This window comes from Lathyrus oleraceus, chromosome 4 (genome assembly GCF_024323335.1).
Source record: "Lathyrus oleraceus cultivar Zhongwan6 chromosome 4, CAAS_Psat_ZW6_1.0, whole genome shotgun sequence".
NCBI lineage: Eukaryota > Viridiplantae > Streptophyta > Magnoliopsida > Fabales > Fabaceae > Lathyrus > Lathyrus oleraceus.
The window spans coordinates 210,663,033-210,735,121 of NC_066582.1; the positions used below are offsets into that span (position 1 = coordinate 210,663,033).

The 72,089-nt window shown below is 38.7% G+C and overlaps 3 protein-coding genes across 7 annotated transcripts; 1 reads left to right on the plus strand and 2 right to left on the minus strand.

Moving 5' to 3' along the window:
• Window positions 1–991: 991 nt before the first annotated feature.
• Window positions 992–9,180, minus strand: LOC127074570 (uncharacterized). 4 transcript variants are annotated; one of them, XR_007786059.1, is made up of 2 exons: window positions 9,105–9,180; window positions 992–1,247 (listed from the first exon to the last, which is right to left on the minus strand). XR_007786059.1 is itself a non-coding variant. In XM_051015894.1 (2 exons), exons 1-2 carry the CDS (start codon window positions 7,291–7,293, stop codon window positions 1,234–1,236), a joined length of 1,041 nt encoding a protein of 346 aa, XP_050871851.1. In that variant the 5' UTR covers window positions 7,294–7,368; the 3' UTR covers window positions 992–1,233. The 4 variants fall into 4 exon arrangements, 1 of the variants encoding a protein (XP_050871851.1); XR_007786058.1 differs by lacking the exon at window positions 9,105–9,180 and adding an exon at window positions 2,592–2,667; XM_051015894.1 differs by lacking the exon at window positions 9,105–9,180 and adding an exon at window positions 6,267–7,368.
• Window positions 9,181–22,923: 13,743 nt separating this feature from the next.
• On the minus strand, window positions 22,924–30,272 carry LOC127074571 (uncharacterized). Of its 2 annotated transcripts, XM_051015896.1 has the most exons (16): window positions 29,656–30,272; window positions 29,396–29,575; window positions 29,219–29,276; window positions 27,861–27,911; window positions 27,454–27,536; window positions 26,589–26,676; window positions 26,157–26,198; window positions 25,995–26,069; window positions 25,842–25,910; window positions 25,291–25,406; window positions 25,044–25,156; window positions 24,465–24,544; window positions 24,156–24,276; window positions 23,989–24,055; window positions 23,752–23,884; window positions 22,924–23,492 (listed from the first exon to the last, which is right to left on the minus strand). In XM_051015896.1, the coding sequence occupies exons 1-15, from the start codon at window positions 30,066–30,068 to the stop codon at window positions 23,755–23,757; spliced, it is 1,686 nt and encodes a 561-aa protein (XP_050871853.1). In that variant the 5' UTR covers window positions 30,069–30,272; the 3' UTR covers window positions 22,924–23,492; window positions 23,752–23,754. The 2 variants fall into 2 exon arrangements, with proteins under 2 accessions (XP_050871853.1, XP_050871852.1); XM_051015895.1 differs by lacking the exon at window positions 22,924–23,492 and having other exon boundaries at window positions 23,494–23,884.
• Window positions 30,273–38,313: 8,041 nt separating this feature from the next.
• On the plus strand, window positions 38,314–42,750 carry LOC127074572 (uncharacterized). Its single transcript, XM_051015897.1, has 2 exons — window positions 38,314–38,446; window positions 40,840–42,750. Exon 2 carries the CDS (start codon window positions 40,886–40,888, stop codon window positions 42,587–42,589), a length of 1,704 nt encoding a protein of 567 aa, XP_050871854.1. The 5' UTR covers window positions 38,314–38,446; window positions 40,840–40,885; the 3' UTR covers window positions 42,590–42,750.
• Window positions 42,751–72,089: the final 29,339 nt, after the last annotated feature.

The following is a 72,089-nucleotide window of genomic DNA, read 5'->3' on the forward strand; positions in this document are numbered from 1 at the left end:
CTGTTCGATTCTTCCTTTCAGCCACCCCATTTTGTTGAGGTGAGTATGCTGCAGTTAGAAATCTCCTTATACCCTGCTTTTCACAATACTTCATAAAAGTTGTCGAAGTATACTCACCACCTCTATCTGATCGAACTGCTTTAATGTGTCTGTCGGTCTCCTTCTCCACCATTACTTTGAACCTTTTGAACACCTCGAATGCTTCAGACTTTTCTTTCAAGAAATAGACCCATGTCTTCCGTGAGTAATCGTCGATAAAGGAAATAAAGTACCTTTTGCCACTGAAAGATTCTGGCGTGATTGGCCCACATATGTCGGTGTGAATCAAATCAAGGATATGCTTAGCTTGATATTCTGCCTTCTTTTGGAATGAAGTTCTTGTTTGTTTGCTCAGCACACATTCTTCACAGAACTTTCCTTCATAATCCATATCTGGTAGTCCATGCACCATGTTCTTTTTCGCCAACCTTCTTAAACCAGCATGATGTAGATGACCAAAGCGTAGATGCCATAGTGACGCTTTGTCTTCGACATTTACTTGTAAACATTTTTCTCGAACGTTTATCAGATTCAGTTTGTACATTCGATTTCTCTCCATTTCGACACGAGCAATCAGATGTCCCAGCTTGTCCTTCAAATACAGTATCCGTTCTTTCATCAGTATCGAATAACCTTTTTCTGTAAGTTGTCCCAAACTCAAGATGTTGGTCTTAAGATTTGGTACATAATAAACATCTTGAATTGATCCAATCAACCCATCTTTCTGCAGGTAACGAATCGTTCCTTTGCCTTCGACCTTCACTTTCGATGCATCTCCGAAAGACACATTGCCATCTTCAATCTTTCTCATTTCTTTAAACAGGTGTTTGTGACCACACATATGGTTACTTGCTCCTGAGTCAAGGTGTAACACCCTTCTAAATACCCCAAAATATTTAATTTAAAATAATAACCTATCAATCAGAGTAATTATGCCCCGAAGGGTGTCACACAATCATTTCACAACATTTATCAAAACATCCTGTCATGCTCATTTATTTATCAAATAAAACAGTTGCATAATACGCAGCGGAATAGAATTCAACATCAGCATGAGACATGTAACACCATACATGTAAACTAATTCAACAATTTCCAACAATACAATGAAAAGGTTCCCTCCCGATGTTACATCTACCAGAGCATGACCCATAGGACACTACTATAGACTCCAAGCGTTAGCTTCTATTCAACTCATTTCTCGTTACCTGAAAAATAGGTTGTAAGGGTGAGTTCCTCAATCAATATAATAAGCATTATAGAACAACATGTAATGCTAAGTAAATAACACATCAATTCACCCTAACCAGACTACGCATTCAGCAACGGCAATATCCGTCCAAACATCATATTCAATAATAATATATATCATATGTATAATCCTCAAACCATATTCAACACCAACAACACAACACAACGATTTACTCACTAATTCCTCACAATGGGAATTAGCTACAGCCCCACAGGCTATGCCATGCATTCATTATGCAATGAGACTCCATGAAATGCGGTACCGACTCTTCTCGAACATATAGTTCAAGCTCACCGATCAAATCCAGATACGGCTACTAAGCTCACTAGTCCCATTCATTGAGATCTAATGCCTCACTCACTAATTCCTCACCATGGGAATTAGCTACAGCCCCAAAGGCTAGACTATGCACACTAATCATCTAGTATGCAAACATCAACAACAATTCACAACTCACTAATTCCTCACCATGGGAATCAGCTACAGCCCCAAAGGCTAAACTACGCATGCTAATCACCTAGCAATACAACATCAACAACAACTCAAGAACAGACACATGCTCGCACTCTACGCCATCGAATAGTCTATTCACAACTGCATACATTCACAACATCATGCATAATATATACATTCACCGCATCATATACATCATTATACATCAGCAATATTTCATCACATAAGCATGTCAGATTATGCCAAACAACAACCACAATATTAGTACATTTCAATATTGCACATACTGCTCAAAACAGCGGGAATTTATCCCTATTACACCATAGGCAACATAGGCCAACCCTCAATTAGGTACACAACAATTAAAACAACAATTTTTCACTTCTGCAACAGTGTTAACCGGTTAACGCCCTGGGTTAACCGGTTAACGCAGGCAAAACTCACTTTCTGGCAAAACGCAACAGTGTTAACCGGTTAACGCCCTGGGTTAACCGGTTAACGCAGGCAAAAACTCAATATTTTCACATTTCAATACAGTGTTAACCGGTTAACACCCTGGGTTAACCGGTTAACGCAGACCAAACAACAATTCCTGCGCTAACACACGGCAGAATGCAGAATTCCGCCGTTGGAGGACTTCCGGACCTCCGATTCCGATTCCGTAAAAAGCTATACGATCGGAAAATCATTACTCACACAAATACCGATTTAATTTCAACTTTCAGCACAGTTCATCCAACATCATTTCAACATTTACAAATCCCAATTAGGGTCAAATTAACGGCTTATCACTACCCATGACATATTATCCCAAAATACCCATTAATCGACGATAAACCCCCCTTACCTTAACGATCCGGCAGAATCTTTGAGCTTCAAGCTTTCGTTCTCCAACCTTTGCTCTTCAGCTCCTCTTCTCTGCCTTTTTTCCCTTTTCTCTCACGATGCTTCTCTGTTCTGTTTTCACGTGAAATGCTTTTCCAAATGAGAACTTTTCCTTATTCCAACATATATATACTTTCCAATAATAATAATCCAAAAATAATAATAATAAAATTTCCAATTATTTAATTAAATTAATAATTAAATTATTAACTCAATTCAAATAATTATTTTATTATTATCGGGGTGTTACAACTCTCTCCCACTAAAAGAGTTTTCGTCCTCGAAAACATACCTCAAGCGAACAACTCTGGATAAGACTCCTTCATCTTACTCTCCAGTTCCCAAGTCACGTTGCCACCTGCTGGTCCTCCCCAAGCTACCTTCACCAAGGCAATCTCTTTACCCCGTAACTGCTTCAACTCTCGATCCTCTATCCTCATAGGTGATGTTTCAACAGTCAGGTTATCTCTCACCTGTACATCATCTACTTGGACTATATGCGACGGATCATGAATGTATCTCCTCAACTGAGACACATGAAAAACCTCATGCAAATTCGCAAGCGACGGCGGTAAAGCGATACGATAGGCTACCTCTCCTATCCTCTCCAAAATCTGATAAGGACCAATGAATCGAGGTGTCAACTTCTTCGACTTCAAGGCTCGACCAACACCAGTTATCGGAGTAACACGAAGAAACACATGATCTCCCTCTTGGAACTCAAGTGACTTCCTCCTCTTGTCATGATAACTCTTCTGCCGACTCTGAGCAATTCTCATCTTATCCTGAATCATCTTAATCTTTTCCGTAGTTTGTTGAACAATCTCCGGTCCAACCACAGCACTCTCACCGGACTCATACCAACATAAAGGTGTCCGACATCTCCTACCATACAAAGCTTCAAACGGTGCCATACCAATGCTCGAATGAAAACTATTGTTGTAGGTAAACTCAATCAAAGGCAAATAACAATCCCAAGCACCTCCTTTTTCCAAAACACAAGCTCTCAAAAGATCCTCTAGTGACTGAATAGTCCTCTCAGTCTAACCATCAGTCTGCGGATGATATGCAGAACTCAATCTCAGTTTAGTTCCTAAAGCCTTCTGCAAACCTTCCCAGAACTTCGATGTAAATCTAGGATCTCTGTCCGAAACAATACTAGACGGAATACCATGCAAACTTACAATCTTCTCAATATACAACTCGGCTAATCTCTCTAACGGATAATCCATTCTGATCGGAATGAAATGAGCCGACTTCGTCAACCTATCAACAATCACCCAAATAGCTTCGAAATTCTTACTTGTCCTCGGTAACCCAGAAACAAAATCCATACTGATACTATCCCACTTCCACTCTGGAATAGCCAACGGTTGCATTAGCCCAGACGGCTTCTGATGCTCAATCTTCGACTTCTGACAAGTCAAACAGGAATAAACAAAACTCGCAATTTCTTTCTTCATTCCCGGCCACCAAAATAACTTTTTCAAATCATGATACATCTTCGTAGCTCCAGGATGAATACTCAAGCCACTACGATGTCCCTCCTCAAGAATACTCTTCTTAAGCTCAATAACATTCGGAATACACACCCGACTACCAAATTTCAAAACACCATTCTCATCAACTCTGAATTCACCACCTTGGCCTTGATTCACTAAAGTCAACTTATCAACCAAAAGCATATCAAATTTCTGACCCTCTCTGATCTCATCCAGAATACCACTCGTTAGCTTCAACATTCCCAATTTAACACTATTGTGAGTACTCTCACACACCAAACTCAAGTCTCTAAACTGCTCAATTAAATCCAATTCCTTAACCATCAACATAGACATATGCAATGATTTCCTACTCAATGCATCAGCCACTACATTTGCTTTACCCGGATGGTAATTCAACCCAAAATCATAATCCTTCAGAAACTCTAACCATCTCCTCTGTCTCATATTCAGCTCTTTCTGATCAAACAAATACTTTAAACTCTTATGGTCACTGAAAACTTCAAATCTTGATCCATACAAGTAATGCCTCCACAACTTCAAAACAAACACTACAGCTGCCAACTCTAAATCGTGCGTCGGATAGTTCCTTTCATGAACCCTCAGCTGTCTCGAAGCATAAGCTATAACCTGCTTATTCTGCATCAACACACCACCTAAGCCCAACAATGAAGCATCACAGTAAACCTCAAATGATTCCGACGAACTCGGTAACGTCAAAATAGGAGCAGTAGTCAACCTTCTCTTTAACTCTTGGAAACCTTCTTCACATTTTGAGTCCCAAACAAACGCTTGTCCCTTTCTAGTCAACATCGTCAACGGTAACGCCAACTTAGAAAATCCCTCAATAAACTTCCTATAGTAACCAGCCAAACCAAGGAAACTTCGAATCTCGGCAACAGACTTCGGAGCTTCCCACTTAGATACCGCTTCTATCTTAGAAGGATCAACAGCAACACCACCTCTTGAAATCACATGCCGAAGAAAACTAACTTCTTCTAACCAAAATTCACACTTAGACAACTTAGCAAATAACTGCTTTTCTCGCAGCACTCCTAAAACCACTCTCAAATGCTCAGCATGCTCTTCTTCAGATTTCGAATACACCAAAATGTCATCAATAAATACCACAACGAACTGATCCAGATACGGATGGAAAATTCTATTCATGTACTCCATGAATACTCCAGGCGCATTAGTCACACCAAAAGGCATCACAGAATACTCATAATGTCCATACCTCGTCCTGAAAGCAGTCTTCTGAATATCTTCAGTTTTTACTCGTATCTGATGATACCCAGATCTCAAATCTATCTTGCTGAATACACTTGCACCAACCAACTGGTCCATCAAATCATCAATCCTCGGCAAGGGATACCGATTCTTGATCGTCACTTTATTCAGTTGCCTGTAGTCCACACATAACCTCATAGTACCTTCCTTCTTCTTAACCAACAACACTGGTGCACCCCACGGTGACACACTCGGACGAATAAACTTCTTATCCAACAGATCTTCCAACTGACTCTTCAATTCAGTTAACTCAACAGCAGACATACGATACGGAGCCATCGATATCGGTCTAGTACCAGGTACCAATTCAATCGAGAACTCAACTTCACGCTCTGGCGGTAACTCATTCACTTCTTCCGGAAACACATCAGGAAAATCACACACCACAGCTAGATCACCAATCACCAGTTTATCTTTAGCCTCCAAAGTCGCTAACAGCATAAACAACTCTGCCCCATCAGCTACTTCCTCATTCACCTGCCTCGCTGATAGAAACAAACTCTTTCCTTCCTCAACCTCAGGAAATATCACAGTCTTATCAAAACAATTGATAGAAACTCGGTTAAACACCAACCAGTTCATGCCCAGGATAACATCGATCTGCACTAGTGGAAGACACACAAGGTCTATCCCAAAGTCTCTACCAAAAATACTCAAAGGACAACTCAAACAAACCGAAGTAGTGGTCACTGAACCCTTCGCAGGAGTATCAATCACCATACTTCCACGCATCTCAGATATTTTTAACTTAAGTTTCACAGCACAATCCAAAGATATAAAGGAATGAGTAGCACCGGTGTCAATAATAGCTACAAGAGGAAAGCCATTAATATAACACGTACCTCGGATCAAACGATCATCTGCAGAAGTCTCAGAACCCGATAAAGCAAAGACCTTGCCTCCTGGCTGATTCTCTTTCTTCGGCTTAGGACACTGTGGACTGATATGACCCAACTCTCCACAGTTGAAACAAGTTACAGTCTTCAGCCGGCACTCTGCAGCCAAATGACCACCTTTGCCACACTTGAAACACTTCATCTCAGCACTGGTACACTCATGAACACGATGTCCAGCCCGACCACATCTATAACACTTAGCAGGAGCACTAGAGTCCCCCCCACCAGGCCTCTTCATCCCACTCTGCTTCTGAAAACCTTTGCCAGCTGCATACGGTTTTCCACGATCCATCTGATTCTTACCCTTCCTATCAACCCTCTGCTGATAGCTCTCTGCTCTAGCCTTGGAATCCTGTTCAAAAATTCTGCAACAGTCAACCAAGTCAGAAAACACCCTGATCCTCTGATATCCAATAGCTTGTTTGATCTCAGGACGCAACCCGTTCTCAAACTTCACACATTTCGAAAATTCTCCAGCAGCCTCATTATAGGGAGTATAGTACTTTGACAGCTCGGTGAACTTCGCAGCATACTCAGTAACCGACCTGTTACCCTGCTTCAATTCCAAAAACTCTATCTCTTTCTTTCCTCTGACATCTTCTGGAAAATACTTTCTCAGGAACCTTTCCTTGAACACAGCCCAAGTGATCTCAGTATTCCCAGCAGATTCCAACTCAGTGCGGGTAGCAACCCACCAATCATCAGCTTCCTCTGACAGCATATGTGTACCGAACCTGACCTTCTGGTTATCAGCACACTCAGTTACTCTGAAGATCCTCTCGATCTCCTTCAACCACTTCTGAGCACCATCTGGATCGTATGCTCCCTTGAACATTGGAGGATTGTTCTTCTGGAACTCACTCAGTTGACGAGCAGCTCCCATTCCTACAACATTTGGATTCCCTCCAAGTACTCCAGCCAGCATACCCAGAGCCTCAGCAATCGCAGCATCATCTCTACCTCTTCCAGCCATCTCTATTCTGAAAACCCAACAAACTAAAACAATGAGTACTGATAGGGTTACACAACACCTATACCGTACAGGGGAAACAGAATAATTACGACTCGACTCGACCGACTATGCTCTGATACCACTAATGTAACACCCTTCTAAATACCCCAAAATATTTAATTTAAAATAATAACCTATCAATCAGAGTAATTATGCCCCGAAGGGTGTCACATAATCATTTCACAACATTTATCAAAACATCCTGTCATGCTCATTTATTTATCAAATAAAACAGTTGCATAATACGCAGCGGAATAGAATTCAACATCAGCATGAGACATGTAACACCATACATGTAAACTAATTCAACAATTTCCAACAATACAATGAAAAGGTTCCCTCCCGATGTTACATCTACCAGAGCATGACCCATAGGACACTACTATAGACTCCAAGCGTTAGCTTCTATTCAACTCATTTCTCGTTACCTGAAAAATAGGTTGTAAGGGTGAGTTCCTCAATCAATATAATAAGCATTATAGAACAACATGTAATGCTAAGTAAATAACACATCAATTCACCCTAACCAGACTACGCATTCAGCAACGGCAATATCCGTCCAAACATCATATTCAACAATAATATATATCATATGTATAATCCTCAAACCATATTCAACACCAACAACACAACACAACGATTTACTCACTAATTCCTCACAATGGGAATTAGCTACAGCCCCACAGGCTATGCCATGCATTCATTATGCAATGAGACTCCATGAAATGCGGTACCGACTCTTCTCGAACATATAGTTCAAGCTCACCGATCAAATCCAGATACGGCTACTAAGCTCACTAGTCCCACTCATTGAGATCTAATGCCTCACTCACTAATTCCTCACCATGGGAATTAGCTACAGCCCCAAAGGCTAGACTATGCACACTAATCATCTAGTATGCAAACATCAACAACAATTCACAACTCACTAATTCCTCACCATGGGAATCAGCTACAGCCCCAAAGGCTAAACTACGCATGCTAATCACCTAGCAATACAACATCAACAACAACTCAAGAACAGACACATGCTCGCACTCTACGCCATCGAATAGTCTATTCACAACTGCATACATTCACAACATCATGCATAATATATACATTCACCGCATCATATACATCATTATACATCAGCAATATTTCATCACATAAGCATGTCAGATTATGCCAAACAACAACCACAATATTAGTACATTTCAATATTGCACATACTGCTCAAAACAGCGGGAATTTATCCCTATTACACCATAGGCAACATAGGCCAACCCTCAATTAGGTACACAACAATTAAAACAACAATTTTTCACTTCTGCAACAGTGTTAACCGGTTAACGCCCTGGGTTAACCGGTTAACGCAGGCAAAACTCACTTTCTGGCAAAACGCAACAGTGTTAACCGGTTAACGCCCTGGGTTAACCGGTTAACGCAGGCAAAAACTCAATATTTTCACATTTCAATACAGTGTTAACCGGTTAACACCCTGGGTTAACCGGTTAACGCAGACCAAACAACAATTCCTGCGCTAACACACGGCAGAATGCAGAATTCCGCCGTTGGAGGACTTCCGGACCTCCGATTCCGATTCCGTAAAAAGCTATACGATCGGAAAATCATTACTCACACAAATACCGATTTAATTTCAACTTTCAGCACAGTTCATCCAACATCATTTCAACATTTACAAATCCCAATTAGGGTCAAATTAACGGCTTATCACTACCCATGACATATTATCCCAAAATACCCATTAATCGACGATAAACCCCCCTTACCTTAACGATCCGGCAGAATCTTTGAGCTTCAAGCTTTCGTTCTCCAACCTTTGCTCTTCAGCTCCTCTTCTCTGCCTTTTTTCCCTTTTCTCTCACGATGCTTCTCTGTTCTGTTTTCACGTGAAATGCTTTTCCAAATGAGAACTTTTCCTTATTCCAACATATATATACTTTCCAATAATAATAATCCAAAAATAATAATAATAAAATTTCCAATTATTTAATTAAATTAATAATTAAATTATTAACTCAATTCAAATAATTATTTTATTATTATCGGGGTGTTACACAAGGTACCAAACATTGTCATTTGTGTTGATCTCATTTTGAGCCATCAAGAGAAAAACTTTCATTTGCTTCAGCTTCCAAGGTTAGATTGGTTGTTTCTTCTACCTTCTTTTCGATTCGACAATCTTTTGCAAGATGTCCCACTTTATCACAGTTATAGCATTTGAATGAGTTACAATCCTTCGCATAATGGCCATACTTCCCACACTTGTAGCATTCAAAGTTGGAATGGTTCGACCTACCACCTCTTTGACCACGTCCTCTGCCACGCCAATTTTGCTGGATCGACTGTCCTCTGGCGAAGTTGCTGCCTCTACCACTTCGACCATTGTCACGTCCTCCACGACCACGTCCTCTTCCTCGAAAATTTTGAGAAAAGAGTACCTTTTTGTCTTTGATTTGCTCCTTGGTTTGATTTGCGTCCTCTACTCCTTCTTCCTTCTTTTTCATCTTACGTTGTTCGTGTGCTTCGAGGGAACCTGCGAGCTCTTCGACTGCGAGCGTCGAAAGGTCCTTCGACTCTTCTATTGCACACACAATATTCTCAAACTTATCTGTTAAAGATCTCAAAATCTTTTCGACAACTCGTGCATCAGTTACTGTTTCGCCATTTCTGCTGAGTTGGTTCACCACTTTTTGTACACGCGTGATGTAGTCAGATACATTTTCTGACTCCTTCATCTGCATCCTCTCCAATTCGCCACGAAGTGTTTGGAGTCGAACTTGCTTTACTCGATCTTCTCCTTTGAACACTTTCTCCAGTGTGTCCCACGCTTCTTTCGACGTAGTCGAACCGGCAATCTTTTCGAAGCCTGATTCATCAACAGCCCTAAACAACATGTATAGTGCCGTTTTATCCTTCGATCGCGTCTCTTTCAACGCCTTGTTTTGAGCTGCTGTATATCCCTCAGTATCTGTTGGTTCTTCAAACCCATCTTTGGTCACCTCCCACGCGTCTAGAGATCCGAGAAGAGCTTTCATCTGGATACTCCAGTTTTCGTAATTCAACTTCGTTAGCCGTGGCAACGGCATTTGATTCATCATATTTGCCATTAGCTCTGATGCCAATTTGTCAGAAGAAACGATTTTGTTTGTAAACTTCTGTTTTTTATTAGAATGCAATTTTGGACTTTTATACATACAGAAAACTTTAGCTATTCTACTAATTAAGATAAATAGTAAATACTCTTAATTTTCCCACTGTCTCTTGACCTTCCAATTCTCTCTATTAACTTATTATTAAAAACCCATTAATTCTAACATTAAGTTTATTCAACATGCTCATGGTTCCAAATTTCTTCTTCTTTTTTTTTTTTTACATATGGTTTGAATTTCTTTATACACATGGTTAATGTAGATTGGTGTTTGAATGTATAATTCAGTTTGGAATTGGCAGGGGAAATGTTTCTGCTTGGAATGTGAGCTGATTGCGGTGAAACGTTTCTTCTTGGAATGTGAGCTGGTTGCGGACATAGGTTGGTGCGATTGAGTATCAAGGCTGAGTTTGGCACTGTTGTTGGTTGATCAATGTTGGCTTCTGCTTGGGGAGGGTAGCTTAGATCATGATTTAATGTAGTTTGGAAAATGAACATGTTATTATAATGGCTTAAAACATGGTTGTAATTGTAGCTTTTGAACGGAAGTTGTATGAGACTTGAAGGTTGGCGTGAAATTGTAATGAATTGAATCGTGTAAATGACTTATGCATGGAAGTGATTTGAAAGTTATGCTTGAGATTTGTATTTGTTTGAATGGAAATCGGGTTATATAGTATTTGTGTTTGTATTTGTATTGAAAAATAACTTGAAATTGAAATATGAATGTTGGTTTGGAAATGTAAATTGGAACAATGGTTGAATCTTTTTGGGGATTATTTATAGGGATTGTAATTGTGGGCTTCCATGCTCTTGTTTAGGATATGTCATTGTTTAGGATATGTCATGTAAATTGGGAATGTTTCAGCTAAATGTGTGGCACGTTGATTGTATTTTGGATTTTTAGAAATTGGAAAAAAGATAATTGTTGGATTAAAAAGAAAGGTTATTATTTAGGTAGATGGGCTTTGTGAATGAGTTTTGATAAATGGATATTAGGTTGGTTTAACGAGTGGATTTGAAAAATAGGTAATTGGATCTTAAGTTTGAATCATGGGCTTAACATGTGAAATGAATTATGCTAAATTTTTGACATAATAATGAATGAATGAGTAAGTGGGCCAACCATTACTTTGTCAATCATGGCCCAACGACTTGAAATCAATCTGAATTCTCAACGTTAAATTGAACTTAAAATTCATTTGAAATAATGATGAAATGATCGTCGACATCTATGCTAAATGCCATGGTCAAGTATGATAAGTTGACTTTGGTCAATTGGTTGATCAAAAAGTCAACAGTTGATCAAAAATCAATTTATGCAACAAGATGGTGAACTGGACTTCTCTGGTTAAAAATACATGTTCAAAACGGTACCATGACCCAATTAGAACCAATGTGTCTTGTGAAAGGATGATAGTGAAACCTAGTGATCATGCCCTGACTTGATCAAAATGAATCAGTGAATTTTGGATCAATGCAGTCCAATGGAATTAATGGATGAAGTGACTTGGGTCAAATGAGATGCAGTGGAATATGAATGCAAGCATGCTTAGAACCAATCAAAGCAAACCATGTAGTACGGGTTTAGTTAGGTCAAAGATCAGATGTCAGGCAATGGATGATAGTGAAACCTAGTGATCATGCCCTGACTTGATCAAAATGAATCAGTGAATTTTGGACCAATGCAGTCCAATGGAATTAATGGATGAAGTGACTTGGTTAAATGAGATACAGTGGAATATGAATGCAAGCATGATTGGAACCAACCGAAGCAAACCATGTAGTACGGGTTTAGTTAGGTCAAAGGTCAGATGTCATGCAACAACCAAGAGTCTCAAACCCAACAATCTATCAATGCCATGAACCAATTTAGGGTTTCCAACCCTTCAAAACAAACCTCAAGGACTACCAACTCCAGGATCAAGGATTAGGGTTTCAAATCAAGCACAAAGCTCCTCAAACCATGGGCCCCCAATTAGGGTTTGAAAGTTAAGTCATTGACAAAAGGCCAAACACAAGATCATAATGAAGCCAAGATCAAGAATCAGGGTTTGGATGCATAAATGAATATCAAGGTGCGATCTTTGATAATCAAGGTCTCAAAGAATCCAACAATCAAGGTTTCTCCACATGATGAACAATATCATAATCTTCAGGCCAAAGTCCTGACTTTATCCGCCACAAGCATTGAACCTCTGAGGCTTGTTAGTAAGTATTAGTCATGAATAAATGATGCACATGAATGATTCTCAAATCATAACTGAGATGAAAAACAAAAAGGGATGGCAAATTTTGGGGTACTACAAAGCTTATATTGGAGAATGACATAGTTGACCTACTTCGTTGTCTATCTTTTCGCGTTGTTTAATTTTTCGTGTGTCGCTTTGATAGTGTAACACTGGATTGAGAATACTTTATTTTTTTATGTGTGATGTTGAATTAACTATTTTATGATTAATTGAAGTTGATTTTCTAATTATGAGACAATTTGAGGTGTTATGCTGAGAAATGTGGCACCCTTAGTATTCTTTTATTTTGCATGTTTTGTATATAATGTGTCGGGGTTTAGGGTGTTACATAGTTGGTATTAGAGCTTGGTTTGTCTATTCGACCTAGGTTTTTTGAACTTGTTTATACTCTGGTGTGTGACAAGTGTGTGAGCATTGTCGACACTCTTTTTCCCTAACCGCTATCCAACAGAAGCAAGAATGAAACAAGTGTGGGAGACATTTATGCTTTTCTGGGATGGTCCTACTGTGGAAAGCTAGGACATCGTGTCGCAGACTGCAAGAGTACATTTCTTACTTGTTTCAATTATGGAGTCAGGTCACATCAACATCCAATGCCAGAAGCCGAAGAAGCCGTCAAATGTCGCGTAGACTAGTGGGAAACTCTTTGCTCTTAGTGGTTTTGAGGCACAGGGACCTAATAATTTATTCAAGGTATGTGTCTCATAACTGGTACCTATTTTGTTGCAATCATCGATAGAGGTAACGGGACGTGGGAGTTAGAGAATCAGATGAATGAGTCTTATCCAAGGTTATTTTTATCAGTGAATTTTTTAGGAAAAAAATTCTATAAGTGTAGAAAAGTTGTAGCACCCCAGTTTTTTATTATAATATTCTATTAATTATTATAATAATTTTTACTTAATTTTAGAATTTCGTTGAGCTATTAATTAATATTATATGGGTTAATGAGTTGTTAGGTAGAATTTATTTTATTTTTAACAATTAAATTATGTAGAAGTAGAGAATATTGGTTTTAGTATTAATTTAGAATTTAAATAAATATTAAGGAAAATTGATAGAATTTATTTTAATTAATTTAACAAATTAGTTGATAAAAATTGAGAGAATTTATGAGTGGATAGTGAAATAGAGATTTAAATAAAAATAAGTAAGTGGATAGAATTATGAGAAATTAAGGGAATTAGTGTGATTAATGAAATAAAAATAAATAGATTTTTCTATTTAAGTAGAAGGGAGAATAGAAAAAAATGAGTATGTAGAAGTTTTGGGAATTAAGGAGTAGGAAGAGAGTTGAGGCGGCCCTAGGAGAGCAAGTGAAGAATAAAACCTCCATAGCTATAGTTCAAAGATTTTCTGCAAATTCGAGGTAAGGGGGAGAGTTATTCAATATATGGGTGTTAAGCATGAGGGTTAGTGGAAAGTCCTTACCTTCTTTCCCTTTCTCTCTTTTATGTTTCCCCTATTGATGAATGAATTAAACTTTGAAGGGGTTTGTACAAAACCTCTTAGGGTTGTTGTTGTTAATCCTAATTTCCGTGCTCTGTTAATTGTTGAAATTATATGATACATGTTAAAATATTATGATTGACACCATAAAGTTCTCTATTGATATGGACGTTATTAATTGACATGATATCTATTAAAATGCTATGATTGATGTCATAGAGTTCTATGTTGATATGGATGTTATTAATTGACATGATATGTGTTGAGACTTTGTGATTGATGAGTTCTGAGTTGTGATGAACAATGTTGTTAATGATGGACAAGTGTTGATTTATGAGTTTGAACCGGCATGAGAATGAAAATATAAAAGTCTAAAACTATTGTAGAGAGAAAAATCGCAGATAGAGACATAGAAGAGGATTGATCGTCTTATTTCATGCATAACTTGAGTTTCATAACTCTTTTTCAGGTGCAGTCAGTTGCGTTAGAAAGCCAACGCGATAATCTTTTTGTTGAAGTGGGAAAATTGTTTCACGTGTAACTTGAGTTTCATAACTCTGATCGAGATGCAAATAATTATATTTGAAAAAGGGCTTAAATAACCTTTAGACTGGAGATTTTCATAATTTTACCACGAGTCTATAATATTTTATGCTACTGTGAAGTTAAACATTCTATTTTAGAGTAAAATCAAGGGTTTAGGGACCCTAAGGGTAAACTTAGAGGGGTAGGGGTTTTAGAAAACCCCTGGAGCGATTTAAGGAATTTGAATATATTTATAAATAATTGGGATTTAAGTTATAGATATGTTTAGAGTTGAGTTTTGTAAGACCCCAATTTTGACCCTAAGATCCCTCATGCAATCTCATCATATGCATTAACATTGAGATCATACCTTGGCATCCTCTTACCCCTATTTCATTGAGTTTGTTTTGGGAGAGATCACCAAGCATCATGTGATTGTATCATACTTGTATATTTATCATTTTACTAACCAAAATACCAAAAATATGTCTTTGTATTTGCCTAACTCTTTTGTAGGTAGGGCATGGTCCCCATTGGTCTATCAAATTCATATCTAGGGTTTAAGACCCCTCATGTTTAAAAGCACAACCAAGGATTGATCCACAAAGTCTCTAAGCATCATATATTAGTCCCCCATGATCTCTACATGTTATTTTGATCAAGTTTTCTTCAAGAGTTTGGAGTTGATTTGCCTTGGAAACCCTAGTTTGTCTGGGTATCCTGAGTAACTTCTTCAACAAGCTTCCTCACCAATTGATCAAATTTATCAAGGGACACTCCGAAATTCATTATTTTATACATATGTGATCTACCATGATCCTAAAAAGTCAAGAGAATTTCAAGTTGGCAAGTTGGTTGACGGTGGTTGGCCAGATGAAATCATCTGATCAAAACTGGGTCTCCCTAGACCCTATCTCCTACAATTTTCACCATATGAAAATGATTCCAAGAGAAACGTTACTCTAAATGACATTCCAAACAACTTTCATATTGAAGTTTAGAGCTAAGTTTGCTTGGAAAGTCACTTTCTATGTTGAAACATTATAGATCATTTTGTCTAAACCCTAATTTGAAAGTCAACTTCCCAAGGACATAACTTGCTCATTATTTATGAGATGAAATATTTCCAAGTTTCAAAATCAAATTCAAGATGTCTACTTCAACTTTGATGTTTGGAGTGAAAGCTAAATCAACTTTTATGAGCATGTGATATGAGGATACGTTATAGGTCATTTTGAACCAATACCATTGAACAAGTGATTTTCCTCAACTTCAAAAATGCATAACTCTCTCAGTCTAAATCCAAATGATGTAAAATTGGTGACTATTTTGAAGGTCTTTGAAATATATATAACTTTGGTGAAGACACTTTTCTCATTTGGAGCTCACATAAAAAGTTTAGTAAGGTGGAACATTGAGGTATATGGCTTGAAACTTAGAAAAAATTTCAGCATGTTGAAATTTCCAAACTTCCACCTCAAATTTCACCTTGATCCAAGTTCCAAATGGAAAAGTGTTCAACATAAGAGTTGCTCCTTTTGATCTAAGATTTCCAAAGAGTTTATAATTCATTCATTTTGGACCAAGTTTGCTAGGGCTGCACATGGTTTTAACAGGCCTGCATCATTGGTGGAAATCAAAGTTCAAATGATCACATAGCATTGCCTTGTCATTCAAGCTTCATTCTAACATCATTTCAGATGCATTTGGACCTAATCAGATTGCTTCATGGGCCTGCACACGCCCATGCAAGCTTGTGCATGACATTGTCAAATTTGGAAGAAAATTCAAGTGTGCAAATAACACTCCCAATTGCTATAAATATGGACCCTCTGAGCTCATTTGAAAGGATCCTTGTGCGCCAGCTTTTCCCCCTCTCTTCAAACCCTCATAATTCAAAGGAAAACCTGATAATTTTCACTTGAAAATTGAGTTTGAATCTCACTGTTTGGAGATTCAAAAACTCCAGGATCCAAAGCTTCTTTCCATTCCTAATCCACTTCTGTAAGTCATTGAAGCAAGATCAAACAAGAATTGAAGCAAGGAAGAACAAGTTCTGCACAACATTGAAGGTATTTTCCAGAAATTTTCTTCTCTTTGATTCTCACTCAATTCTCATCAATTCTCTTGGATCTTTTGTTGTCTGAAGTCCTACCAATGTAGGCAAGAAGATTGAGTTGCTTTGAGGTCAAATCGAAGAAACTCAGCTGACACACCTCAAAATTCAACTCCTCATATCTTTATATATATTTGGAGTTAGTTGAAATTGTGGTCAGATTCGTGCTCTACGCCATTTTTTCTTTCAGATTATGTCCTCCTTTTTCATTTATGTGATAGTGATGATTGAACCAGTCCGACGAGGTTCGCCTGAGAAGGTGACCGGAGGTTTAACGCCGGTGATGTGTTGGACAGGTTCTGAGCCACATGATCAATTCAAAATATTTTAATCTCGTGCGTTGCTTGTAAATACCACTTGTGTTACGTGTTGACTAGTGACTATGGTGGAAAGCGCGCTTGTGACCACTTGATTTGCCACCTCAATTAATGAGGGAGATCAAGTGGTCCACATTTTTTTTGTATTTTCTTATTTTCATTTTATTTCTTTAATTTTCATTAATTCATATTAATTTTAATATTGATCCAAAAAATATGAGAGTTTCACCAAAAAAATTTAAATAAAAGACTCTTTCATATTTTGAATTTAAAATATTTTTTGGATCATTATTAATATTTTTCATGATTTAATTGATTTTGTGATTATTTTTAATTGTTTAAAAATACTTTCAAGTCTCCAAAAATTCTGAAATTTTTTCTCCAAGGTCCTTTGACCTTGTTTGACCTATGATAAATCTCATGGTCATTTCTTTGGTGTTTTGGTGAGGTTTTAGGAAATTGACAAACCATATTTAATTTAATGCATTATTTTTAGTATTTTTAGTATTTTTAAATTGAATAAATGCCAAAATATTGTGTTGAGCCATTTTGATTGTTTGTATAAGTTTGACTTGTGTTGTTGGGCCTTGGTCAAGGTTGATTTGACTTTGTTAAGTTAAGATCATTGGATTTAGGGGATTGATGGAATGGACATTCCATCTCCCAAAATAAATGAATGATCTTAATTTGGTAAAAGTCCTCCTTTGTCTAATTTGAGTTTTGATCAATTACCCTCCCTCTTCATCTCATTCCCCTTCTTTATGCATTCATATCATGGACCTATTATATCTCCATATCCTAAGGCTAGTTGATTGCAAAATCAACATAAGTATGGATGACATTAGGCCACCACTTTTGCATATTCTTTTTGTGTGTGGTATGTTTCATGAGCATAGTCCATTATACTATGTCTCTAACATGCATTAACACCAAGATTCTATTGCTCGGCCTCAAATAGTTGTGACTTCTACATAAGTCCAATTACGATTGCTTAACATAGCGCTAAATTTTTGATACAAAAGGCATAGCATTCTAGTTAGTGAGATTGTAAGTCTCCCCTCTTTCATGGTATTGTGTGGAAACTTGGCCTTTTTTTCCTTTCTATGGAAGATGTCTTGGTTCAAGGATCCATGCTTGTGATAAGTGGGTTGAGTGTTCTCCAAAGAATGACTTAAAATAAAAAGCAAAAGTAATACTAACTCCTAACTCATTAACAACTAACATTTAATTTCAAGTCATTTACTTTAATGCACTTTATTTTTAAGCCTTATTCATTTGCCATTATTCATACCATTCTAATTGTTTATGTTAATGTCCTTTTCACTTTGTCCATTTGGACCATATTTTGTGAGATATTGTGATTGTGAATATTGTGTTTGTTTGTGTGGCCTTTGGCCATTAATGTACATAATAAAAACCAAAACCATAAAAAACATCTTGTGTGAACTGTTGGTTTGATATGAGACAATTGGACTTAGAATTTAAGCAACACTCCCTATGCAAAGGACTTGGTCAATGCCAACTTTCATGTAACCAAGTGCTTGTAATCTGAAACTTCATCTGATGCATCATTGAAGATCCATTTGAGTTCATCTGCAACATGATCCTTGTGAAGCTGTTATTTTGAACCTGTGACTTATGGCATTGTGGAGTTCATCTGCTACATGGGAAAATTTGAAGAAGATCATGGAGTTGCTAAGCTTGGATGTGGCTATATTTATTTGATACCTTGCTCTTCAAGTTAATATTGTGTGCATTGTTTGTTGCTTGATTCTAATGTCCAAGGGAATTTGGGTTTCTATATGACACTTTTGTCTATTGGATTGCAGCCTATTGGTCAGATCTTTTCAACTCTTAACTTTTAAATTTATGCTTAGGATTAGTCTCTTCATCTCCTTCTCACTTCTTTAATTTCAAAATCTCTCCCTCCTTTTAAAAACTTATTTGTTTGTACTTATTTTTTTTTCTAAACTTAGACCATTTTGCAAACTAGAAACTTTGGCCTTATGCCATTGCATTTTAAACTTTTTTTCTTAAATAAACATGTAAATAAATTTAACTATACTTGACTTAAAGACTTCAAAATCCAAAAAGAACTAACTCATTCAAACCATTTTTTAGGCCTTTGTGCCTTTCAAACCTAATTTTTGTTAAAAGCAAAGCATCCACTTTGAAATTTGTATCACGAACTACGAGGTTTTGATCCCTTATTTTATGTTGGTACGTAGGCACAAGTTCGAAGGTCTTGTCAAACACAAAAATATAATTAATGAATTCTTTTCTCATCCCTTCATTCTATTTGCTTGCAAACATCATTTGTACAAAATACATATGCACACAAAAAAGGGCTCCCTAGGAGTACCTAGGACACTTTGGGTGCTAACACCTTCCCTCTGTGTAACCAACCCCCTTACCTGTAATCTCTGACATTTTATTAGTTTTGATTTGAAAACTTCTTATTTTGGGGTTTTGTTCGTACTTTTCCCTTTTCCCTTGGAAACAATAAAAGCGCGGTGGCGAATCTTGTTATTTGATTTCTTTCTTATCCATAGCTTGATGATCATGAATTTACCGCTACAAGTTTGATAAATAATTGAGTCGTTTGAGTCAATTGTTTGAGTGGTTTCTATTTTTGATGGTTGTTTGATGTTGTTTGATGTTATTGATGAGTATTGATGAAAGAATATATATTTTAACTATTATGTTGAATTTATGATGAATGCATCGTGAAGAAGAAAAGTGTTGAATTTATGCTGAGATATTTTGGTTCAGTGGAACCATCGATGTGTCATTGTGTTGGCGATGATTTTTGTTGATTTTAGGTTCGAGAGGAACCCGTGACGAGTGTTGAAGTTGGAGGTTGTGACGAGTATTGCATATATTTGTGTATCATTCATGCATCATGTATATCGGAGATAGGTGAGACTTTGCTCCAGTGACGAGTTAAGACTTTGGTCTAGTGACGAGTAGGATTTCAGTCTAGTGACGAGTTAGGACTTATGTCTAGTGACGAGTTGAATAAATCAATACACACCTCTGAATATCCAAAATATTGGTACCACATGCATGAAAGTAAATGAGATTAATACATGACATACATAATTGCATTTGTTGATTAATTACTTTGTTGTTGGATTTATATGATTAATTTAATTGTGATAATATACTACCCTTGTTGTTTATACACCGCTAATATATATGATGTATTTCTCACCTCTTTTATGTTTGTTTTTGTTTTGTTCTTTATGCTACGCTTGTGGTGCAGATACTCAGGTAGAGATTGAGGAGCTTTAATTGGTGCTTGTATTGGAAGATGATATAGTTGGTCTTTTTTGCGTTGTTTAGTTTTCTGTGTGTCGCTCTGATAGTGTAACATTGGGTTGAGAATACTTTATTTTATTCATTTTATGCAAGATGTTGAATTAAATATTTTATGATTAATTGAAATTGATTTTCTAATTATGAGACAATTTCTATGCGGAAAAATGTGACACCCTTAATATTTTTTTATTTTGCATACTTTCTAAATTATGTGTTGAGATTTAGGGTGTTACATATTTTGCCGAGAGGGGAACCACCCTCTCCCTCGCTAGCTACACGAATTTTAATATTTTCCTTTGAATTTGAAGAGATCATGAAAACTTTGCCACATCCCAACGGAGCCTCGTGAGCTGCGAAAAAAAACCGCAGCAAACATTTAATGTTTTTCTGATGTGCTATATGAATCTCATATATATATATATATATATATATATATATATATATATATATATATATATATATATATATATATATATATATATATATATATATATATATATATATATATATATATATATATATATACTTCAGATGTTCAAACCTAGCATGAGCCTCCCTGGTCTTATCCAACTCCTTTTTCGCTTCCCCTGGGTCAGCCTCCAAATAGTCTACCAAGCAGGAGATGAAATGACGAGGTCTTCGAATGCCATCTCTCCACGAATGCACAAGTCCTTCAGGCTAGATAAGGATAAAACCCCTTAAAACCAATCCTCATTCTACGGAAGCATGCTAATAATCTTTTGTCCGTGATTAATAAACTTATGCGAATCACGCTCCTGGAAAAAATAAAAATCAATGTCAAACATTTGTCAATTAAAATTAACGTAAATAAAAAAAAAGAATTCAACTAATGCTACTTCTTCGTCCAAATATGTCTAGCAGTATGATCTGAGTATAGAGGCAGTAATGACAAATCTACAAGGTCTCCTCCAAATGCTTCTAGCTCAGCCTCTAGAGGTGACACTGAAGCAGCATCACCCTACGGAGGTGGCACTGGATCAGCAGTAAGAGGTGACACGAACTCATATGCATGTACAAGGAAAATCTGGCGCTTACGGGAGGATGGAGGAAGTGATGCGTCAGTAAGTGAATCTCGTCTCCTACGGGAAGAAGAAGATGAAGTAGCATGAGGAGAAGCATGAACCTCAAAAGTATATGGCTTTGCATGGCCAGAGGAACCAGGAGCCTCCAAAACCTACTGACTCTTCTCCCGATGCACTGATGTGTGTTCTGCAACCTCCCGTGCCTTAGTCTATTGTGTCTATCAACCATTATGCATGTAAGTTAAAATAAAGCAGACAATTAGTCCATGCAAACAACATTACAAGCAAGGAAAAAAAACAAATACTTAGAAAATTCCGGAGATGCATCTCTGAAATATGGGAAACTAAAACGTTGAAAAATTCCTGAGATGTATTTCTAGAATTTTCTGCAACTCGGCGCCAATGTGCACATAAAATCATTAAAAAAATGCTTTGATCATCCATTTTAGTCAACAAACGTGTAATAGAATATGTCTAAACTATCATACATGCTATTTTTACTCATTCCTAACCTTAATCATTAATTTTTATTGATTAACACAAAAACTCAAAAACTTATCAAAAACTAAAAAAACTTACAAATTTCAACATTCCTTTAGGGTTGGATGATGTTTCTGATGTTGATGGAAGTTTCCTTGAACTTCGTTGATTGATTGCTTTTTGAGTTGGTGATGAGAAAAAAGTTGAGAGTGTTTGAAGTTGATTTTGAACAAAATGAAAATTGAAGAAGAAAAAGAATCTGACGCGATTTAACCTCCAAAATATTTCGGAGATGTATCTCCGAAATATTTTAACGTTAACTCAATCTTGAGTGCTCCGAAGATGCATCTCCAAAAATTAGAAACATTTTAGAAATTTCATATGATGCGTAAGAAACATAGGATGCATTAAGAAACTCCGAATTCTTTTGATTGTCTAATTAATATTCCCGGCATTATGTGCGCAAAACCCGGATTAAATAGTTTATGTTGCATACATAACATCATCTTTAATTCAATCATTGTGCTATGATTCCTTTGTTTGCCCAGTCTAAATTTGCCCTTTAATCTAGATTCGCTCATAGTTTATAAGAATCAAACTAAACTTCATCCAACTTTGTAATGTTGTAATCATTACCGCCACATCTTTCGCCCTATTGAAGCAAACGAAGCCAAATTTCTTGACAAATTTATTTCGCTTAGGAGTTGCAATCAGAATCACCTCTCCCCACAAGATTTAAATCCCTTTGGAAATGGCCCCACAAGATTTAAATCTCTTTGGAAATGGGCATGTCAGTCCCGTTTAGGTTTGTCTTGCAAAAGTTCGGAAAAAACGGGAACGGACATAGTTGAGAGTGCGGACCTAAAATTTTAATTTGCCCCGCACTAAAGTACGGACGGACGGAATGGGCCTGCAAACATTGCACATTTTAAACTTAAAAATGCATAAAATTATATTAATGTCTGCGTCTGCAAAAAAAAAAACGGGACGGAAGAGACACATTAGAGGGTGATAGCCTAAACCCTTGACTCACTCTCCAGTAAAGTGCGAATAAAACGGGCTCTGCTCAACGGGTCAGGTCCGTCTTGCCATCCCCTAAGTGTAACTCCTCAAACAAGTTCGTTTAATAGAAAGATTCAAGGCCGCTTTTTCCTTGCCGTAAATTAATCTGCTACCAACTTTGGACCTATTATTACTATTTATGTTGAAATTGCCCCTTGAACCTTCGTCAATGCCTTGTCGATGTCCTCCCGATAACCTCGCTTTCCCTCTTCTTGATCTCATTGTGGCCCAAGTATCATCCATCTCTCATCCTTCACCAATGTTTTGCACACCATAATTGTCTTGTGTCCCAGTAGTGTTTGCCTCACCATGGCAATAAGCTTTCCGAAAGAATGGTGTTTTCTGGTAAGGAAAACGGAGCTCATTCTTAAAAACCGGAAACCTCGGCAGAGCCTCTCCTCTCTCATAACAGTCAATTTTAATAATATCATACAGTAATTCCTGGAATCAATGCATAAAACAATTTTCAGTTTGCTTAAAATATTACAGGTTCAAGTTTTTTTTAAAACAATGTTGCAAGATCTGCAAACGTGTGCAATTGTTAAAAGAGTTTGGTATATCGATTTCATGATCCTTCTATCCAATTCATTGCAAAAAGATCTAGTGAGATAGCTCTTGCGTATAAATATAAATTCCACTGAAAAACATCTTTCCATGCCATTTGTATACATCAACAACTTGGGCTAAGAGCTAAAATTACCAATCATATTTTTCTGACATCCTGAAGAACTAAATGGGCAGCATTGCGTCCAGGTGCTCCCATAACTCCACCGCCGGGGTGTGCGCCACTTCCACATAAGTATAAACCTTTAAGTGGTGTTTTATAGTTTGACCTAAAGTTCCAAATCAATAAACAACACAAAACAAATTATCAGCCATATCATATATGCCAAAAATAGAAACAGATTCCAACACAAATCACTTTGATTTATTTTACCATCCTTTTACAGGACGCATGAGAAAAAGAGAATCCAAACCCATAGCACCATGATATATATTTCCTCCTGTCAAAGAAACCGATCAATTGTTACTAGTGACGAACTGACAATGCACCCGTGCTTTCTAATAGAACATCAACTCATACTGAGGGAATGGCTTTGTTACCTGTCAAACCGAATTCTCTTTCAAGATCTGGAGGAGTCAGCATGTCATAACCAATGACTGATGTGCTGAAACCAGGTGCATATTCATCAATCAATGTGAAGCATTTTTGTGCAAATGATTCCTGAGCATGAGGGTAGATGAGATAAAATGGAGCACGTTTAATATAAAACATTCAACAAGTAGTTATAGCATCAAGCATACGTGTGCAAACAGAATGCATGATCAAGGAAGAACAAATCAAATTTGGACACTGAAATATGCATAACAGAAGAAAAAGTGATGCGACTAGTACACCCAAAACAAACTCACTCTGTAGTCATGATCTTGCCAGTCCCCGTCCAATGGTTTGTAGGGTGTATACTGCACAAACAGATTTATCACATGCATACCTGTGAAGAAAATAGATTTCATCAACTAGATGCTATAAACATATGTCAAAGACCGTGAAGGGCCATTGACAAATAGATTAACGAGATGAGTGATGAAAATGAAGCCATGTTGTTAGTTGATGAAATGGGTCTCGCTAACGAGTGCTTTAAGGGCATTGGTTAAAAATTTCATATAAGAAAAAACCGTCATGAGTATACAAGTCAAACACTTGCCAATATAATAAATACAACAATTTCGCACACAAACTTACCCCTTTTGATGGCATAATCAAATGCCCCAAAGGCATTCGTAACCATTCTCCTAATGAAACTTAATGGAACTTGGAAGATAAAACAAAGCCGTTTCAACAATGTAAAAGATAAATCAGAGGAAATGGTTTCAACAATGTCAAATGATAAATAAGAGGAAATGTTGCAAATGCATTGAAAGCAAAGTAACTAAATTCCCTTTCATAAACAGAACATATCAGAACATTCTTATATGTGAAGTTTCAAGTACCTGGTGGAGATATAGTTTTGTCCAATACGGAAGGAATTGTCATCTCAATGACCGGTCTTCTTGATGGTATTCCATTCGCCGCGTCATGAGATGCAGAATGAATATCCTCCATGCTAAATATAAATAAATAGTCAAGGGCAAAGAAAAACTGACATGTTCGGAAGATAAACAAGCTGCAACTGCCCGTATAGAACAATACTATAAAAAACGTTCTGACAATTAGATAGCATGAATCCAGTGAGCATACCTCTCTGAACCTATATGAATAGTGCCAACATGCTCGGGGCCAGAATGAAAATGATTTGATTTGCAACATTGAAATTGAGGCAATTTATCAACTGCTACATTTATTTTTGTGGTGGCCTGTTTCATAAGATATTAACCAATTAATGGAAAAAAATATTATGAGAAGATGTTCTCAAATTGTTTCCCCATTTCATAAAAATAAGTGCAACTGCGAATGGGAAAACAGAACACCAATGTCAATGACAAGCATCAAACTTAATCAGATTTCATGAATAAGTAATCGGCCAAAAGATAAAAATATTCAAAGGTCCGTGTTGTTTGCAAGTGTAACAGTACACAGAAGCAATTGAAATCTATATTGAAGTTTATGGTGGAGATGTTATTTTCCCATGGATGATTTCCAGACATTTTTCCACATTAGCAGACAATGAAATGTAAGCACTGTCTATATATTATAATCTTACCTATTGTGTTTAAATAAGTGACACGACGTAGAGATTGAGGGTATTAAAAAAGGAACAAACTGAGGGAAAAAATAGAAAATTAACTTACAGAGCTGTAGTCGGAGTGCTTAATTGCCCGAAAATAATCATCTGGGAGGACATTGTTGGGCACTAATTCCTGGTTCGTAATAACATACTATAAATTAGAACAAAATACAGGTGCCAGGGAAATTTCTATTTGCAGCTAGTTTGAGAATTTTACCATGAAAGTTTTATAAGGTGTTGCATTAGACAGAACAACTGAAGCATGCACTTCGGTACCATCAGCCAGAATCACCTATATGTAAGCCATCTCTCCAAATTTTAATTGTAATGATTCACTTTTAAAATCCCAATTGATTGAGTAAAATCAAACAACACTAACCCCATCGACAGTGCTAGAGTTTTTAATCAACAACTGAGACACCTATAAGAATACAAAGTTATCACAGGTGGTTAGAGACTCAGCAGAAAATATAACAAAAAAGGGTGGGGAGGGGGAAGTCATAGAAGAGAAGAAACATTTATTGTCTTATCCCTCTTTTGTTTTTTATGAACCGAAATTATTACTATTTAAAAGATATTGCAAGTCTTTTTCATTATTTGGTTAGGAAGAAATTTAATTAGGAAAACACTAGTTTATTTGTAAGGAAAACACTAGTTTATTTGTAAATTAGGGAGTTATGTTAGTTCTCAGAGTTTGAACTCTAAACTTTTTGGTAAGTTCTCCTTGGGTGTCCCTCAGCTCACCAACTGAGCTGCCTTCTTTGAAGTAGGGAGTAAATTTGAAAACTAATAGAGATTCTTGATGACATACCTCAACATTCGTCACAACATGTGCTCCAGCTGTGACAGCAGCACTAGCAATGGCATTGGATATTGAACCCATTCCACCTTCAACATATCTACATGGAATAATGGCATGCCGTGAATCAAGTTGATTCACTTGAATGAATAGTATAATATAAAGTTAGTCAAAGGATAGCTAGTTACTAATTGTAAAATGCCTAAACTATAAATTAAGAAATCATCGGTCAGAAGTTATTTGAGAATATTCTCTTTACATAGAAATGTCAGTAACATTATTTTTCAAAAAAATGAATGGATTTGTCCTCTCGTGTTTATATGCATGCAATGTTTACAGGTAATTTAGTGCATGCTTTTCTTTGTATAATACATGTACAAAAGTAACGGACACAAGTAGGGTAGGTTTAGGAAAATTCCATTCAACAATGAAGAAGTAAAAGAAAAGCAAAAACTCCATATTTTGGTAAATAGGCAGTGTAGAGGTTTTAGCAGACCACCAAGTAATATGCAATGCCAAAGATGTTGCAATACTTAATCAAGCTACTATGTTTATTGTTCATAAGAAAATTCAAGCATGAAATGTAACTTCTTGTTTAACAAATGCCAGGAGAAATGATATTGGTGCCTTCATACCTTCTAAAAAACCAAATGAGTCCATTTGCCATTAATGTGTTACCTTGTCTTTTGTGAAGTTGCCATACACCAGTGTCGGTGCTTCAATTTCCAGAATCAATATTGATGTAACATGCACTAAAAAGTACTTTAAAATTTTATTTCAAATTACAGTAGCATAGGAAAAATATATTTGGCAAATAACATTACTCCATTCTCATTATACACATTATATATATCAACCTAGCAGCAGAGATACCTACGACCAAACTCCACGCTCTCCATCAGTTTCTCCCATTACAAGATGTAGCAGAACATAACCACTTCCCGGGGTGTGGATACTGGCCTGCGTTGTATATTTAAAAATACTGCATATATGTGCTATGAAAGATGAAACATTGTTGATTCAATTTTAATAGTACTATACTATCATCCTACTCAACAACAACAATCAAGCTGTATCCCACTAAGTGGGGTCGGCTCCGTGAATCAAATTACACCCTTTGATAGAACATTATGGCGTAACTTGATCCATGATGCCAATCCCACTTAGTAGATAATGTTTGGTTGTTGTCGTTGTTGTTGAGTAGGATGAAGAAATTCATGCATGTTGTATTCTGAAGGGAAAAAAATTATGACGCATTTGTACACTAGAGAAAGCTGCTCTTACAGTTGATCCGATCACAGCATCTGTTCCAAGTGTTGCCTTCAGAACATCTGTCTACAAAAAAAATAATGTCAAACAAAACTAAACAATGCACCACTAAGCAAATGTAGTAGGAGTAGTAGTAGAAAGTTATAGAATGATCAACAATGTATTAGAGTCTTGAACGAAATGGTCATACTCAATTTCAAAATGCTACTTCAAATCATTATACGGGGTGCTTTTGCCCATAAACCTAGTCAATATGGGCTCTCAACTAGAGGTGTTCGTGCTTTTGCCACAGTTCATTTTATAATAACTATTTTTTAAAAAATAAAATTAATTGATAAAATGGTTTCAATTCAGTTTAAAACTAGTTTATAACCAATTTGTATTATAAACTAGTTTATAATTAGTTTGCCATTATAAACCAATTTTATAATTTGAACTCTTTTAAAATTAATTTTTTGAATTTCATAAAAAATAATAGTATTTGAAAATACTTATTTTCTTTAAAAAAAACTTTTATTTATAAAAATTAATTAAATTTTTTATTTTTCTGAAAAAAAATCGGAATAAATATTTTTAAAACTTCATGCAAAAAAAAATATTTTGATTTTAATTTTTCGGGGGAAAAAATCCAGAATAAATTTTTTTCGAATTTTATTTTCGGAAAAATAAAAAAAAAATATTTTATTTTATATTTCAAAAGTTTTGGGGAAAAATTTCACTATAAAAATTATTTTATTCTGAAATTTTTATTTTAAAAAAAATTATTTTTTTAGAAAAAAATTATTTTTTATTTTATGAAATAAAAAATATTTTATTTTCAGATTTTTTTCTAAAAAAATTATATATTTTTTTTATAATTTTATTTTTAATTTTCAATAAAATATTTTTTACTTTTCATAATTATAAATATTTTTAATTTATATTTTTTTCACTCTCATTAATTCTTCTTTTTTTATTAAAAAAAATTATAATTAAAACAATTAAATCAATTTATAAAATAAAATCGGTTATGAATCAGTTTTTAACTAAATTATAATTGATTAATTTAAATGGTTCAGTTCATTAACTATTCAACTGGTTTAGTTATTTTATAGTGCAATATAATTTAGTTTATTCATATAATTTGGTTAACCATATTTTTACACACTCCTACCCTCAAAAGAATCTAGTAAACCCTAAACCGTAAAACCTAGCTATAGGACTATCTATCTATGGGTAGCGCAATATTAGGACTCAGATAGGCTTTAACCACAACAAATTTAAGAAGATATACATTCTATTTTAAAAGGCATAGTCAGATTTTTTAAATGAAATGAAAAATGAAAAGGAGAAATAGTTAGATTTAACTGTTTAAGAGACCATAATAAGATTACCTCAAACCAGTTATTCAAAACTTTAGAAGCTGGGGACAACAAAAGGTCCATGAATTCCCTGCCAAATAAGATATAATGTAAACTGTTTGCTGCTGAAATTCATAATTTTAAGTTAAAAGTAACTGTTTCAGTATAAGTATTAACAGCAATACCAATTAACAGAGAACAAACACTTACACCATATCTTTTTGCCCCATGGAGGCTGCATGCCGCAAACAACTAGCCCAAAATACTGAATTCTGTAATTTATTCTTCAGTTGCTCATTAAGAGATGATTTATGCGGTAAAGACTCAGGTGGAGACGAATCCAGAACTAGATCCATGAATTTACAGAACTTCTCAAGCTGACTCTCATATCTGAACAATGAAATCAAAGAATTAAGAGCAATGAAAATACATAGGAATTAAAATTCACAAAAATAGCTCAAAATAGAGACTTTGGATATGCTTCTGCATCAGCTTGTGAGAATTTGGAAATCTGAGAGTGATTGAGATCCTTATCAGCTCCTAAGAGAAGGTAGCGTCCATCCAGACAAGGCGTAAACGACGACGGATTTCTCTTCAGAAGCTTCAATCCGTGCTTTGCCAATTCGAGTTCATTGATAACTGCCGGCCGGAGAAGGCCTTGGAGGTAACTGCAACGGGAAAACTTGAAACCTGGAATTAGCTCCTCGGTTACGGCGGCGCCTCCTATTGTGTGGCGGCGTTCGAGGACGGCAACTGAGAGACCTCCACGTGCGAGGTAAGCTGCTGCTGTGAGGCCGTTATGGCCGCCGCCGATGATCAGTGCGTCCCACTTTTTGTCCTTTAATGCGGTGGCGCTGGTAGTGGTAAAGCTCCGTCGCCACATTTGTTGTTTCCGATGGAATGGGAGATGGTTTTGGTTTGACTCTGACAAGTGACAAGTGTTTTATGTTTCTGTTTTTTCCCCCTGAAAATGGAGTTTATATTACGTAAATAACAAAGTAGATTGGTTGGAATGATCGAAGGTGTTGGCTACGGTAAGATGGAGTTTATCTTGGTATTATCAAAAGTGTTGACAAATACGTCTTAAAAAAAGTGATGGGTTTGGTTATATCTAGAATACAATCGGCATTTATATTCAAAAGGTAGAGAAATTTTTACACAAATAATTAATTTTTTAAAATAAATATTTAAATTAAGTCACATTCCAGCGTATTTTTTAAATTAACTCACTTTTAAATAAAAAAATTCAATATAAAGATGACGTCAATTCAATTGAGGTCAGTATACAAAAATTAAGAGGAGTCGTCAATCCAATTGGCGACATTGTGCAAATACAGAGGAGATAGTGTATTCTCTCTCCTCTATGTTTGTACACTGTCGTCGCCAATTGAATTGACGATTCCTCTTAATTTTTGTACACTGTTGTCAGTTGAATTGACGTCACCTTTGTGTTGATTTTTTTTTTTGTTTGAAAGTGGGTTAATTTGGAAAATACGTGAGAATGTGGGTTAGTTTGGGTGTTTATTTGAAAAACTTGGTTATTTGAGTTATTTTATCGAAGATAGATAGATAATAGTGTTTTTATTGCAAATGAGATAATAGATGAGACGAGAAAAAGGAAATTGTAATGTTTAAAGTAGATTTTGAAAAGATTTACGTTTCGGTCGATTTTAGTTTTTTAATTTCGTAATGGAAAAAATGGGATTCCATACTGATGAATGAAAATAGACTCATTAGACTGGTATAGATTGAATGCATAAGCAAAATGTAAAGTTTATGTTTACAAGAGGTGAGTATATTATCCATTTATATGAGATTGGGGTTAAATTAACAAGAAGCCTAACGCCCAATAAGAAGCTAGATGACCCAAAGAGAAAGGGAGAAAATAACAAACTACAATCTTGTAATACACCCCCCTAAACTTGAGGGTAGATTGTATATACTCCAAGCTTAGAGAGGTTTGAAGTGAAAGGTTTGAGATCCAACGCTTTCGTGAACAAATTTGTAAGCTGTAGAGATGACAAGACTGGAAGCAGACGAAAAAGGCGGGTTTATAACTTTTCTCGAACAAGATGACAGTCAAAGTCGGTATGCTTGGTACTTCATGAAAAGAAGAGTTGTTGGCAATATGTCTTGCAGAGGCGTTATCGTAGTATAAAAGAGTGAGTTGAATAAGAGTAGTCGACAATTCAATGAGAAGATTGGTGAGCCACTGAATTTCACATACGGTAGATACCATGGCACGGTATTCCGCCTCAGTTGAGCTGCGAGAAAGTCTGGTTGCTTATTTGACTTCCATGAAATCAAGGAATCTCATAAGTAAATGCAGTAGCCACTATAGATCTTCGTGTGTCACGACAAGTTGCCCAGTCGGAATCATAAAAGGTTTTTAACTGTAATGTAGAGGATAAAGGGAAGAAGAGGCCTTAGGCGGTAGAAGTCTTGAGGTACTACAAAACTCTAATTGCAATTGTGTAATGTGCATTGTTGGGTTTGCTCATATATTTACTAAGTTGTTGAACGGGAAATATGATGTCAGGGCGCGTATTAAGAAGGTAAACCAGTTGACCAACAAGTCGTCGATATGGAGTGGGATCAGATAAAATAGTGCCTTCATCAGATGTCATACGTGTGTCTCTTGACATAGGTGTAGTGACAGGTTTGCAACCTAATGATCCAGAGTTGGAGAGGATGTCAAGTGTGTATTTCCTCTGACAAATGTTGTTTCCAGAGTTGTTTCGATCGAATTCGTCGTCGAAAGACATGATGACGGCGAGTGGCAGAGAATTGGCGAAAAAGGCGAAGAAGATGATATGAGGTGAGGGTGATGAGCGATTTACGGTTTAGTCTCCTGATACCATATTACATGAATGATGAATAAAAACAAACACATTGGGCCGGTATAGATTGAATGCATAAGCAAAATGTTAAGTGTATGTTTACAAGAGGTCAACATAGTATGTATTTATGTGAGATTGGGCTTAAACTAACAAAATCCCTAAGGCCTAATAAGAAGCTAGTTGACCCAAAGAGAAAAGGAGAAAATAATAAACAAGAATTAATCTTGTAATAGAAGTCCTACTAAGGAATTTAAAATGGGTAGAGGCTTAAGACTAGGCGATCCATTATCGCGTTTTCTTTTCCTCTTGGTAGCTGGAGGTTTTAACGTGTTGATGGAAAAGGCCATTGTCATGGGAAGATTCTTTGGATTCATATTTGATAGGGGGTCGGAACAATTTTCTCATCTACAATATGCTAACGACACCTTAATCATAGGCAGAAAATGACGGGTGAATATTTGTACTATCAAGACCAATCTTATGTTGTTTGAAATCATGATGGGTCTCAAGGTTAATTTCTACAAGAGTTTACTGGTTGGGATAAATATCGTCCACCAATGGCTAGAAGAAGCAGAAAATATGTTAAACAGAAAATTAGACTACCTTCATGTACCTTGGTATGCCGATAAGTGCTAAGTCAGAAATAAAGGCTATGTGGCAACCAATTATAGATACAGTGAGATCTAGATTGTCGAGGTGAAAGAACAAACAACTATCGATAAGTGGTCGTGTTGTCGTGATAAAGTCGGTCTTCTCAGCTCTTTTAGTGTATTTCTTTTCCTTCTTCTAGGCGTCGTCAAGTATCATTTCTAAACTCGAATTTCTCTTTAAACAGTTCTTATAGGGTGGGAGTGAGGAAGAAAGGAAAATAGGTTAAATGGGATAAGGTGTGCATGTCTTTAGAATAAATAGGTTTTGGTATTAAGAACTCGAGGGCTTTCAACATAACATTGTTAGGCAAATGGAAGTGGAAATTAAAAAAAAAATGAAAGAAGCGGGTTGTGGTATAAAGCTTTCGTAAGTAGATACAGTGAGAGAGATGGTTATCTAATAGAGAGAGAGAGTGAAGCATTTGTTTGGTGGCCTGACATATGCCAACTAGTTAATTGAGTCGGTTGACGAGCTTCATAGAGATTGTTAGCGTCTAGATTAAAAAAAGAAATTGGTGATGGGAATGATACAAGTTTTTGGTGCGATTGGTGGATTGGTAACCTAAAAAGTACTTATGGGAAACTACTCACTTTGTACTTAATAAACCAAAGAAGATTGGTGAGATAAGGAGAAGAAAAAATAGAGTGATTAAGTGGAATTTGCAATGGAGTAGAGACTTGAGTGAGGAAGAAAGAGATTCCATAAATGAGATTGTAAGCCTATTAGAAAGTGTATAGTTGAAAGAAGAGTGGAGGGTAAATGGGTGTGGCTAGAAGGGAAGCCAAATATTTATACTGTTAAAAAATCATACAAAGTGCTAATATCCAAGGTTCCTGATGTGTCTAATCGGAAATGTGCGAGAACTTGGCATAAATTAATTCAGTCAAAAGTTTCATTATTGGCATGGATAATTTTTCAATATAGAATTACAACTAAAGTTAACTTAGCTAGGAAAAAGTGATTAGCCAAGAGAACACTTGTTGCGTTCGTTGATGTGGAGAAGAAGAATCAACGTCGCATCTTTTTTTTTAATGCCAATATTTTCTGGTATTTGGAGGAAAGTTTGCAGTTGGTTCAGAGTGACAACAATACTCCATAAAGATAGTTTAATTCATTTTGATCAGTTCACAGGACTGATAAGGAGCGACATAATATATTCTCAACGAGTATTTGTGGTCTGGTTTGCCTGCATCTCGGTCATTTGGAAGGAAATAAATGGAAAGTTATTTCATAATATTGTATTGTGCTTGGATAATATGCTTGAAGAAGTGAAGCTCTCGTTTTGGAAGTGGCTCAACATCAAAAGCAACAACCTTTGCTATATTTTAGGGGCATGCCTTGGTATACACGGTGGCTAATGCGAGAATGTAAAAAGGGTGTCACATCTCTCTGACATTTGTAAAATCATATCATAAGCGAAAAACAAACTTCATTCATGATATAAAGTATTGAATGAAACAACTCAAAATAACAAAATAAGGTGTTCTCAACCGATTGTTACACTATCAGAGCGACACAATATAAAACTAAAAAGCTGATAAGGCACGACAAACAAAACAGGAGTTAAAGCAGCAAGCAGGCAAATCATGCCATCCTCCAAAATAAGTAACGTCTAACGCTCTTCAGTCTCTACCTAAGTATATGCATGGTATACAGACGAAACAACATGGAAACAAAAAGGAGTGAGAATACATTTCATATATAAATAGTGCACAAAACAACAAAGATAGTATAATCATTGTAATTAATCAATCAGAATCACAAAATCGAATGACAATAAATAATCAATTAATAAATTCAATTAGTTGTGAAATGTACATCTCCTATACTCCCATGCATGTGGTACCAATCTCTCAGATATTCAAAGATATGTTTATGAGGTATCCAACTTGTCACTAGAATGAAGTCCTACTCATCACTAGACCAAAGTCCTACTTGTTATTGAACCAAATTCCTACCTAGCTCCAACATACATGATGCATAAATGCTACAAGAAATATGCAATTCTCATCCAGACCTCCAACTTCTATACTTGTCACTATTTCCTTTCGAACCTAAAATACACTGTAACACCTCAAAATTTGCCCTCCTCTCTTGGGACTAGCATTAACATATTTGCATTTCATTTTAGGACATTAGGCATTTCATATTGCATAACATGTGGTTACATAGTGCAAGCTATCTTCCCAAGTCTTGAATCAGAAGATGAGGAAGTCAGAAAATGCAAGCCTAGGGTTGTACTGATTGATCATGGGCCATCTGAGGATTGAGCTGTGAATTAGGGTTTTGTGACTCCCAAGGGTATTGGTCTTCATGTTGATGGAATCGATACATCATCATCACCATGGTTGGATGTCATCAGGAGATTGAAGAAGATTCCTTGAGATTAGGGTTTTGACCACTGGTCAACCCTAATCAGTTGCATTGGGCCAATCAGGGCATGATCAGGAGATGGGGTTTATGATGGTTATGGGGTTCATTGTATGATTATATTGTGCTTATTGAGGCTAGGGTGTCACCCTTGAGCCATTTCAGTTGGAGATTGGGGCTTAAATTGATCAATGCATTGCCAAATTCATCTATCAGATGAAAAGTCAACTGTGGTCAACTGTGCTTGATCTGATGGATGTGGAGGTGGAAATGAGTTGGATACACTTCATTCATGTTGGAACAAGTGATATTTGACATCTCAAAGCTTAAGAATGAAGAAAATCAAGTCAGGACAAAAACTGCCAAAAATAGCAACTGACTTGTAACTGAAGTTTCCAAAAGTGGAAAGTTTTTGATCTCAAAAACAGAAGTCCAAGGAAGCTTCAAATGAAAAATTGTTCAACATGACAGATGTAGATCTTGTTCTCACCTTTCCAAAAAGTCCAAGAACTTGAAAATCCAATGTACGGTTTGCAAGATATGGCTCAGTGAATTTCAGAAAAGACCCGTAATCAGGAGGCCATAACTACCACATACTTTGTCCAAATTGCAAGTTCTTTATATGCACAAACTCCATTTAATGTGTACTTCAAGGGTGCATAATTGGATTTTTTGGAAAAGGCTCCATGCAAAATGCCATTTTTGAAGTGAATCAATTTAAGGAGAGGGGCAAAATGGTCCACATTTGAAAATATTGGGAATTTGAAAACAAGGCCAATACCAACAGCTCCCAAATGATATTTTTGACTTGCTCAAAGTGTTAATTTTCTGCTGTCATGCTTCTAAAATCAAAAGAGTTAAAAATCCAAAAGTGCACATAAGCATATTGGTGATTAATCCATTTTGCTTAATGATAATTAAACTTGATTAAGTGCTCAATATATAAACTAACTCTAACAGAATTTGGAGAGAATAATCATTTTTTCTGTAATCACTCTCTCAAAAAAACAGACTTCATTGCATAACAGAAAAATCAAAAAAAAACTGAAATTCTCTCTTCTCTCTCAATTTTGCTCAAAAAACTTCAATAACATTTTGCATCAATTGACCAATTTGGATGGATCTTTGGGATAATTCTCTGCATATTCATCATTGTTAGCTATTGTGAAGTTTCTGTTTTGCAGGAAAATTCAAGAATCATTATTTGCATCGGTAGAATCAATCTGCAACTTCCATAACAGTCCAAGAATCGGTGCGAGTTGGAGATTTTCGAGCTGCAAGAGTATCATCATTCATCTCCTGAAGTCGTTTGCTGCACCTGTTTCGCATCCGCGAGCTCCGAAATCCGCCGAATCCATTGCCGTCATCAAGAAAAGGTTGGAAATCGAAATTCGCAGTAGCTTCAATTGAGTTATGGCTGTTGTAGATTATACTTCGTAGAGTGTATATCAATTGATAGAATCGAAAATTGTTGGAAACTGTATGAGCTATTGTGGATTTAGGTTTTGTAGCAATTTCCTTCTTCATTCGATTTGCGTTGTTTATGAATCCATTGATGAAATTGGTCGTATATTTGAGTTCCTGAGACGAAACCGGTTCGACCGGTATGCTACTCGTTGATTTTCGTCGCCATTGTGTGAGTTCTTGCGAATTTGAGTTTCGACGCCGTCAGTTTCTTTCCTTCGATTCGCATTAGGTGGTAATCTATTGTTGAAATCGAGTATGGATTCATGCTCCTGAGACGAAACCGCTCCGATCGGTGCGTCGTCCATGCATTTCCGCCGAGAATCGCTCGAAATCGTCCTTGCCGTTGAAGAACACACCGGCGGCGCATGCGAAGAAGATGAATCTGGAAATTGATCCGTGTTTTTTTCCCAGAACGAATCTCCACCGTCCATCCAACATGAGCGAAACACTGCGTTTTGGCTTGGCATTATGTAATAACGTTGCTGCTAATTGATCTACTGTACCACTAATTAATTAATCCACATACAAATTAAATAAATTAAATAAATCTATATTAATTCTAAATAAATATTAAATAAATATTCAGAAACTTAGAAAATTCATATAATATCCAAAAATGATCCAAAAAATACCATTCTTTTTTTGTTAATCATATTTTTTTCCTCTACTATTTTATAAAAATAAAAAATATATAGGTGCTTGGGGAATTTTTAGAATTGACATAGAGGTCCTTTTCATGTACATATTTTCATACACATTACCATTTTAATTGTATAGACCACATGCTATATCCAAACTAAGTGAAAATTGAGACACTTATTCTAGACATCCTCCTGGATTTTTTGACATAGGTTTGGTAATTTTTAGGCCTATGGTTTGTTATATGTGAATTATTGAATTTGGATGTGTAATAATGTGACATGGTTTGATAGGCTATTTTCCCCTAATTGTTTACCATGCTTCCCTCTGGCCAATGGCCTTGAATTTTTGCATGAAGCTTGTTTAACATGTTAGCTATCATTGATAATTTTTGTGGATTTTTACAATCCATTTTCGATTTGATTCATATTTTTTCTTACTGCCTAGCATGTTAGAGTTCCATTGGTGTAACCTTTAGCATTTATGTTGCCATATCCTCATAATTAATCCAATGGACATGAAAATTGATAGCGTAGTTCCTGACACATTAATGTAGCTTTTGGCTTTGGTCCCATGAATTTCCAATGAACCATTGCTGTTTACCATTAGATGGAAGTTGGTGTATAATTTTTGACTTCATTTGATGTAGTTTTTGCATGCTGTACCATGTTTAATTAATTCCTATTGATCTATTAGGCCAAATGACTTGAAATTTAATAGGTGACTTGTTGAATACCCTCTGAATAAGGTGTAATTTTTGTGGATTTTTTGGATCCTTTTTGACATGTGGTTGGATATGATCTTGCTGGTTGTTTGTATGAGACTCAACATTGCTTCTTTTGCCTTCCATGTTGCATAAATAGAAATAGGAGCATAGTTTGAATATGGGGCCAATTGGGATCCCTTTGTTATTGATATTACTTGGTTTTCATCATGAATTGGCTGCTGTTTTAGGATTTTTCCATCTTTTTGACCCTAGGCTAGTCCTAGTGGTCATGTTACTTACATTTGAAGTTGATTGTGCCTTTTCAGGTTAAGAAGTTAAGGATTAAGGCTTTTGTTTCACATTTGGGATTGTGTTGCTTGACCTATAAACTAATGTGTTTGTTTGGTAGGATGTTTGAGCCTTGAGCTTTGTGCTATGCACATCATTGATTGATTGTTAATTGATCATTATATTGTTGTCTGTTTGTGAAAGTAGATGCTGATTCTGTTTGACTTTTGTACAGGTACCTTTAGTTGCTCAGTTCCTTGCGAACTTTTGCTTTGCGTTGCTTAAGCAACTTGCATTGAGGTAGGTCTTCTTGACTTCATGTAGTCTGGAGACCCGGCTGTTACCGGGCCGGGCAATAAATGTCTGAAGTCCTCCTTAAGAGGCAATGATTGTGTATGTTTATTTTTCAAGCCCAAGCAGGAAAAGTCCTTCAAGTAAGGCAATTGGTGGAAGGTAGGGACAAGCAACCTGTCCCCCACTATTCAGTGAGTCTTCTCCTTGCTCCCATTACATGGTTGTAGCATTGAGATCAAAAGCCCAAGATCTTGTGCAGTGCACATTGAGTCAGAGTCATCGAGTATAGAAGGGTTCCCCTATTCTGGACCCATGCTCATTTGTCAGCTCTCCCTGGTTAGGGATAAGAGCTGTGAGGTCTCATCCTCACTTCATCCTTTCATCTGCTTCACCTTAGCCTCGTAATGGCAAGGTTAAGAGCAAACCCAGCCTGTACAGACGATTGCTTAGGCAGTCAAACCTGATTGATTGAGCCCCTTGTTTGGCTATAGTGCGTGCTATATGGATATCTGATTGACATGCTTGTTTGAGATGCCTGTTCTCATTTGATGTATGATATGATTGTATGCTTGTGTGCTTTCTTCTTTCCTGGTTAGGATTAGATCGCACTGATGCAAGGGGGTAGAAACCTGAACTTAGGGTGACTTTGCATGACAACATTAGGCTCGAGTCTCAGCTCCCTAGTGTCGTGTTTCCCCCTCGGTTTCTGGTTAGCAATTTAGTCCCTTTCAGGGGAACTACATCGCCCTGATCCTCGTGCCAGACGAGGTATGTAGGCAGGTGGTCGTGCGAGACCACTCCGGGCAACCTTTTTCTTTTTTGCGTGTGTTTACTTGTTATCTGATTATGTATGTTTGGGTTCGGATGCCGACGTAAGCCCAGTGATTGGCAGTCGGGCTCCACGTTTGCCCTTTTGAGTGTGTTTTGGTTCGGATGCCGACGTAATTCCATCCAGTGGTTGTCGGGCTCCATGTTTGCCACTCTTGCTTGTTTGTATGTTTTGTGTTGTTTGGCGTGCGTAAGCCGAACTACAGTGGCTCTGATTCTTGTTCCAGACAAGATATGTAGGCATAAGGTGCGATACCTTATCGAGCCCGTTCCTCTTAACCCCACCTGCGTTCCCCGTGTGTGTGTGTGATGTTTAGCAACCTTTTCTTTATTCTAGGACGTGGATCCCGTCGAGTACGACGGACGTGAGGGGTGCTAATACCTTCCCCTTGCGTAACCGACTCCCGAACCTTTTCTCTCTGGTCGCGAGACCATGTCTTTCCAGGTTTCTCTGAGCGTTTCCTTTCCCTATCTTGGGATAAATAACGTTTAGTGGCGGCTCTGTGTGTTTTCTTTTGAGGGTCGCCGGTTGATTTTTCGCAGGATGCGACAGCTGGCGACTCTGCTGGGGATTTGAGCATGTTGACCTATGCTGGTCCATGGTCCCTAAGCGAGTCTCTCCTAGCGCTTTAGTATAGGTTTGGTTGCTTGTATTGTTTATTTATTGCATTTATTATACTAACCATTGTTTATATACTTGCATTAAATGTTTGCATGCATCATACTATCATGTTGTTGCTGTCCTCTGCAGGTGGTTTTGTTGTGTGGGGTGGGTGTTCTGAGTGGGGCTAAAACCCAGGCCCGAGTGTACACCTAGGATTAGCGTGGTCTCATGTCGCTCATGTGTCGGTTGGGCATATTGTTGCGACGTGACATACCACAAGTCGGACGAGGTTCATCTGAGAAGTGCTCTTCCAGTGGGGTTCTCCACTTTGGTTGGGTTATCTCTTTTGGGCTGTTGACTCTGATGACCGATCATTTCCCGGATCTTTGGTTTAGACGATCTTAAGGGAGCTACAATGGCACACCCGCAAGGGCAAACCCATTGAGTATCTCCGCCCGATCGTTGAGACTATTATCCGCCTTAGGATGACCTGTTTAGAATTAACCTGTGAGGGGAGGTTGATTTGTTCAGATGCATAATCAGATGGTGACTTTTTGAGCTGTGATTCAGAGACATATTTATGAGTCGGATTTATGGTTATTTGTTGCCGTGACGCCGGAGTGCTGTCCGTGATTTATCAGTGGGGATCCGTTTATTTCGGATTCCCCGGGCCGAGATATTTATCAGTGGGGACCCGTTTATTTCGGATTCCCTGGGCCGATTCAGATGGTGATGGTGTGTCTGATCAGAGACCAGTGGTGATGATGATGTATCTGTCTTCCGTTTATTTCGGAACCCGTGGGTCAGAATTGTGATTGTGTATTCCTCAGATGGTTATGATCAGTTCAGAGCCCAGATTCAGTGCAGATGACCAGATGGCTTGGAGGATGGCAACGCATTGCATTCATTCATCAGCATCATTGCATCTTGCATTAATTACATCTAACACATGTTTACCCATATGCAGGGACCCTTTGGATCGAGATCTTGGCTGAGAGACTTTCTATTCAGAGATGAGAAGACCCGGCTTGAAGGATGATGTTGCTTACAGTTTCTTTGACCCGGATATCAGTGTGCTGAAGGATATGATAGCGTTGATCACTCCTGACCATGTGGGGTTGTTTCGTGCGGTGTATGGGGGTATTCTGAAGATGGTTTTCAGGCTCATGGACAGAGACAGGAGCGCCATCCATACTCTACTTCAGTTTTACGATCCCGAGCTGAGATGTTTCGTCTTCCCAGATTACGTGCTAGGGCCGATGTTGGAAGATTATGCTGATATTTTGAATATCCAGATCAGGGATCAAGTTCCTTTCCGTGTTACTAAGGAAGAACCTGATATTGGTGGGATTTCCCGTGCTTTCTATCTGAGTCCAGAGGAAGTGAAGAGTAATCTGAAGGAGAAGGGTAAGTTGCCTGGTTTTCATCTGAGTTTCCTAGAGGCTAAGGCTAAAGAGCAGTCAGAATTGGGGAATTGGGAAGCTGTCTGTGCTCTGGTTGCGGCGAGCATTTATGGGATCATTTTGTTTCCCAACCAGAAGAACTTTGTGGATATCAATGCCATCCGCCTGTTTATTCGAAGGAATCCTATCCCTACATTGATTGGAGATGTCTATTATTCGGTTCATAACCGGAATGAGAAGAGGCGTGGGGGTTTGATTCGATGCTGCGCGCAGTTATTGGTCAAGTGGTTTATGGGTTACTTACCATCCAAGGGTGCTTTTGTTCTTCTGGGCCAGAATGTTACTTGGGCGACCAAACTGATGGGCTTGAGGGCTAAGGACATAGATTGGACTCACAGTAGTGGAGTTGGACAGGACTTTATCTGCAGTTGCAGGGGTTTTCCTAATGTGCCGCTTATAGGGGTTCAGGGTTGCATCAATTACAACCCGACACTTCTTAAGAGGCAAATGGGATTCGCTATGGAGCTTCCACCGTACAAGAGTGAGATTCAGGAATCTGTGTACTTCCCGGTTGAGGGTAACCAGGATAGGGTAAAGCAGGTATCCGATGCATGGCGCAGCATTCAGAGGAAGGGCAAGGCTTCCTGGGGTAGAGCTAACAACAGATCTTTTCCTCCGTTCGATGATTGGCTCAGAAAGAGAGTGGAGCTTACTTGTCTACCATTTCCTATGGTCGATCCGTGGTATCCGTTGGTTGAGGAGACTCCTTCTACTGTTAGTATGGATGAGTTCTTAGAGATGAAGCGGGAACGAGATCAGCTACTTGCAGAGAAGACGGAATTGGAGATGAGTGTTGCTCGGGTTCAGAGAGCTAATCAGGAGCTCAAAGCGAAGATGGAAGATCAGGATAAGCGGCATGCTTTGGAGACCAAGCGATTTGAGATGGATACAGCCTATTATGGGAAGATCAGCCAAGCTTTAGCATCGTCCAACCGGGAGCATGACATCACAAAGGAGAAGCTGTTCAGAGCATCAAAGGTGATTGAAGATGAGAAGAGGAGGCAAATCCTAGTCAGGGATCAGAGAGATGAGAGAGCCAGAGTCCTCGCTGCAGAGTGGGAAGCGGAAAAGGCAAAGATCAGGGCCGAGAGAGATCATTACATGGCAGAGAGAGACCACTACTTCAGGCAGATGAAGATTCATCAGAAGGAAGTTGGAAGACTACAGCAGGAGAACATAGAGCTCAGGTTCGCCGCAGAGTTCGCAAGGATGGAAGGCGAGATAAGGCCATCTGCGGGACCCTCATCCAGTTAGATCTTTCTTTTGTTGTGAATTACCGTCAGGCTTGTTGACGGAATTCACTTGTCTGTATTTCTTTCCTATTCTGGAGGATTGTATCTGACCTTATCGGGTTGATGTATGACTATTGCACTGATTGTGCACTCTTTTGGTTATGTGATGGCGATTTTCATTCAGTGACTGGTCTTCAAGTTTTATTTGCTTTACCGTATGCACTTACACAAGCACACACATGGTTGGGGGTATCATGCTAAATCACATATCTCCGATCTGCACGACAAAATCAAACACTGCTAATCAGAATATTGATGCCAGATTATTATTTGTCTCGATGATGCCAGGGTCGAGAGACAGAGTGTCCTTCATATGGATAGGCACTGCATACATGCATAATCATGATAACTTGTGTTTTATTTTGCAGGTGACTATTACTAACGTGTTTGTTTGTAACCAGGAATCATTGCTCGCGCTCGAAGAGTAGTACCCCTGCACTCAACTCGCCCTCACAGATATTACACAAGAAGAAACACTCCCAGACTCATGGAGCTTCCCAGTGCTGATATGCTGGAATTGAAGGAGAAAATGACCGAACTGATCAATATAATGCAAGGTTTTGCCATTGGTCAGAAGGCTCTCGCAGATAAAGTTGAGAAACTCGAGCGGGTTTCTGCTCAGAACAGTGGGGTCAACCTGGATGGAGTCTCCAACCAGGGGCAGGGATCTCGTGATGGTGGAAAGAGGACAACAGTTGGTCTGGTGAATAATGCTGGTGCTGCTGGTCAACCTGGGCCTAGTCAGAATATGAAAGACAACTTTGTGCCTCCGTTTTATGGGTTTGACGAAGATCAGGAGGAAGATAGAGAGGCTGACCAGTTCTCTATGCGAAATGAGCCTTTTGTGCCTTACGACATTCCTCCTCAGAATAAGGAAATCCAGCTGCTGGCTGAGAAAATCAAAGTGCTGGAGAGCTATGCCACGCCTGGGGTGGTAAATATGTCCAACATGGGGCTGGTGGAGGGGATTGTCATTCCTCAGAAGTTCAAGGCGCCTGCGTTCGACAAATACAATGGCAGTTCTTGCCCGGAAACTCATCTCCAGGCATTTGTCCGCAAAATCTCGGCATACACCGCGGATCAAAAACTGTGGATGTACTTTTTCCAGGATAGCCTGTCTGGAGGCTCCTTGGAATGGTACACCAAGTTGAGATCGTCCGATATCAAAAGCTGGCAAGATTTGGGAGATGCTTTCTTTAAGCAATACCAATTTAATGCTGATATGGCTCCGAGTCGTACCCAGCTGCAGGGTATGTCTCAAAAGCATAACGAAGGATTCAAGGAGTATGCGCAGAGGTGGAGAGAACTGGCTGCAAGGGTGCAACCTCCTCTGGTGGACAGAGAGATGTCCGATTTGTTCATGGGGACCCTGCAGGGGCCGTTTGCAGAAAGAATGGTGGGTTGCCCTGTCACCAATTTCTCTGACATTGTGGTGGCAGGAGAAAGAATCGAAAGTTGGTTGAAGCTGGGTAAAATCCAGGGTGGTGCATCTGCGTCTTCTTCAGGAACGAAGAAACCGTTCGGTAATAACGGTCAGAGAAAGAAGGAAGGAGACACCAGTGCAGTTTATACACAGCGCGGACCCAGTAGGGACCGTTACTTCCAGCACAATGCTGCAGTAACAATTCCTGCTGAGTCTCAGTCAGCACAACCGCAACAACAACAGCAGCAACAAAGACAACCGTTCCAACAGAGGCCCCAGAGGGCTGGATACCAGGTCAGGGGCAGAGCAAATGATAGACAATTCGACAGGCCTCCGGTGACTTATTCGTTTCTGTTGAAGAAGCTTCTGGATCTCGGGCTGGTGCAACTGAGGACGCTGGCGCCTTTGAGACCTGATCAGAGGCCGCCCAGTTACAATGAAAATGCTAAGTGCGAATTCCACTCGGGTGCGCCCGGGCATAATGTTGAGGACTGCAAAGCTTTTAAGCACGTAGTCCAGGACCTAGTGGATTCCAAAGCAATCAACTTTGCGCCTTCTCCCAACGTAAATGCAAATCCCATGCCTGCGCATGGTCAGAGGGGAGTAAACGCTATTTCTGTGGAAGATAGAGTGGGGCTGTCTGAGGTCGATCAGTTGAAGACGCCTTTGGTTGAGTTGAAAAGACAACTGCTGATGAATGGGGTTTACCCGGGCTGTGGGTTTGAGTGTGCTGAGTGCACTATTTCTACGAACGGTTGTGAGCTTCTGAGGAAGCATGTCCAGGGTCTGATGGACGGTGGTGAGATTGTGGTCGAGAGGACTGAAGGAAAGAAGGAAGAGGTCTCCACCATAACTATATACTATGATCCGGTGGATTTGTCTAACCTGGTGGAGGAGGCTCCAGTTACCATCACGGTACCTGGGCCAATTCCAAATGACAAAGATGATGCCGTGCCATGGCATTATGGGGGAGAGGTCTACTGTAACGGTGAGAAGGTTGAAGAACAGACTGCTAGTGAGACCACCGTGCTAAGGGTGGATAATGCCGGTCCCAGCGGTTTCACGCGCAGTGGAAGATTGTTTGCTCCAGATGCATTGAGGAGGGGAGAGGAAGAAAAAGAGAAAAAAGAAAAGGCCGAGGCTTTAGCCAGGGCAAAGGGTAAAGCTGTGGCAGATAACGGTAGTACTCCTGTGATGACACCGGCGCCTGCGGGGTCGGATAACAAATTTAATGATGAAGCTGAAGAGTTTCTGAGAATAATCAAGAAGTCGGAGTATAAGTTGGTGGATCATTTGCAGCAGACTCCGTCCAAAATCTCCATTCTTTCATTGTTACTGAGCTCAGAAGGGCATAGGGAGGCTTTGTTGAAAATATTGAAGAAAGCCTATGTTCCTCAAGAGATTACAATTAACCAATTGGAGACGGTCGTATCCAACGTGCATGCCAGCCATGGGTTGGGCTTTACTGATATGGATTTGACCGTGGATGGGAGAAATCACAACCGGGCTTTGCACATTGCAATGGAATGCAAAGGAGCCGTGCTTTCGCATGTGCTGGTTGATACCGGTTCCTCGTTGAATGTGTTGCCTAAGAAGGCCTTGGCAAAGTTAAACTGTGATGGGCTGATTTTGACCCCGACTGATTTAATTGTGCGGGCGTTTGATGGGTCAAAACGGGCCGTGTTTGGGGAGGTGGAATTGCCAGTGAAGATTGGCCCGGAGGTGTTTAAGTCAACCTTCTATGTTATGGACATCCAACCAGCTTACAGTTGCTTGTTGGGTCGCCCATGGATTCATGCTGCGGGGGCAGTTACGTCGACTTTGCACCAGAAGCTGAAGTATGTCTGGGGAGGCCAAGTCGTTATTGTTTGCGGAGAGGAGGACATCTTTGTCAGCCACCTGTCTTCGTTTAAGTATGTGGAGATGGATGGAGAGATATGGGAAACGCCTAGTCAGGCATTTGAAACCGTCAAGGTGGAGAATGCTCTGTTTGCTAAGCAAGAAGAGGAGAAACCATCCATCGCTTCGTACAAGCAGGCTGCTGAGGTAGTTAAAAGCGGAGAAGCTCCAGGCTGGGGCAGGATAATGGAGGTCCCTGAGAAGAAGGACCGATTCGGGGTCGGATATAAGCCGAGCCGAGGCTCTGGGCCGAGCAGAGGGGGTCGTGTGCCTGTGACTTTCACCAGTGCTGGAATGCTAGATCCAGACCACATCTGCATGATGGGTGAAGATACTGACAGCGACTGTGATATGGACCGATGGATAACACCGTGCGCACCAGGGATGGAAATCCACAACTGGAAGGCCGAAGAAATCATCCGGGTCACTCTCCTCGAAGAGTAATATTTTTCTTGTTTTCTTTCTTATTTGCATGCAAACCATACGTGTTGCCCGACACGTAATGGTCCATTGTAAGGGCCTCCTCATGTTCATAAATTTGTAAGATTTTGCATCATTAATAAAAGGATGTTTTTTAGTCAAAAGCGGTGTTCCCTGTTTTTCATTTATTTTTGCAGTTTAAAAATTAAAAACAAATAAAAATGGCAATGTTTTCATTTTTCTTTTTCGATTTCTCACACCGGTTCTAAAGCAGTGCATGAATCAACATTCATGCAGATGCGATTCCTCTCCGGATCTCATTGATAACAATCCTGTTACACCCTTGTATGACTTCGACAATCCAATCTATCTTGCTGAAGAAGAAGACGAAGAAGATTGTGAACTGCCAGGGGAATTAGCCAGATTGTTAAAACAAGAGGAGAAGGTGATTCAGCCACACGAGGAACAGATTGAGGTTGTGAACCTGGGTACCGACGAGGAGAAGAGAGAAGTGAAAATCGGGGCTGCTTTGGAGGAAAGTGTTAAGGGCAGATTGGTGGTGCTATTGAAAGAGTATGTCGATATCTTTGCCTGGTCTTATCAAGATATGCCAGGGTTGGATACCGATATCGTTGTGCACAAGCTACCGTTGAGAACAGATTGTCCTCCAGTGAAGCAGAAGTTGCGCAGAACTCGACCTGACATGGCAATGAAAATTAAAGAGGAAGTGCAGAAGCAGTGGGATGCTGGTTTCCTTGCTGTCACTAATTATCCGCCATGGGTTGCGAACATTGTGCCAGTCCCGAAGAAGGATGGGAAAGTAAGAATGTGTGTGGACTACCGAGATCTGAACAGAGCTAGTCCGAAGGATGATTTTCCGCTACCTCACATTGACGTGTTGGTAGATAATACAGCTCAATTCTCGGTGTTTTCCTTCATGGATGGCTTTTCTGGCTATAATCAAATCAAAATGTCGCCAGATGATATGGAGAAAACAACGTTCATTACACCGTGGGGTACCTTTTGTTACAAGGTGATGCCATTCGGTCTCAAGAACGCCGGTGCTACTTATCAGAGAGCTATGGTGACTTTGTTTCATGATATGATTCATCATGAAATTGAATGCTATGTTGATGACATGATAGCAAAGTCCCAAACAGAAGAGGGGCATTTGGTAGATTTGGCCAAGTTGTTTGACCGGCTGAGACAATTCAGACTGAGGTTGAATCCGAATAAGTGCACGTTCGGAGTGCGGTCCGGTAAATTGCTGGGGTTCATTGTAAGTGAGAAAGGAATCGAGGTTGATCCTGCAAAAGTAAAAGCAATAAAAGAAATGCCTGAACCGAGAACAGAGAAAGAGGTTCGTGGTTTCTTAGGTAGATTGAACTACATTTCACGGTTCATATCTCATCTAACAGCCACGTGCGAACCAATATTCAAATTGTTAAGAAAAGATCAAACGGTCAGGTGGAATGATGATTGCCAAGCGGCATTTGAAAAGATAAAAGAATATTTGCAGGAGCCTCCGATTCTGATGCCTCCTGTGGAGGGAAGACCGCTAATTCTGTACCTGACAGTCCTCGAGGGGTCTATGGGGTGTGTATTGGGGCAGCATGACGAGTCTGGTCGAAAAGAGCATGCCATATACTACCTTAGCAAAAAGTTTACCGACTGTGAAACAAGATATTCACTGCTCGAGAAAACTTGCTGTGCTTTGGTCTGGGCTGCTCGCCGACTGAGACAGTATATGCTGGTTCATACCACTTTATTGATTTCCAAGATGGATCCAATCAAGTACATTTTTGAGAAGCCAGCATTAACCGGACGGGTTGCGAGGTGGCAAATGATTTTGACAGAATATGATATACAGTATACCTCTTAGAAAGCGATTAAGGGTAGTGTATTGTCTGATTACCTCGCCCAGCAACCCATTGATGATTATCAACCGATGAAGTTTGAATTCCCTGATGAGGACATCATGTTTCTCAAATCGAAAGATTGTGAGGAACCGATCCCGGAGGAGGGGCCTGACCCTGAATCCGAATGGATTCTGATGTTTGATGGGGCCGTTAACGTGAATGGAAGCGGTGTTGGTGCTGTTTTGGTTACGCCGAAAGGATCCCACATTCCTTTTGCTGCCCGGCTAACATTTGAGTGCACCAACAATGTAGCTGAATATGAAGCTTGTATATTAGGAATTGAAGAGGCGATTGATTTGAGGATCAAGAACCTTGTGATATATGGAGATTCAGCTCTGGTGATAAATCAGGTTAACGGAAAATGGTATACGCATCAATCTCATTTAGTTCCGTATCGAGATTATACGAGGAGATTGTTGACGTTTTTCACCAAGGCGAAGATGCATCATGTGCCCAGAGAGGAGAATCCTTTGGCAGATGCTTTGGCTACTCTGGCTGCCTTGATTAAGGTGCAGAGGTGGAATCAATTCCCCAGTGTGGAAGTGGGACGTCTGGATAGGCCGGCTTATGTGTTTGCTGTTGATACAGCGCCGGATGATGAGAAGCCGTGGTATTATGATATCAAACGCTATCTTGAGACGCAAGAGTATCCTGAGGGGGCATCGAAGAAAGATAGAAAGACTCTGCGAAGGTTAGCCATGGTATTCTACCTGAATAAGGATGGGGTTTTGTATAAGCGGAATTTTGATTGGGTCTTGCTCAGATGTGTTGATGATGCGGAAGCAAGCCAACTGATGAAAGAGGTTCATGAGGGGTCGTTCGGTACCCATGCCAGTGGGAATGCAATGGTAAAGAAGCTGCTGAGAGCAGGTTATTATTGGATGACAATGGAGGCCCAGTGTTTTAATTTCGTGCGGAAGTGCCATAAATGCCAGATTTATGCTGACAAGGTGCACGTGCCTCCAAATCCGTTGAGCTTAATGTCGTCTCCATGGCCGTTTGCTATGTGGGGCATTGATATGATTGGAAAGATAGAGCCTACGGCTTCGAATGGGCATCGGTTCATATTAGTGGCTATCGATTACTTCACCAAATGGGTAGAAGCAGCCTCTTATACGAATGTGACGAAGCAGGTAGTAGCCAGATTTCTCAAGAGAGACATCATTTGCAGATATGGGGTTCCCGAGAGAATCATTACCGATAATGGTTCTAACTTGAATAATAAGATGATGGCAGAGCTGTGTCGGGAATTCAAGATTGAGCATCACAATTCTTCTCCCTATCGTCCGAAGATGAATGGGGCGGTTGAGGCAGCCAACAAGAATATAAAGAAGATTGTGCAGAAAATGGTGGTGAACTACAAGGATTGGCATGAGATGTTGCCGTTCGCATTGCATGGGTATCGAACGTCGGTGCGCACATCTACTGGGGCAACTCCTTTCTCATTGGTATATGGGATGGAGGCGGTATTACCTGTGGAGGTTCAGATTCCTTCTTTGAGAGTCCTGATGGACGTGAAATTGCAAGAGGCTGAATGGGTAAGGACCCGGTACGAAGAATTGAGCCTGATAGAGGAAAAGAGGCTTGCAGCCATCTGTCATGGGCAGTTGTACCAACAACGGATGAAGCGTGCTTTTGACAAGAAGGTGCGACCTCGGGTGTATCACGTAGGTGATATGGTGCTGAAAAGGATCCTTCCTCCTCAAAACGATCGAAGGGGCAAATGGACACCGAATTATGAAGGTCCATTCGTGGTCAAGAAGGTTTTCTCTGGCGGAGCCTTGTTGTTAACGACCATGGATGGTGAAGATTTTCCATCCCCTGTGAATGCGGACGCAGTTAAAAAATACTTCGTGTAAATTGACCCGCTGGACGAAAAGAACAAAATAGTCCAGGCAAAAATGGGCATCCCGGCGAACCAAAAACAGAAAAGAGGTTCGGGCAAAAATTAGGGATAAAAATGAAAATGTACACCCGGCAAGTCGAAAACCTGAGAAGGCGACTTGGGCAAAAATGGGTATCCCGGTGGACTGAAAACCCTAAAGGGCGGTCCAGGCAAAAGAGGGATTGAAACGAACCACTGCGTCCAGCATGATCGTTTGCGCTTTGGTTGAAGCATCATGGATAATACCCGGTGGGGATCAATCAGAATTGTCTTATTCAGAAGGCAGAAAGCAAGGAGAGTCTGAGGACATATGGGGTGTAACCGAGTTGGAACTCGATGAGATCACGGGTTTCACATTGCCATTAGGATAGATTTTTCCTTTTGAGCGCAATTACCTCTTTTCAGGAATTGCTTCCTTTTGTATTGCTCATTTGAGCCACACTTTTTTTCAATTAATAAAATGCATATTCAGTCAAATAATTTTGTTTTTGTTTTTCATTACCGCTTTGATTGCGAAAACGTCCAGATATTTTTGATAAAGAATCTTGCATTTTTAAAACATACAGGTTTCCTTCCAATGCATGTTTATAAGATTGAAGCTTGAAATCTTATTTGGAAGGTTGAGTGACCCAAAGGTTGAAATCTTGACGCGCCTGGGGCACGGTTTTATCTAACGATCTGTTTTGCAGGAACTGTAGATACTTTTCACTCACTTGCAGGGTGTGATGTGGAAGCTTTGACAAGAGAAATCCCCAGAGAGTCCGGTCAGGGACGAGTGTATGAAAAATGACGAAGGCGTTGAGGCGTACGACGAGCCTTGATGATAATCAAGAAGACTCTTCAAAGTCGGAAGACTGGAAAGTTTGTAATTCCCCGCAGAGTTCGATCAGGGAAGAAGGAGGAACGGTGGAGAGACGACGAGAGACGTCCGACGACCATTGAAATTAATCAAGAAGACTCTTCAAAGTCAGAAAATTGAAATTTCTGTATAATTCCCAGGAGTACGTTCTCGTCGAGCACGAAGCGGCTTGAAATACAAGATGATGGAGCAGAAAAGGTCCGGATGAGTCCGGAAATTCTTATTTCCCAGCTAAGTCCCCAAGCAGAATCGTAGGACTAGCTCCCCAGCCGAGCCGTGATGATTATCCCCGGCGGGTTTACAACGGTGTTTCCTCAGCGGTCAGGTCTGAAGGTTGTTTCTCCCCGAGTGGAGCGGGTCTTTTTCAGAGAAATATATCTCCAGCAATGTTCATCCTACCAGTGGATTGGACAAGTTCCCGTAGCGGACGGATTTTTGCATCCCCAGCTGAGTTGATTCTACCTAGGGATTGCATGGGTTGTCCCCAGCGGAGTAGTATGCGTTTCCCTAGCAGGGTCAGGAGGGTTATCCCCAGCAGGTAATAGAGTGATGCATCCCCAGTTGAGTCTGGAGATTGCTATTTGCCCCAGCGGAGTATCTGTGAGCATTTCCCCAGTGAAGGCAGCAGGTATCTGTGAGGGTCTTCCCGAAGCGGAGTCAGGTTTGATATTCCCCAGCAAGTCAAAGATGGCTGTATCCCCACAGAGTGTTGGTGGTGCTTATCCCCAGCGGTTTCTTGAGTGGATGGGGTGCAAAGGAGGTTCTTCCCCAGCAAGGGTTGCCTTATTCCCAGCAGCAGTACTTATTCCCCGGCAGGGTGGAATCGGAGCAGTGACGGGTTCCTCAGCAGAGTGTCTTGTGCTCCCCAGAAGAATTCCCCAGAGGGGGATATTTCTTTTTATGCATTCATCATGAAAAAATAGCATGGCATATTGCATAGAAAAATAAATAGATCGCGTAGCATTTCCATGTTTATGGAGCATTACGCAGAAAAATCAATCATACATCATTGCAAGCGTAAGCTAGTTCCAAACCGTGGTTACCGTTTGAGGGGTGGTTTCGCCGAAAGATGAAGGTGTTGCTCCGAGGAGTTTAGCCTCATGATTTGATCAAAGGTATTGTCCCAGTGGTATGACACTGGAAAAGATTTCTTCCGTCGGACAGAGATGGAAAGGTGATGCGTTCAGCGCGACTCAAGCCGTGGTTACCGCTTGAAGACAAGGGTTAGGTGGTACTCTGAGGAGTCTATCATCAGAACGTCAGAGCAGCAGTGTTCCCCAGTAGTGCGATATTGGAGAAGATGTTTCCGTCGGACAGAGAGGGAAATAAAATCAGAGGACGTTACGCGATTAGCAGTTTCCCGGGGATCAGACCGAGGCGGTATCCAGACCGAAGTGGCGTTCAGGCCCAGTTTCCGATTCTCAGATCGAAGAAGTTTCCAACAATCAGGTTGATGTACTTGTGGTATTCAGGCCAGTTTTCCGGAGTTCAGACCGAGGCGGTATCCAGACCGAAGTGGCGATCAGGCCAATTTCCCGGAGTTCAGACCGAGGCGGTATCCAGACCGAAGTGGCGATCAGGCCAATTTCCCGGAGTTCAGACCGAGGCGGTATCCAGACCGAAGTGGCGATCAGGCCGATTTCCCGGGGATCAGACCGAGGTGGTTTTCAGACCAAGAAGAAGGAAAAAGTTCCGGGGTTCAAATGCAGAGGTCCGAGGATCGTTTGCGCAGAGAAGTTTTGGGGTTCAAGAAAAGAAAAAAAAGATAAAAAAAAAAAAAAAAAAGAAGAGAATGACAAATCCCAGGCGGATGTGGTGATCAGGCCATGGTTATCCCTGTGTTACCATTTATTTTGGTATCCAGGTCGACGTTTTTCAAGTTTGTTTCTTCGCCGATGCTGACAGGCGTTGTTAATTATTATCCCATCAGAGTGCAAATTGTTCGTCTGTTCTTGGTATTCAATCACTCTTCATCCTGATCATCCGAAAGCCGAGGCTATTTCGTATCGACAGGTTCACAGTGGATTGAATAGGGGCAGCTGTAACACCTCAAAATTTGCCCTCCTCTCTTGGGACTAGCATTAACATATTTGCATTTCATTTTAGGACATTAGGCATTTCATATTGCATAACATGTGGTTACATAGTGCAAGCTATCTTCCCAAGTCTTGAATCAGAAGATGAGGAAGTCAGAAAATGCAAGCCTAGGGTTGTACTGATTGATCATGGGCCATCTGAGGATTGAGCTGTGAATTAGGGTTTTGTGACTCCCAAGGGTATTGGTCTTCATGTTGATGGAATCGATACATCATCATCACCATGGTTGGATGTCATCAGGAGATTGAAGAAGATTCCTTGAGATTAGGGTTTTGACCACTGGTCAACCCTAATCAGTTGCATTGGGCCAATCAGGGCATGATCAGGAGATGGGGTTTATGATGGTTATGGGGTTCATTGTATGATTATATTGTGCTTATTGAGGCTAGGGTGTCACCCTTGAGCCATTTCAGTTGGAGATTGGGGCTTAAATTGATCAATGCATTGCCAAATTCATCTATCAGATGAAAAGTCAACTGTGGTCAACTGTGCTTGATCTGATGGATGTGGAGGTGGAAATGAGTTGGATACACTTCATTCATGTTGGAACAAGTGATATTTGACATCTCAAAGCTTAAGAATGAAGAAAATCAAGTCAGGACAAAAACTGCCAAAAATAGCAACTGACTTGTAACTGAAGTTTCCAAAAGTGGAAAGTTTTTGATCTCAAAAACAGAAGTCCAAGGAAGCTTCAAATGAAAAATTGTTCAACATGACAGATGTAGATCTTGTTCTCACCTTTCCAAAAAGTCCAAGAACTTGAAAATCCAATGTACGGTTTGCAAGATATGGCTCAGTGAATTTCAGAAAAGACCCGTAATCAGGAGGCCATAACTACCACATACTTTGTCCAAATTGCAAGTTCTTTATATGCACAAACTCCATTTAATGTGTACTTCAAGGGTGCATAATTGGATTTTTTGGAAAAGGCTCCATGCAAAATGCCATTTTTGAAGTGAATCAATTTAAGGAGAGGGGCAAAATGGTCCACATTTGAAAATATTGGGAATTTGAAAACAAGGCCAATACCAACAGCTCCCAAATGATATTTTTGACTTGCTCAAAGTGTTAATTTTCTGCTGTCATGCTTCTAAAATCAAAAGAGTTAAAAATCCAAAAGTGCACATAAGCATATTGGTGATTAATCCATTTTGCTTAATGATAATTAAACTTGATTAAGTGCTCAATATATAAACTAACTCTAACAGAATTTGGAGAGAATAATCATTTTTTCTGTAATCACTCTCTCAAAAAAACAGACTTCATTGCATAACAGAAAAATAAAAAAAAAACTGAAATTCTCTCTTCTCTCTCAATTTTGCTCAAAAAACTTCAATAACATTTTGCATCAATTGACCAATTTGGATGGATCTTTGGGATAATTCTCTGCATATTCATCATTGTTAGCTATTGTGAAGTTTCTGTTTTGCAGGAAAATTCAAGAATCATTCGCAATTTGCATCGGTAGAATCAATCTGCAACTTCCATAACAGTCCAAGAATCGGTGCGAGTTGGAGATTTTCGAGCTGCAAGAGTATCATCATTCATCTCCTGAAGTCGTTTGCTGCACCTGTTTCGCATCCGCGAGCTCCGAAATCCGCCGAATCCATTGCCGTCATCAAGAAAAGGTTGGAAATCGAAATTCGCAGTAACTTCAATTGAGTTATGGCTGTTGTAGATTATACTTCGTAGAGTGTATATCAATTGATAGAATCGAAAATTGTTGGAAACTGTATGAGCTATTGTGGATTTAGGTTTTGTAGCAATTTCCTTCTTCGTTCGATTTGCGTTGTTTATGAATCCATTGATGAAATTGGTCGTATATTTGAGTTCCTGAGACGAAACCGGTTCGACCGGTATGCTACTCGTTGATTTTCGTCGCCATTGTGTGAGTTCTTGCGAATTTGAGTTTCGACGCCGTCAGTTTCTTTCCTTCGATTCGCATTAGGTGGTAATCTATTGTTGAAATCGAGTATGGATTCATGCTCCTGAGACGAAACCGCTCCGATCGGTGCGTCGTCCATGCATTTCCGCCGAGAATCGCTCGAAATCGTCCTTGCCGTTGAAGAACACACCGGCGGCGCATGCGAAGAAGATGAATCTGGAAATTGATCCGTGTTTTTTTCCCAGAACGAATCTCCACCGTCCATCCAACATGAGCGAAACACTGCGTTTTGGCTTGGCATTATGTAATAACGTTGCTGCTAATTGATCTACTGTACCACTAATTAATTAATCCACATACAAATTAAATAAATTAAATAAATCTATATTAATTCTAAATAAATATTAAATAAATATTCAGAAACTTAGAAAATTCATATAATATCCAAAAATGATCCAAAAAATACCATTCTTTTTTTGTTAATCATATTTTTTTCCTCTACTATTTTATAAAAATAAAAAATATATAGGTGCTTGGGGAATTTTTAGAATTGACATAGAGGTCCTTTTCATGTACATATTTTCATACACATTACCATTTTAATTGTATAGACCACATGCTATATCCAAACTAAGTGAAAATTGAGACACTTATTCTAGACATCCTCCTGGATTTTTTGACATAGGTTTGGTAATTTTTAGGCCTATGGTTTGTTATATGTGAATTATTGAATTTGGATGTGTAATAATGTGACATGGTTTGATAGGCTATTTTCCCCTAATTGTTTACCATGCTTCCCTCTGGCCAATGGCCTTGAATTTTTGCATGAAGCTTGTTTAACATGTTAGCTATCATTGATAATTTTTGTGGATTTTTACAATCCATTTTCGATTTGATTCATATTTTTTCTTACTGCCTAGCATGTTAGAGTTCCATTGGTGTAACCTTTAGCATTTATGTTGCCATATCCTCATAATTAATCCAATGGACATGAAAATTGATAGCGTAGTTCCTGACACATTAATGTAGCTTTTGGCTTTGGTCCCATGAATTTCCAATGAACCATTGCTGTTTACCATTAGATGGAAGTTGGTGTATAATTTTTGACTTCATTTGATGTAGTTTTTGCATGCTGTACCATGTTTAATTAATTCCTATTGATCTATTAGGCCAAATGACTTGAAATTTAATAGGTGACTTGTTGAATACCCTCTGAATAAGGTGTAATTTTTGTGGATTTTTTGGATCCTTTTTGACATGTGGTTGGATATGATCTTGCTGGTTGTTTGTATGAGACTCAACATTGCTTCTTTTGCCTTCCATGTTGCATAAATAGAAATAGGAGCATAGTTTGAATATGGGGCCAATTGGGATCCCTTTGTTATTGATATTACTTGGTTTTCATCATGAATTGGCTGCTGTTTTAGGATTTTTCCATCTTTTTGACCCTAGGCTAGTCCTAGTGGTCATGTTACTTACATTTGAAGTTGATTGTGCCTTTTCAGGTTAAGAAGTTAAGGATTAAGGCTTTTGTTTCACATTTGGGATTGTGTTGCTTGACCTATAAACTAATGTGTTTGTTTGGTAGGATGTTTGAGCCTTGAGCTTTGTGCTATGCACATCATTGATTGATTGTTAATTGATCATTATATTGTTGTCTGTTTGTGAAAGTAGATGCTGATTCTGTTTGACTTTTGTACAGGTACCTTTAGTTGCTCAGTTCCTTGCGAACTTTTGCTTTGCGTTGCTTAAGCAACTTGCATTGAGGTAGGTCTTCTTGACTTCATGTAGTCTGGAGACCCGGCTGTTACCGGGCCGGGCAATAAATGTCTGAAGTCCTCCTTAAGAGGCAATGATTGTGTATGTTTATTTTTCAAGCCCAAGCAGGAAAAGTCCTTCAAGTAAGGCAATTGGTGGAAGGTAGGGACAAGCAACCTGTCCCCCACTATTCAGTGAGTCTTCTCCTTGCTCCCATTACATGGTTGTAGCATTGAGATCAAAAGCCCAAGATCTTGTGCAGTGCACATTGAGTCAGAGTCATCGAGTATAGAAGGGTTCCCCTATTCTGGACCCATGCTCATTTGTCAGCTCTCCCTGGTTAGGGATAAGAGCTGTGAGGTCTCATCCTCACTTCATCCTTTCATCTGCTTCACCTTAGCCTCGTAATGGCAAGGTTAAGAGCAAACCCAGCCTGTACAGACGATTGCTTAGGCAGTCAAACCTGATTGATTGAGCCCCCTTGTTTGGCTATAGTGCGTGCTATATGGATATCTGATTGACATGCTTGTTTGAGATGCCTGTTCTCATTTGATGTATGATATGATTGTATGCTTGTGTGCTTTCTTCTTTCCTGGTTAGGATTAGATCGCACTGATGCAAGGGGGTAGAAACCTGAACTTAGGGTGACTTTGCATGACAACATTAGGCTCGAGTCTCAGCTCCCTAGTGTCGTGTTTCCCCCTCGGTTTCTGGTTAGCAATTTAGTCCCTTTCAGGGGAACTACATCGCCCTGATCCTCGTGCCAGACGAGGTATGTAGGCAGGTGGTCGTGCGAGACCACTCCGGGCAACCTTTTTCTTTTTTGCGTGTGTTTACTTGTTATCTGATTATGTATGTTTGGGTTCGGATGCCGACGTAAGCCCAGTGATTGGCAGTCGGGCTCCACGTTTGCCCTTTTGAGTGTGTTTTGGTTCGGATGCCGACGTAATTCCATCCAGTGGTTGTCGGGCTCCATGTTTGCCACTCTTGCTTGTTTGTATGTTTTGTGTTGTTTGGCGTGCGTAAGCCGAACTACAGTGGCTCTGATTCTTGTTCCAGACAAGATATGTAGGCATAAGGTGCGATACCTTATCGAGCCCGTTCCTCTTAACCCCACCTGCGTTCCCCGTGTGTGTGTGTGATGTTTAGCAACCTTTTCTTTATTCTAGGACGTGGATCCCGTCGAGTACGACGGACGTGAGGGGTGCTAATACCTTCCCCTTGCGTAACCGACTCCCGAACCTTTTCTCTCTGGTCGCGAGACCATGTCTTTCCAGGTTTCTCTGAGCGTTTCCTTTCCCTATCTTGGGATAAATAACGTTTAGTGGCGGCTCTGTGTGTTTTCTTTTGAGGCTCGCCGGTTGATTTTTCGCAGGATGCGACATACACCATCAACAATTATTGTTGTTTTATCGCCACGTCATTGGTTCCATCAAACCTCTTTATCTCAACATCAACAATTCTTTCTCATGAGGAATTCGTCAATTAACTTAATCATAATCACTCAAACACTTTTCTCACCAATCCTTACCAAACAACAATAAACAAATCAAAAAATCAAAAATTGGTCAAAGAATAGAGTCAAACGTCCACAAAAAGTCAACACATGGCTGACAGTCAGTGTCTCGCAGGCATGACGGTCGTAACCCTCCCTATTTTCCCGCCTATCAAGCACTAATGATTAAACAAGGGTGCTCGTCGTGAAGTGTTGATGATTGAACCGTCACCTTGTTGACGCCCGTCAACTGGTCCAAGCTAATCTTCTTCCCTAGCGCAATGATGGGTGGATCTTCGCTTATGGTGACGCCCGTCACCACTTAGAAGAATGCAAAATTTTGTATTTTCACCAATGCAACACTTCTAGATCTCAATTTTTTAGTCCCATACAACCCCACATGCATAGTAATCATCATATATGATTCATATAACATTTAACACAAAAAGTTACATAGATTCAACACATATATCATCGATTAATCATGAAATCATCATCATATTCATCAAAATATCACATACATTCATGAACATCAAAAATCCTAATTAAACATATAAATTCATAGAATTCACATCATTAACGGTGCTTAACGCAGAATTATAAAATACCAACCTATAGGGGTTTTGCACAAACCATCTAAAGGTTCAATTTCACATCGATGGAAGGAAAAGGGAATGAAGAAAAGAAAAAGGGTTAAGGAATCTCCATTATCCCTCATGCTTAGACACCAATATGCCGACTAATCCCCGTGTCTTGATTATGCATAAAAGCTTGAAACTTTGAAGACTTTGGCTATAAAGACTCTTCTCTTTACTTTCTATGTTAGGGTTTGGTTTCTCCTCTTCCTACTATCTATTCCACCAAAATTCTATATACTCTCACGTTTCCCTTCTATTTAAATAAAACCTAATTTATTTTATTTTAATAATTTCTATTAATTTCCACAATTCTCACTAACTCTACTCACCTCCCTATATTTAATTAAATTCTAATTTATTATCCAAAACCATAATTTCTCACATTCTCCAATAATTTGAATACCAAACTATAACTAATTTCTCTCAATTCTTATTAACCTAAATATTAATAATTAAATAAATAAAATACACTCAAAAAGCTTAAATAAAATAAGAAATACTAGAATAAAAATCGGGGCATTATAACTTTCCCCTACTAAACGAATTTTTGCCCTCGAAAGTTTACCTGAAATGAACGACTATGGGTAATACTCCCTCATCTGGCTCTCTAGCTCCCATGTCATGTGTAATAACCCAATTTTAGTATTTAATTATTATATTATTATTATTATATTTTATTTTATTTATTTGGAATGTTAATTAATTAATTGGTTGATAGGTAGTATAATAATCGATTATATTAATTAATTTGGTATGTTAATTAATTATTTAGTTGATATGAGATATAATGAATAATGGAATTAATTAACTTGGTGTATATTGAGTTGGTTTGATTTATTTGAATTAAATAGAGATATTTAAATATTAGGTCTTATTGGGCCCATTAATTAAATTAGAGGTGTCATGCTTGAAGCCCAAATAGAATACTAGTATATAAGAGGTGAGGAGAGTGAGAATTAGGATTCATTGGATCATTTGACAACAAATAGAGAAAGAGAAGAGGAAAAGTAAGGAGAAGAGGGGAAGAACAAGAGAGGAGCTAGGGTTTCCAGAAAAAATTGAAGAGGTAAGGGGGGAATCCTTATTATTATGTGTTAGTATGATTGGGTCAATGGGTAGAAACATGTTTAGGTTAAAATCCCTAATTTTGTATGGTTGTTTGGAATTGTTAGGTTTGATGAGTACCCTTGATTGTGGTGATTAAATTGTGTTAAAACTGAAAATTAACGTTATATAATTAGGGTATTGTATGAGTTATAATTTTCTGAACGTGTGGCTTTTTACGGAATCGAAATCGGAGGTCCGAAAGTCCTCCAACGATGAAAAACGCAAAAAAAATTGATTCTGTTTTACAGTAACCGGTTACTCATCGAGCATTACCCGGTTACTTGCTTAAAAATCTGTTAATTCTATTTTACAGTAACCGGTTACTCACCGAGCATTAACCGGTTACTTGCTTAAAAATCTGTTAATTCTATTTTACAGTAACCGGTTACTCACCGAGCGTTAACCGGTTACTTGCTCAAAAATCTGTTAATTCTGTTTTACAGTAACCGGTTACTCACCGAGCGTTAACCGGTTACCACTGTTGAAAAATGAAAAATTGAGATTTTAAAAGTTGTATTCATGTTGAAATGCAATCTAATTGTGCGTAGTTGATAATTAACCTATATTTATGAATGATATATTGTTATGATTGTGTATATGTACCATTGGTAGATAATTCATAGAGTTGAATAATGATTATATGTGGAATGATTAAGATGGTAGAGATGATCTTAATTGCATATTATGTGAATGGTGTATTTGTTGTGAATGTGTATATGTACCATTGGTGGATAATTCGTAGAGTTGAATTATGGTGATATGTGGAATGTTAAGATGGTAGAGATGATCTTAATTGCATATGTGTTGGTATTTGTACATTCATTCATGGCATGGTCGGCTTCATGGTGGAAGCGGTGAAACTGTGGGTTCACATGGTAGCACACGTTGATCCTTAATTGGAAATAGGCGTGGTAGATGTAGCACACGTTGATCCTTAATTGGAAATAGGCGTGGTAGATGTAGCACACGTTGATCCTTAATTGGAAATAGGCATGGTAATGGACGGTGATCCTAAATTGGAAATAGACGTATCACACATTAATCCTTAACTGGAAATAGGCGTGGTAGTGGACGGTGATCCTTAATTGGAAATAGACGTAGCACACATTGATCCTTAATTGGAAATAGGCGTGGTAGTGGCTTTTATCTTGTCCGGATCGGAAGCATGGCTTGGATTCTAGATATTGAATCGGAAAGTAGTGAAACGTTGGGTTCACATTGAGGTACCACATGCATAGAGTCACATGTCTTTCATTGAGTCACATTAGAGTTATGTGATGATTGAGTGTATGCATTATTGTGATTGTGATGTGTGTATGAGATATGGTAATTGAATTTGGTGATGTTTGAGTACATAACTTAGCAAAATATGTGATTATGTGATAATTGTAGTTATGTGCATTTTTGGGAATATAGTATTGGATGTTAATATTATACTCCTTGAGTTTTGATGAATGTTTGAAACATGTGAAATAAATGTTGACAAATATTATTTACATGGTTATACGAAGTGTGATGAATTCCTTTAATTGTTGCTTTAATCATTGTGCCTTATTATACTTCTTCATAATGATTTGAATTCTCACCCTTTCTGTTTGAATGTTACCTTTACATTGGTATCGTGCAGATACTCCAGAGTAGTATTGCTGAAGTAAGTGGATGGTAGCTCGCTCGAGATTAACCGGAGAGTTTCCGTATTTTAGTTTGAAGACTAAGTAGTGAGTCAATGCTTTTGTCATGTAACACTGGGTAGATTAGTAGTATTGAACTCATATCTTATTTGGATATGCATTATGTTATCACTTGATTTATTTTATCTTGAGGTGATTATTGAGAGATGATCATGGTATGGGACATGGATCATGTTATGAAATACATGAGTATTCATTATTTCCGCTGCGAACGCATATGCTTGAATATTCATGATAATTGAAATGTGTTATTTTAAATGACCAGGTGTATTGATGATGAATGAGGTTGGTTTTTGAAAGCTTTTAGTTTTTGAAAACGTCGATGTGACGCCCTTTTGTTTATATGCGTGCTTATTTACTCTGATTAATGTTAAGTATTTTGGGGTAGAAAAAGGGGTGTTACATCATGCCCCCTGCAACGAATCCTCCCCACACAACCTTCACCAAAGGAATTTATTTACCCCTTAAGTAATTTACCTCACGATCTTCAATTTGCAAGGCTGATGCTTCATAAGTAAGGTAATTTATCACTTGCACATCATCCAATTGATTCACATGGGACGGTCAGGAACATACTTACGGAGTTGAGAAATATGAAAGACACTATGAAGGTTTGAGAGAGATGGTGTTAAGATAACTCGACAAGCAACTTCAGCGACTCTTCTAAGGATTTGATAAGGACAATTAAAATAAGGTGTAAGTTTTTTAGACTTCAACGCCCGAACAACCCCAATCACTAAAGTGACTCTCAAGAACACAAGATATCCTTCTTGAAATTCAAGAGATTTTATTTTCTTATCGTGGTAACTCTTTTATCTGCTCTACGATGCCTTTATCTTTTCCTTAATCATCTTAACCTTCTCGGTAGTTGACTGAATGATCCTTGGTCCAAGCATAACACTTTCCCCTGATTCATACCAAAATAAGGGTGTCCTACACCTCATAACATACAAAGCTTCAAAAGGATCCATTCTAATATTAGATTGGAAACTGATGATATAGGTAAATCCAATCAACGAAAAATAAATATCCAAATTACCTCTTTACTCCAACACAGAAGCCTCCAACAAATCTTCCAAAGATCGAATGGTTATTTCCGTCTAACCGTCCGTTTGCGGATGGTAAGTAGAACTCAACCTCAGGTTGGTACCCATGGATGCTTGTAAACTTTCCTAAAACCTTGACGTGAACCTTGGATCTCCATCTAAAACAATGTTCGAAGGAATTCCATGTAGTCTCATTATCTCACCGATGTAGATCTCTACAAGCTTCTACAACGGGTAACTGATCTTTATAGATGACTTATTTAGTCTATCCACGACAACCCAAATCTAATCACTCCCTGTAACGGTTTTTGGAAACCCTACTATAAAGTCCATTGATATATTATCCCACTTCCACTTAGGTATACTCAAAGGCTACATGAATCCATATGGCTTATGATGTGCGATCTTCAATTTCTGACAAGTCAAGCAGAAGAACATAAACTCTGCAACATCCTTCTTCATACCTGGCCATCAAAACATTTTCTTGAGGTCTTGATACATCTTCGTGGCTCCTAAATGAATGTTCAAATTACTTTGTGACCTTCTTCCAAAATTTTCTTTGTAAGCTCAGGTACATCTGAGACACAAACTATGTCCTGAAACTTCATAATTCCATTCTCATCTACCATGAAGTCCACTTTCTTACCTTGATTAATCAATATTAATCGATCAATTAATCCTAAATCCAACTTCTGACTTTCCTTGATTTTCTCTATAATGTTGCTAGTCAGCTTCAGCAAACCCAACTTCACACTTCTTGGCGTTATCTCACACACCAAGTTAAGATCTCTAAACTGATTGAGAAATTCAATCTATTTAACCATTAGTGTCGACATATACAAGGAATTTCTACTTAACGCATCTGTTGTTATGTTAGCTTTACCAGGACGGTAACTCAACTCAAAATCATAGTCCTTCAAAAATTCCATCCACCTTTTCTACCTCCTATTCAATTTGTTTTGGTCAAACAGGTACTTCAGACTCTTATGATCACTGAAAACTTCAAACCTCAAACCATACAGATAATGTCTCCAAACTTTAAGCACGAAGACTACTGCTACCAAATCCAAATCATGGGTAGGATAATTCGTCTCATGAATCTTGAGTTGTCTAGAAGCATAAGCTACAACTTAACGCTTTTGTATAAGCACACAACCTAAACCATCTTAGATGCATAACAATATACTATAAAATATTCACTCAGGTTTGGCAGAACCAAGACTGGAGTCGATGTCAACTTCTTCTTGAGCTTTTGAAAACTTTATTCGCACTTGACATCCCAAACATAAGCTCGGCCTTTCCGAGTTAACTAGGTCAAAGGCAATTCCAACTTCAAAAACCATTCAATGATTTTCTATAATAACCATCCAACCCTAAGAAACTTTTGATCTTGGCAACTGACTTAGGCATTTCCCACTGCAATATCGCGTCTACCTTAGACAGGTCCACTATTATACCACCACTGGAGATCAAGGAAACTTACCTAACTTAACCAAAACTCACACTTGGATAGTTTGACATGCAACTTATTTTTTTGAATGATCTATAACACAACCCACAGGTGTCTTGCATGCTTTTCTTATAAATGAGAGTATACCATAATATCATCTATAAATACCACGACAAACTGATCCAAGTAAGGGTGAAAAATTATATTGATATACTCCATGAATACTCCCGGTGCATTAGATACACCAAAAGGCATAACATAATACTCATAATGACCATAACAGGTTCTAAATGCAACCTTAGGTATTTCTTTTGTCTTCACCCTTATCTGATGGTATTCTGACCTCAAATCAATCTTACCAACATGATCTCCTACTAGAGATCATCAATTCGTGGAAGAGGATATTTTTCCTAATAGTAATCGTATTCAACTGTCGATAATCCACACACAACCTCGTGCTTCCATCTTTCTCCTTAATTAATAACACTGGTGTTCCCCAAGGCGATACACTAGGCCTGAAAAACTTCTTCTCTAATAGATCTTCATACTGCTTCTTCAACTCGCTTAACTCTGATGCAGGCATTCAATATGGTTCCATATATATAGGTCTAGTACTAGGTACTAAATCTATCGCGAACTCGACTTCACGATTAGGAGACAAATCACCAATATCATCAGGAAGGTTAACAATCTTAGTTTCACTCTCTACTTTTAGGGAAGCTAACATCTTGAGTACTTGATCGTCTTTCTTCAGGGACATTTCTACTTAGTTAGTGAATATAAACCTCGAATCTTTACCTTCTTCTAACTAAGGAAACAACACGGTCTTATCGAAACAATTGATGTGAACAAGGTTTAAATCCGACCAGTTCATTCCATCTAGTTGACTTAGGGGTAAACAAATAAAGTCAACTCCAAAATATTCTTCTATACTTATACTTATGCATTTCCATGTTTTAGTTTGGTTATTTTTCCCTTTTAATGTGTTTTTATAATTTATCTTATTTTTACACTTATTTGTTTTTCGCAGTTTATTTTCAGCATTAGCAGTCTGCACGAATAAATTCATAACTAGAGGTAGGAGTATCAAATTGAGGCGTGCTACCATTTGTTGGAAAGCTAAGAGAAAGAGCTACGACTTTCATGAAGAAGTAAGAAGCTAATTCGGAATTTAGCATGGTGGAAAAATCCGTTGAAGCCTTCAGCACTAGATTTATATTTTGTGTTGAGTTATTTAGTTTGGGTTTGGGTTATGTTTTGACCAAATTAGGTTTATTCTACTTTTCCTATAACCTAAGCAGCCGAAAACAGTACACGGTATCACTATTCACGAAAATTTGAAAGCTTGTACGAATTCCATGGAGAACTAGTCCCTCTGATTCTATCTGCCGTAATTCAGGTTCCAAAACTTGAGATTATTATAATGTTAATTTTAGTTTAATTCCTTTCAATGATATTTTGTGTTCTTGTATGCTTAATTCGATTGCATGAAATATATTAATTCAATTTGGTTGATTGTATGATCCTAACATAGGCACGTCACGTTTGCTTAATTCGTTTTTGTGTCTGATCAATCATGTTTGCTTAATCCATGAAAACTTATCCTGTTTGCTTAATTCGGACAATAGGATCATACATCTCACAAACTTCACCGCGCTTGTCATTGAGTTTGTATCCAAATAGGAATACACAATCCGCTTAGGGTATTAAAATTATATTAATCGATGATAGTAGGAACTGAATCGGTAGATTGAATTATTTCATAACAGCTTATTTCAAGAATTACTTTTAATAATCACTTTTTCTTAATCGAACACCAAACCAAACAACCCCCTTTAATTCGATTTATCTTTGGATAATAATAATAATCAAGAATCCTTGTGAGAACGATATTCGAGTTAAAATTGTCGTCGTACTACGTTTTTGAAAAACACTCGTTTTGACCCACGCGCGACAGCGGATCAAATTGGCGTCGTTGCCGGGGATTCTTGATTATATTAATCGTTTTTAGAGTCATAGGTTTAGTGGCTACGCGTCTAGGTCCTAGTTTCCTCACGGTTCTGCCCAACTCGCGTTTTGGAGTCCAAAAAGTGAAAAAAAATCGGTATTTGGGAAAATTGCGTCCGATTGAAAATTTGTTCCGAAAGTCTTGTGTAAAAAAATGCTCTGATCATTTGTCCCTTACTACAAAGTAGTTACGGGACTTTGCTTTCAATTTTCCAAATTCCTCTTTTTTCTATTTTTATGAATTTTTTACTGTTTTCATAGAGTCGAAAAAAATCGAAAAAATTCTCAAAATTATATTTTTAAGTCATTAGATTAAATTCGGTGTCACTTTATTTTTCTGAATTTATTTTGATCAATTCCCTTCTTTGTGTTTGTTTTTTACTTTTAGGGACATTGTCGGCATTTTGAATATTGTTGTTGCATTGCTGTGCGTTAGTCTTGGCTACTAGGTCTCGCTGTTTTGAACTTGTTGCTTTTGATCCTGAAGTAGAGAGAACTTTGCACACACAACGTAGAGCAGTCCAGGCTAGTTCATCACCCACAATTGAGTCTGATTCTGAGTCCAACTATTTGCATAACTTGTTTGCTTCTGATTCTGAACTTATTTTTGAAATGGCTGACAATAGAATATTAAGGCAATTGGTTGCACCTAATGTGAATTATAATGGCTTGTGTATTGAATATGATGCTGTTGTTGTTCCTTTTGAATTAAAATCGGGTTTAATACACTTGTTGCCCAAGTTTAGTGGTCTTGCAGGTGAGGATCCGCACAAACATTTGAAAGAATTCCAGGTGGTGTGTTCTACACCATTGAAGCCTTAAGTGATCACTGAAGATCACATCAAACTTCAAGCTTTTCCTTTTTCATTGCAGGGTGCAACAAAGGATTGGATATATTATCTCGAGCCAAATTCAATTGCAAGATGGAATGCCCTGAAAAAAGTGTTCTTAGAGAGATACTTTCCTGCCTCCAGAGTTGCCTCGATAAGAAAGGAGATTTGTGGTATTAGACAGAGTAATGAGTCATTGACCGAGTATTGGGAGAGATTCAAACACTTGGTATCCAGCTGCCCGCAGCACCATATCACCGAGCAACTACTCATCCAGTACTTTTATGAGGGTTTGATACCGATGGATAGGAACATTCTTGATGCTGCTAGTGGTGGAGCACTTGTTGATAAGACTCCAGCTGCTGCCAAAGCCCTTATCGAAAATATGTCCCTTAATTCCCAACAGTTCACTACTAGAGACAATTCTGTGCAAAGCAAAGGCTGTTGGTGTAAGCCCTAGAGGCCAATACTTTTGGTACTTGTATCGAATTATTTATTAATAATAAAAAGGCATTTTCTTTATTATGGTTGATTAATAAAGTCCCTGGAATAGATAGTCCGTTTAATGTATTAAGTGTGACTTAATCATGAGAACACATTGAACATAAGGACACTATTCTTAAAGTATCCGTAGTCGAGCTTTAGTGTGAAGTGGGATAACATTAAAGCATTAAGACTATTATGTTTGTAGACTGATGATCACATCTCATGGATCATGGATAAAGAGTTATCAAGTCTTAAACATAGGTATGAATATTAGGAGTAATATTTATACCGGATTGACCCGCTATGAGAATACTATATAGAAAGTTATGCAAAGTGTCATAAGTTATTCTCATGGTGATAATAGTGTATACCACTCTTCGACCTGAAACCACTATGGATCCTAGATGTAGAGTCGAGTGCTTTATTGCTGATCCAACATTGTCCGTAACTGGATAACCATAAAGACAGTTGATGGGTACTCCACGAAGCATGCTGAGGGACATGAGTGTCCTAGATGGAATTTGCCAATCCTGCGTAACAGGATAAATGTCTATGGGCCCAATATTGAACTGGACAAGGGTGACACGGTCTATACCTTGTGTTCAATATAGACATAAGGGCAAAGGGGTAATTATACACATAATTATTATCACAGGAGGTTTTGTCAGATCACATGACATTTTCGTGACTTGGGTAGCAGGGATGTGTTGCTAGATACCGCTCACTGTTTATTATGTTAAATGCGTGATTTAATATAATTGCCAACGCCGCGAAAACCTATAGGGTCACACACAAAGGACGAATTGATGAGAGATAAAGTAACTAAGGAACACCGTAAGGTACGGTGCACTTAAGTGGGAGACAAAATATGGTAAGGTACCAAATACTTAAGTGATTTTGGGCATATTATAAGATATGGGCCAAAATACACTTAAGTGGGCTTTTTAGCTTGAAGCACACACAAGTGGTTCTACAAATAGAACCCCTTGGGTAGAAGCATTGTCACTCCAATCCACTCAGACAGAAATTCAAGTAGAGACTTGGAATTTTGTTTCCCTCTTTCTCTCACTCAAAGCCTTCATTCATAACAGCTAGCACTGCGATTGAAGGAATCCGTTCGTGTGGACTGAGTAGAGACGTTGTCATCGTTCAACATTCGTGATCGCCCCGTGGATCTGTATCAAAGGTTTTGATCATTATCAGAGATCTGCACCAAAGGTTTGAATAGCCACAAGAGGTAACGATTCTATCACTGATCATGCCCATTCGTAAAGATCACTAAATGGAGAAATTTTTAAATTCCGCTGCGCCTTGTATGGCAATTCTCCAACAAAGGCGTGAATCAAATTCAGGTTTCTTCCAACAAAGCTTTAGAGACCAGAATTGACGAGCTCACTGCCTTAGTCAAACAGCTGGCAGTAGCAAAACCTCAAACCACAACAGTGTGTGGTATTTGTACTTCTCATGAGCACCCGACCGATACTTGTCCTATTCTGAGAGACGAGTCCATTACTGAGCTGCCTCAAGCTTATGCAGCCAACCGTTACAATCAAAATAGGTACAATAATACTCATGACCTGTCCACTAACAAATACCATCCCAATTGGAGGAATCATCCCAACCTTCGATATGGAAACCCACAACAGAACCCACCTCAAGTGGCTGCCCCTGCACCTTCCGGACCATCCTTAGAAGATCTTGTCAAACAAATGGTCGCCAACAATCTCCAATTCCAACAAAGGACCGATTCTAGCATTTAGACCTTGAACACGCAAGTGGGACAACTTGCTACTCAAATAAATAACATGCAAGCCCAAGGGTCAAACCAGCTTCCAGCCCAAACAGTTGTCAATCCAAGGGATTCTAATGTTAATGTGAGTGCGATTTCGTTGAGATCTGGAAAGGTTACAGAAACAACCCCTGAAAAAAAAAATTATTGAGGTAACATCTGAACCTGAACCTACTCCATCTGAACCTGTTTCATCTGAAAAAATTAAAGAAAAGGAGTATGTGCCACCAGTCCCCTTCCCACATAGAGTTCTGAAAAATAAAAGAATTGAGGAGGGAGACAAGGAAAGAGAGATATTGAATGTTTTTAGAAAAGTTGTGGTAAATATTCTGCTTCTTGATGTAATTAAACAGGTTCCTAAGTATGCAAATTTTCTGAAGGATTTGTGTACAAATAAGAGGAGGATTAAAGGAAGTGAGAGCGTTAACTTGGGAAGAAATATTTCTGCTTTTATTCAGCCCAAGCCTTCATCTGAAAAAGTTACAGGCGAGAAAAATGTTTCAGCCATCACTCAGCTCTTGCCACAAAAGCAGAAGGATCCGGGAACTTTTACTGTCCCTTGTACCATCGGGGATAATTCGAGAATTGCATGCTTGATTTGGGAGCGGGCATTAATGTTATGCCTACTTCTATTTATAATAATCTTAATCTTGGTCCTTTGCAGCATACAGGTTTGATCGTCCAACTGGCGAACAGGAGCAATGCACGCCCGACTGGCATAGTGGAAGATGTCCTTGTCCAAGTTAACGATTTAATTTTTCCTGCAGATTTTTACATTCTGGACATGGAAGGAGAGACTAAGACAAGCAGAGCTCCCATCATTTTAGGCAGACCGTTCATGAAAGCGGCGAAGACAAAAATTGACGTTGACGATGGAACCATGTTCGTGGAATTTGGTGACATTGTCGCAAAATTTAACATTTTCGATGCCATGAAACACCCCTTGGAAGAGCATTCCGTTTTTCATATGGAATTGATTCTGAGTTGGTTGAGGACACTTGTTCTGATTTATTTTCACTTGATTTTCCATCTTTATATGGTTTCAATGATATTTACTCATGTGTTGATTGTACTCACACTAACCTTTGTGTTGTGTGTGCTAAGATTGATGTTGCCTTGTAGCCTGATACATTTCCTACAGGTGAAGTTGTTGCCGATGAAGCTGTTTTTGCAGTTGATGCTCTTGACATCCCGACTGCCCCAAGCATTCCATCAATCGAGTAACCTCCGTCTTTAGAGCTGAAACAGCTCCCTAAAAACCTGAAATACACTTATTTGGAGACTAATGAAAAATCCCTGTTATTATTTCTTCTAACCTTGATTTCGATCAGGAAGACAAGCTTTTGCAGGTTTTAAAGAAGCACAAGAAGGAAATCGGGTGGACATTAGCCGACCTCCCAGGTATTAGTCCGTCGATGTGCATGCACAGGATATTACTTAAGGACGGAGCGAAAACAGTAAGGCAGGCCCAAAGGAGGCTTAATCCTTTGATTTTTGATGTTTTGAAGCAGGAGGTAACCAAACTCTTGCAAGCAGGTGTCATTTATCCTATCTCTGATAGTAAATGGGTAAGCCCAGTGCAGGTTGTACCTAAGAAATCAGGACTCACAGTGGTAAAAAAATGAAAAGAATGAACTTGTTCCCACTAGAGTTCAGAACAACTAGAGAGTTTGTACTGATTACAGGAGATTGAACCAGGCTACGAGAAAGGATCACTTTCCTTTACCGTTCATTGACCAAATGCTTGAACGGCTTGCTGGTAAATCACATTATTATTTTCTTGATGGTTTTTCAGGATACTTTCAAATTCATATTGCACCGGAAGATCAAGAGAAGACCATTTTTACTTGTGCCTTTGGTACTTTTGCTTACAGGAGGATGCCTTTTGGTCTTTGCAATGCTCCTGACACTTTCCAGCGATGCATGATTAGCATTTTTTCTAATTTCATTGAAAATTGCATGGAAGTCTTTATGGACAATTTCACTGTCTATGGTTCCTCTTTTGATGCATGCTTGAGCAGTTTAAGCTTCATTTTAGAAAGATGCATCAAAATTGATCTCGTTTTAAATTATGAAAAATGACACTTTATGGTTGATCAGGGAATTGTATTGGGTCACATAATTTCAGAAAAAGGAAATTTTGTTGACCCTGCTAAAATAGATGTGATTTCTACACTGCCTTACCCTTCTTGCGTTCGCGAGATTCGTTCTTTTCTTGGTCATGCAGGTTTTTACAGGCGTTTCATCAAGGATTTCAGCAAGATAGCTCTTCCTCTGTCAAACTTGTTGAAGAATGATGTCACTTTCAACTTTGATGACAAATGCAAACAAGCGTTTGACTTCTTGAAGAAAGCATTGACCTCCGCTCCCATAATCCAGCCACCGGACTGGACCCTCCCTTTTGAGATTATGTGTGATGCGTCTAATTATGATGTTGGGGTTGTCCTTGCGCAAAGGGTTGACAGGGCTGTCCATGTTATTTACTATGCTTATAGAACTTTAGATTCTGTACAGTCAAATTACACTACCACTGACCACTTGAGCAGGATAGAGAGAGATGCAGATCCTTTTCCTATTCAGGATGACTTTCTTGATGAGCAGCTTTTTCTTTTGCATGGTATTACACCTTGCTTTGCTGACATTGTTAATTTTCTTGTTGCTGGTGTTTTTTGTAACACCCCGATAAAATATGATAATTATTTAATTTAAGTTTAATAGTATATTATGATGATAATATGAATGAGAGGGTACTATTTTTCAAAATAAAAGATAAACCAT

Coding starts and splice junctions, on each gene's coding strand:
- LOC127074570 (XM_051015894.1), bottom strand. CDS start 7,293: ATGGCTGGAAGAGGTAGAGATGATGCTGCGATTGCTGAGGCTCTGGGT.
- LOC127074571 (XM_051015896.1), bottom strand. CDS start 30,068: ATGTGGCGACGGAGCTTTACCACTACCAGCGCCACCGCATTAAAGGAC. Junction 27,537..27,860: donor ATGCTGTGATCGGATCAACT/GTAAGAGCAGCT, acceptor TATACAACGCAG/GCCAGTATCCACACCCCGGG. Junction 23,885..23,988: donor ATGCGTCCTGTAAAAGGATG/GTAAAATAAATC, acceptor TTGGAACTTTAG/GTCAAACTATAAAACACCAC.
- LOC127074572 (XM_051015897.1), top strand. CDS start 40,886: ATGAGAAGACCCGGCTTGAAGGATGATGTTGCTTACAGTTTCTTTGAC.